Below are 72,089 nucleotides of genomic sequence, written 5' to 3'. Positions count from 1 at the left end.
ACCAAACACTTGTATTAGCTTGTTTGACTAGTCAATCAGCTAAAGTTAGTCAAATAAGCTAATATACTCCCAATAAGCTAACTACCAAACAGGGCCATGATATTTTCTCTAAATTTGTGGTTTACAGATCCTTATTATTGTAGATGTCGTATGGTTTTTATTTAATGATATTATTCTTCCCGTTCAACAAAAAAAAAATAACTACAATTGACAAATTTTCCTTTGTTTTTTTAAAAAAAAATTTTTTTTAAATTTTTTTAAATTTTTTTTTTTTTTATTTAACCTCTTTTAATTCCTAATTTCGGAGCAATTTTTCAGAAGTAGAGATTCGTCTCCAAACCACACCTGATTACCTACCTCAACGGCTGAACCCGGCCATTGATCCAAATTGCCCTCTCTCTATTCGCCATAAATCCCGTCGGAAGCAACTGCTCATCATCGACGCTCACCGCCGGACCGACGCCTCAATCTTCATCAGAAGATGGAAAAAATGAACGACCTCACCAACGTTCTTCCGCCAATAATCCCAACTCTCCCAGACTTTCTTATATTGGAAGAAATTCTGCCAAGACTCCCGGTAAAATCCCTAATTCGCTTTAAATCTGTTTCAAAATGCTGGCTTTCTTCAATTTCTTCCCCTAAATTTGCAAAATCCCACCTCAAATTCTCCTCTTCTCATTCGAAATTCCTTATACTTACTGAAAACAATCGTGAATGGAAGAACGAATTCTTCTTATTAGATTACAATGAAAATAATTGCAATGTGAATGAATTTGTTCAATTGGTATTTGATAATGGGTGTGATGACCCTATTACATTTATGGAATTAGTGGGTTCTTGTCATGGTTTGGTGTGTTTTTATGTGCGGAAAGACCCTAAGTTCTTTTTTGTTTGGAATCCTGCTACTCGTTGTTCTCGCAAAATCATGATTCCTGTAGCTCACGATAAGGCTATGCATTATGGATGTGAGTTTTATTATGATCCATCACATGATGATTATATGATCTTTGGCTCGTTTTCGGCTCCTGGAGATTTCTATGTTCATTTTCATGTGTTTTCTTTGAGTTCTGGAATTTGGAAAAGAATCAGTAATTTAGATAAGCATTTCCAATTGATTGTGCTTGGGAACACACTTTTAGTTGATGATACTATATACTTTTGCTCTTTTATAAACAATCATATTGTTGGGTTTGATTTGGTTAATGAGGAAATAAAGGAATTGCCGTCGATGATTTGGCTAAGTAGGTATTACAGGGCGCGTTTATTGCGCTTGAGGGGTTGCTTGTCATTGCTTTGTTACACCTCGGATGATCTTCTTGACGTTTGGATATTGAACAATTCTAGAGATTGGAATTCTTGGCAGAAATTGTTCTCTTTCAATTGTGTAAATGTTATGTACCATGGTTTTTCTGAGACGGGCAAGTGTTTGGTACACCATGGGGGACAGCTCAAGGTTGTCGATCCAAGTTGTGAAACTCTACAGTTTTCTCGAGAAGGTATTAATCTTAATGACGACTGCATAGTTCAATCAAAGGATTATATTGAGAGTCTGGTTTCGCCTTTCTAAGAGTCAACTCAGCAAAGCAGGATAAAGAAAATGGGAGAGTGAGAAATCTGAGTATGTATTCATCTGATATTTACTCAATCTATTTAATATTATTCGGACTACGCTTGTTAGCGTTGAACTTTTAGCTTATGCTTTTTACCTTATGTAATGCATGTTCACTAGTTGATCTGTTGATGTTCATCTATTTATATTTAGTTTCAAGATTTGGTAATATCTGTATTCGTGTTATGATAACTTCCAATGTTTGGAGATGTTATATGTTCTTTACTTCTTGTAAGCTATGAGAATTACCAAGCTACAAGCTACTTAATTACTTTGTCTTGAAGCTAGTAAAGTTGCTTATTACTTGCTCTTTATACGATTTAGGTTGGTAATAGGCAAAAACTTGCCAGATCATGACATGAAAAGTTACATAGTCTCTTATAGATGTTTCGTGTGGTAAGCTTTTGCGAATATTAAGTTACATAGTCTCTTATAGATGTTTCGTGTGGTAAGCTTTTGCGAATATGATAGGCGTGTCGCGTACCTAACAAAAATAACCTAACAAGACCACTACTATGTAAACGGGCAAGTAAGGGTCGGATCCCAAGAGACTATAGTTCAGCTAATTAATTAGACTCAAGTAACTACTAAGCAAGTAACCAAATCAAATAAGTGAGAATTAATAACTAAGAACAATATCAACTAATAAGCAATGAATAATAATACTATGGAATTAATCAAGAACTAAAAACATCTAAGATTAAGTATCCCCACTAACATGAATCAATGCAATAGAACAATCCCTTTCCCTCAATTAAATCAATAAACATTCCACAGGACAGATGCTCCCTAAAACAATACTAAGAGTTTCTTTCGATCAACTAATAGCTTCCCTAACATGCAATCATACCTATTTTCATGGAATCATACATATTAAAGACATTGAGAACGACATCCTATAAGTCCTAGCAAGAACAATTAGCTATTTTCATGCATAAAAGCTCCAACTTTTAATTAGGGTTCTAAAATCAATTAAGAATCAACTTTCGTTGTAAACCTAATCACATTCAACAATACTATTTCTAGTTAATCATTGATAATAAAACCAACCCTAACAAAGAGGAATTACAAATTAATTAAATTGGGAATCAAATAACACATCAATCCATATTAGGGTTCAACCTAACCCTAGATTATGAAACTACTCACACATGATAATAGAAATAACAAGACAAATAATTAAAGAAAACATAATAACAATAGAAAATTAAAGAGATTAAAGATGAAAGAGAAATACTTGAAATTGAATTAAGATGAATGCTTCAATGGAGTTCTATGTGTTCTCTCTAAAACAACGTAGAATGGAAAAAGTTATAATAAAAACTAGATGTTTTAAAATAGGGTTAAAACCCCTATTTATACTTTCCTAAAAATAAACATAAAATAATAAATAAAATAAATCTCCTGCGCACACGTACACGGCCGTGTAGCTGAGAGGTACATGAGCGTGTAGGCGGACTTCATACGGAGATGGAATCACACGACCGTGTAGCTCGTGGTACACGACCGTGTAGCTCGTGGTACACGACCGTGTAGCAAACACTCGAACTTGGAACCTTCGCATGACCGTGTAGTTAAGGGTACACGACCATGTAGCATTATCATCAATCATCATCTAACACTCCAATACACTTCTCATGACTTGCAAATCTCTTTATAAAGCTCTCCAATCCACCTCAAAATGTCGTGGCATGCTCATAATCACTCCAAATGCTCCATTTCATCCGAAAGTCTTCATATGCCTACAAAAATCAATCAAATAGACCAAGCCACACTAGAAGAAGGATATTAGCGAGAAATAGCTCCGTAGAGCTTAGAAATCATACAAAAATAGCTATAAATCGAGGGTAAAATATGGTATAGAATGTCTACATCAGAATATTAAGTTACATAGTCTCGTATAGATGTTTCGTGTGGTAAGCTTTTGCGAATATTTAGTTGCCTCCCTAATCACTAGTCAATTTTAGGACTCTTGGGCTTCCTGAGCTCTTTGTTTTGGATCCTTTGTGAAAAATTATGTGCAGAAACATGTGGTCCATAGCGTCTAAGTCCCCTACTCTGTCATATGTAACAAACTAATTAGGTCTGTATCATTCATCCATATAGGTAACCTTTGCTTTGTAGAAAGCTTATTGTATAAGGCTAACTACTAGAAAAGCACTTTGCGAGTAACACATGTTTGAACTTCCAATGCCACCACCCCTTTTGGCAGCTTTAGGCCTCTAGCAGCAATATTTTTCCACATTTCCTGATGAAACTTCAGTCAGTTTTCTAGCCTCTACGCTAAACTTAGCTAGTAAATTGTTCTAGGAGTGTTCTATGCATATTGAGCAGCAGTTTTTTGAGTTATGTTGTCTACTTGTCTGAAAACAATGTTTGAGTCATTCTTTAGCTCATTAATTTGAACTTGTTTGTAAACTATTTGATACAATTTCTTCCATCTTTATCACACAATGATTTCTTTGAGAATTAGCAAGTCCTTTTTGCTGCTATTAGACAACCACTTGCAAGGATCAATATTTTCAGATGATATGAACCCGGGTGAAGAGAAGTAACTCTCAAGCGACATACTGGCTTTCACCAGAATTTCTCAAAGTTTTACCAGAGAGTATAGACTATGCCAGTTTCTTGGACCTAGACTTTGCTGATATTTTTTATGAATTTCTGGGATGGCCTTCCTGTTCTGTTTTAAACCTGCATTGTGTTTAAAATTCTCTGTGAAAGTTCTCAAGCGAACTGTATCAATGTGCTTGTCTGATAGTCCGCAAAATACATCTTAGCAAAAGCTGGTTGATGAACTCCCAAATGTTCCTTATGTAACTTGATTTATGCGGTCTAATGCTTGCATTTGTGGAGGCCAGAAAAGGGGTCTGGTCACACTATACGAAATAATAAGATGGGATAAGATAAAAGAAAGTTATGAGCAAATTGTAGCTGTAAAAAAGTACCTTACCTGTACAAACCCTGATTATAGATTTTGGCACAAACTGTGCATATATGTAACATTGAAAAGAAAAGTGAGACAAAGGTAGATATCAAACCCTTCCCGTTCTCTCTAAAAACCAAAACCCCCACAGTTATTACTTCTCCGCCGCCGGTGGCCTGAACAACTTTATTTGTCTTGGGTCACTGGCGAGCTGCTGCTAGGTAGTTTAGCCTATCTTCTAGGTAGGTAGCTTAACCTATCTTCTAGGTGAGACAAAGGTGGATATCAAACCCCTTCCCCTTCTCTCTAAAAACTAAAATCCCCAAAGTTATTACTTCTCTGCTGCTAGTGGCCTGAACGACTTTATTTGTCTTGGGTCACAGGTGAGCTGCTGCTAGGTAGTTTAGCCTATCTTCTAGGCAGTTTAGCCTATCTTCTAGGTAGGTAGCTTAGCCTATCTTCTAGGTGAGACAAAGGTGGATATCAAACCCCTTCCCCTTCTCTCTAAAAACCAAAATCCCCAAAGTTATTACTTCTCTGCTGCTAGTGGCCTGAACGACTTTATTTGTCTTGGGTCACAGGCGAGCTGCTGCTAGGTAGTTTAGCCTATCTTCTAGGCAGTTTAGCCTATCTTCTAGGTAGTTTAATTAAGTTTGTCGGCTGCACCGTGTTTTGAACGGAGGATATTTACTTCGGGTCAAATTAATGAAGCATTCTTTGACGATCTACTTCCTACGGGCTACTCCCAGCATCGCCGATACTGGTTATCGTGTCTAAGTTAACCTCGTCGGTAAAGGTGAAGTTGAGGGTTAGGGTTTCTATTTCGGTAAAGTAAGGTCGATTTTCAAGAACCGATGCTTTGGGGATTTCGGCTTCGTCATCTCGCGGAGCTCTTCAATCGTTGGTGATAAGGTGGGGTTTCCTTCATCGTCGGTTTTCACTTCTTCCTGGTATGGTTTTTAATTTTGTGTAATTAAGGGATTGCCTAGTGGTTTAGTTTCAACTTTTTCTTTGGTGTTTCAATCTGCTTTGTTTTAAGTCTTTATGGCTAGCTTTGAGGAATTAAGGGGGATTTTGTGTTTTTCACATGTTGAAGAGAATAATGTCTCTTCTCATGGGATTATTCTCTTTAACATGGGTTAGAGTATATAGTTGGGCAGTTGGAGAATCCTTTTGGTATTCTCAATTTTGTTAAGAATTTAAGAGATGAGGGAAACATGCTCTACAAGCAGAATCAGATGAGGTATGCTATTGCAAAATAGTCTGTTGCTCTTAAGATGCTGTCCTTGGTTTTAGTTTGTAGTGATGAGGATAAATTGATGTTTTTTTTGGTATCATTGTGTCCCTTAATCTGAACTTGGGCGCTTGCTATATCAAGGTGAAAGACTATGATAGGGTGGGTCAATTATGTTCAGTGGTTTTGTGTATTGATACTACTTATGTGAAAGCTTACTTCAGAAGTCCGATTGAGGCGTGAGAATTCCATAAAACTACTTTTGCTTTCATGGACCTTGCACAAGCCCTTAAAAAAGATCCCAATAACAGTGAGTCCCAACAAAAACTAAAGGAGGTGATTTCCTTATTGTGTTGGTCTCGGAATCTCGTTAATGAGGCACAAGCAGTAATAAGGGATAATGAGAAGTTTAGAGATTATGTTCATTGTGGGAAGGATCATAATGAGAGGGAGTTAGGAAAAAAAAGGGAAAAGAAAGAAAGGAGATGGTCACGATGATGGTCATGTTCGTAGGTGTATAGGTGTGAAAGACGACACCGAAATGGAAAAGAATGTTGATGGCAATTCTTTGGATTTGGATGGTAGAGTTAACCTTACCAACCAAGATCTTGGGCCCAACGTTATTGATTACAATTGTGTTCTGAAGGGAACTTCGGAAACAAAAAACCCAAACCTCACAGGTCAAGTTTCGGTTCTTAAGCCGGAAGTGCATTGATTCCTATTTGCATCTCACTCCAACAATGTATGGAGTGATTTCCAGAGGACGAACATAAATCTGAGTTACTTTGGTAAAGAAGAAGAAGCTTATGAAAGGTATAATGATCATTTTTATATTAATCAACATCATCCTCCAACTGCTCTAAGAAAAGGCCAAGTTTCTTGAAGTGATTTGAGAAATGTTTATGCCAAGTTCCTTTAAGTGATTCAAGAAATAATCAAATTCCTTTAAGTGTTCCATGAAAGGTTCAATTACAAGAACTCTCTAGTGAGAGAGTAGTGAGAGAAAATGCTCTCAAATAGTTTAACCCTAAGCCCCTTTGCCTCCTTCCGCCGTTTTCGTTACTTTGCACCTGTTTTCCCAAATTTAGCAAATCTCTACTCTGAATCTAATACCCTTTTGCATCCACTGCTATCTTTTAGCCTTTGTCTCTTGCTTGGGGTATTAATTTACTTCCAATCTCGATCATCATCATCATCAATCATTATATGTTTTGTTGCTTTTGTTTTGAACAAATATTGGGTATCTTTTCCTTCCGGCCACCGTCACGCCGCTGATGATCTTTCCAGAATTCATTTTGGTTCAACCCAATTGAAGTCTCAAATTTACTTTATGATACTTATAAGTGGTTTCCAAATTTTCGATTCAGCTTCTTCCCTTGTCGAAGCAATTGTGGTTTTATTAGTTGCTCCGATTATACTATGGTAATTGTCCAATTAACTCTGTGCTCCTCTAACTTTGGTGATGCTCCTATAATTTATGGTGGAGCTCCAACTAATTCGAATATACAAGGTGCTATAATTATTTGGTGCTTTTTTGTACTTTACCTTCTCACTAGAGTTTCCGGTATCTTCTTGTCTTCTTCCTACTGTATTACCCCTTTATTCATCTTCCTTTTCTATTAACCCGCACACTAAACACTTTCCGTTTGTTTTTTTTTTTTTATGCTTTACTCTTGTTCCCTGTTAGTTGATACTCGGGTCATTGTTCCTCTTTGGAACTTGGGTTATTTGAACTCGTTTGAGTTCTTTGTTATAGGTGCACTTTTGTGTATCCTTGGTATTTGTTTGGTCCTTCCTCCATGTTCCCCATTATGGACTTATGCCTGTCTTTTATTTTTTTATATGTTGACTTTTCATTGCTTACCCACCATGTGCCCTTCTTGTGCTCGTCCTCTTTTTTTTTTTTTACTCGCATATGTTTCTTTTTAAATATTTATCCCATTTGTTTCTTTTTAAATATTTATCCCATCTTATTTGGTATTACTCTTGAGTTGTGTACTCTCTTTTCTTCTCTTATTTGATTCTCTCTTGTTCCTTTCCTTGTTACACTCTCTGTTTTATTGGATAATTTTTAATCTTTAGTTGCACTCACTCTTACACTCTGAAATACTGGTTTGTTTTACTGATCCTAAGCTGCCTTTCCCCCTTTATATATACTAATTTCTGGACTTTTTTTTAGGCTCCTTTATTCTCCTAAGGAGCTTGACATGTGGAAAATTTTTGCATGCCTTACAGTTAGGTACATGGTTTCTCTTCTCTATCTTCTCCTATGGTTTTTAGGGAGCGCTCTTTCTCTTTCTCTCTTCTTCTTACTTTTATGATCACATATTCTTCTACGTGTAATGTTTACTGATTTTGTGGGTTATTATTTTTATGTGTTGTAATTTTGTGCTTTTACTTCTAGTAATTATTGTATACCCTTGTCAAATCTTATAGCTACATGTCATGTTTCTATGTAATTTGAATTTAATTATTTTTTTTATGCACTATTTGCTCTGTTAATTCTTACTTTATGGCTTTTTTTATTTAATTTCTTTCCTGTTTCATGCCTTAGGTATTTGTTTTTTATCTCCCCTTTTTATTTGGGTAAATAGATCCTTTTACTGCTCTAATGGTATTCATTTTTACATCCTCTCCTTCCCTATTGTGTTTTGTTATTTCTTTATCTTAGTTTTCTTTTCAACATCTGATTCTGTACCCCCTCCCGGCACCTATGCCCACTGTGTCTCAGCCTTTTCTTTTCACCCTCCAAACTTGGGGTCGCAATAGAGTACTATGGGAACTGACCTTTGCCTAGGTAATGGAATTGTCCATTCGGCCCCACTTAACCAATCCATTCCCGATGGAAATCAAGATTAAGAATCTTCCTGCCCCTCTTGTCGTTCACTCAGGTTATAGTGTGCCTCTAGTCCATTTGGTTTTACCTCCCACATCTTCTATGAATCCTCCTATCATAGACATGCCCTAGGTCTCTGATCCTATTCCTCCTCTTGGCCGGGTAGTATTCCTAAGTTTCCCATTACCCTTACCCTTTGGGGAAAGAGTTTTTAAGCATATTATTGAGTCTAAACTTAGGAATGCCTGGGCTTTCCTTCAAGGTCATGTAGACTTTGAGCTTATGGGTAATGGGTGGCTTCTCCTTACTTTTGCTACTAATGAGGACAAGACTAATGCTTGGTTGGGGAGACCTTGGTTTGTGCGAGGTCTTAACTTTGTCATGCTTGAATGGACTGAAAATTTATGTCCTATTTTAGCTTCTATCTCCTCCATTGACCAATGGGTTAAAATTTACCAGCTTCCCCATCCTTACTGGTCCTTCTAATGTCTTGCTACTATCTTGGCCTCTGTTGGTAGACTTGTTAAATTAGATCACTTCACTGAAGCAAAAAATCCACCTCAATTATGAGGGGATGGCTGAAGTTTGCCCCCAATGTGGGGTTGAATCTCATGCACTTGACAATTGCCCTAAGGTTGCTCAATCTTCTATGCATATCCTCATTGAGAGATTAAACATCAATTCCTCCTCTTCCCCTAAGAGTGATCCTTCTGCCCCTCCTTCTACTACTCCCACTTCTTATAAATGGGTAAAAGTAGTCTTAAAACGGAGAGCCTTCCCCCCCCCTCCCCTATGCATGAGGGCAAGATCCTCTGGGCTCACTAAGCTCCAACCTGGTGAATATGTCATTAGCCTTGCTAATTTTGGGTCATCTTCTGGTCCTGCATTCTCTATTGTGGCTTAAGTGGGCGAATGGGTCTTTACTTAAAAGACAGGAAATTGAAAAGGTTCCAGTGCCCTCCCTCTTCTAGCTGGAACTAGAAACAAATCTGGAGAGTCAAGGATGTAATGAAAGATGGCTATGTTGGTGACAGATGGATAGCTAACAGTAAAAGTGGTTATTGGACAGGGTAGCCCAATGATAATAGGATCAGGGCCAAGCTTATAGGGCTTTTAATGGACAGGGCTATTAATGGACAAGGTCCTTATTGGGTAGGGTCAATATAGGGCCAACATGTTTTTCCAATTTAGTTGATAAAGAAAATACATAATGTAAAAATAATTATATAGATTAATTTGTATTAATATGTATTTAATAATGGCTTTGTCCAATATTTATTTTAATTGATATTTTGTAGGCCCGCCCATTATCGACCCGCGGCCCACATTGTCCCGACCCTATATTGACCCTATAAAATGTGACCCTCTTTGACCCTGACCCGCAACCGACCCGCATCGACCCTGACCCGACCCGCCCAATAACCAGGTCTATCTAACAGCAAGGGCTATACTATAGCTAGGTGGAGTTTATAATTGGCTAAAGCAGCAGCATGATAAGGTTCCTTAGAGTGATTGGGTCTGGAATAGACTTAATATTCCTAGGCACAGGTTCATTTGCTGAATGATCATGTGGAGGAGAATCCGAGTGAAAGCCTTTTTAACCAGGATTGGTGGGACTACAGATGATCAATGCCCTTTATGCTTAGATGGTGTTAAAATTGTAGATCATCTTTTCTTTGAGTGCAAGTACGGTAGCAAATGCTATGAGTTACTACAGAAGAGACTGAGGCAGTAGGGTGTTCCAAAGAACATTGAAGATTGCAATGAAAAATTGCTAGCTATTAGAGGTAGAATAAAAAGCTAAGGTCGGTTGATCGATCATCGGAGTTGTTTTATTGGGCTTCTCTACAACATTTGTAGGTAGAGGAACTGTGTGATATGGAATAAATCCTTGATTAAACATGAGCTTTGATTCAGAAGCGGTTTGATGAGTTGTATTATAGAATTTCGTATTCAATGCCAATGAAGACTAGCAAAAATAACCAGATCTAGTTTTGAGAGATTTTCTAGAAATAGGGTCTCTTAGCTTAAAGTTAGTTTGTTTCTTGTTTTGTTTTGGTTTTGAGGACTTGACTTTCTTAGTCTTATGTTGTTGGTTTTTGTTCATGATTCTTTTAATAAAATTTTTACCTTTTTTTTTGTAAAAAATAAATTAAAACAATAAAACGCTAGTTCTATCTTTGGTTATAAAAACATGTAAGCCCCAACTCAATTAGCAAATTCGCATGCTTCGGAAATTAGATTATTTCCGACCCTTATTCTTTAATTTTATTTAGTTTTTTTCTTGGTTTGTTTTTTATTTAGTTTTGCTTTGATTTGTTCTCTCCATCTGTGAGAGTCCGTCCCATATTTTTTTGAACTTTTTCAATTTTATGGAATTTTGATTCTCATCTATATATGGATGAGAATTTTATTTTAAAGGTTATGATAATAATTCGGAAAGTGATTTGGATCCATATAAATTTAGGGTTTGTCATCAATTCTACAATCGAAACATTAGCACAGAATACGAAGGATTCTATTGGGAAAGATACAAAGACATTGAAGATCACTGCTTGAGTCAAGCTTGAAGTTTGACGTGATGGAGTGTGAACTATGCCAAATATGCAAATTAGTTATGACTTTGATTGTAAAAGTTATGTTAATTTATCTTAATTTGTTGTTTACAAAAGATGATTTTGATTGCAAATTAAAGTTATGTTAATTTCTTGAATTTGTGGTTGACAAATCTTTATTATTATTGTAAATGTCGTATAACTATTCATTATAAAAATAAAAAGTATCAAGGGCGGAGGTGTAGTACGGAAGAGTGTAAGACATGAGATCAAACTGCATTTTTATATCATATTATCTCATAACTCTCCTACACCAAATATTTTTTCTTATAAAAGTATTTTATCTTATGTTTTCATTCTAAAACAATGAATTTAAAATAAGGCCTCATCATATCTTAATTGCACTGGACCTCCATAATAATTGGGACGGCCCTATCCATCCCATTAATCCAATAAATGTTTATGAATTTGGATATTTTGAAAAAAATAAATTTTTTTGTACTCCCTTCATCCTCAAATGATTTTTCCACTTGTGAAAATACATGAGAATTAAGAAAGAGAAAGAAAAGTAGTATAAATACATGGGAAGGTTAAAAGAGATAGATAGATAAATACATGAAAACAAAACTAAATTAACAATAAAGTTAAAAGAAAGAAATTTTTTTACCTCTTCCAAAGCTAACATTAAAGTGTAAAGGGATGAATAATGATGTGACAATAAAATCTAATTACATAATAAGAAATGGGTGCAAATGCAATTACTCCTAGAAGCGCTAAAAACATAAACAAAAAGTGAAATGATATACCCACAAACATAATAATTCCTGCAAAAAAAATCATAAATTTTTTATAACTATTATTATCAAAGAATTAGATTGTAAACATATTACATGTGAAAATTGACAATTATTATAAAAGTTGATTTATAATTAAAATAAATACGATTTATAAGTATTATTATTTGTATTTTTTAGTTTAACAAACGTTACAAAGTAGATCATGATAGCCACAATTAAAGAAATTATGATGGTTGAGTTAAAATTTGGTAAGTTAGATAGAAAAAAATGGATTAATGCGTAGAACAATAGGGGTTCCATTTGGTAGTAGAATGTTGTAAACTTTCATAAGGGAAGTCCCTCCGGTTATCATATACACTATATCGCAGCCAAATTGAAACATAATTTGTTGTGGAAATATAAACCATTATCCAAATTTTTTCCCTAAAAGCATATTGTCCCAATTCATAATATCTATCAAATCTCTTCCCAGATACAATTTCATGCATTTTCACCATTTGCCAGAGTGTATAATTTTACGATCCATGACAATACTAAATTTGTCACACTAGGGCCCCTGAATACAAACATTCATTCAATGTTATTTGTTTTATTATTATGCAAACTAATCATACGAATAAACAATCTCCTAAATTATGTTTTCCTAATGTTCATATTTTTTTAGTATAATAAAATCAAATTGCTCCGTATTATATTATGACATGCAATTTTATTACATTATTAATTTATAACAATATTTAATTTGTCGAGAATAAAAGCGGATCAATTAGTATCCATAATCACAAGGTTGCTAATTCATATTTTATTGGGCTACTAGCTTATGAGTCATGGACATATAATATGTTATGGAGCACAATATTGGATTTGTACAGACATACTCACATAGTCACATATACTCACATTAAAAAAAAAAATTATTAAAAAAATCTCATAAATTTTGGCTTCTTTAAAAAATTTGTTACCCGAATTCAGGTGACTCATAAAAATACTTCTGTGTGAATCCGTCCTTGACGTCAAATTCTTCCAATAAGATTGAAATTGGGTTTCAAAAGAGTAATTTAATTTCTTAGTCGGTGTTGTTTTTTTTTTTTTTTTTTTTTTTTTTTTTTTTTTTTTGTGAAAGAATTTCTTAGTCGTGTTAATTTGTTAAACAACAATTATTGTGATTGATATGCATTATTTGGTTCATATTGAAAGTAAACTATTGTATGATACAAATCATCACTGTCAACACCAAATTATCAACTTTAAATTAGGTTTCTCTTGGTCGATTTCAAGGAAAAAAATTTAGCTAAAAACAAAATTAATTAATTCAATATACAAAATATTGGTTTCTACTTTTGATTTCTTGGTTGAAATTAATTAATAAAACTAAACTGTTTTAATTACAAGGAAGACTATTACATACAAGTACATCCTACCAATCCTATTATCAAAATTAGATAAAGTAATGCATTAAAAAGGCTTTTTTTACAATTACCACCTACAATGGTTGGTGGTTTAGTAATTACGTACCACCTACTGTTTTTTATTCGTATTTTACCACCTAATATTTTTAAAAATTAAAATATTCCCACCTGATTGCCTACATGACGTCATTGTGTGCTCCAATCGCGGATTTTATTTTTCTCAATTTCATTCCTTTTTCTAACATTGTTCTTCGATTTTTGAATTGCAAATCCAAATTATGCAAACAAACCACTAAATTAGGTATCCAATAGTCCTAATTTACAAAATTGGGTCTAACTATAAGATGGCGTTCATCATTTAGGGTTTTGAAGTGAAATTAGGAGTATTATTTAGTGATTCATTTATGAAATTGGGACTAGTTTGCATTGATTTAACGTATTATGTCTTCAATTAGTACCGAAATTGATATTATTATGAAGAAATTATTACTAATTATTGATATGAAAATTAGGGTTCATATGTATTTTAGGATATTTTAAAATCAAACATTTTTCTTAATTATGATTTACAATCCTAATTGAGCATATATATTAGTTCTATATAGATTTAATCAATGTAAATAATGCTTAATTTGAAAAATTATCTCAGTTTGAAAAACTCCCCAAATTTGGGATAACCCTAAATGAAGAACAACACATTATAATTGACACTTATTAGTGACTAAATTATGTTTGTTTGAGCTTTTTTTTTTTTTTTTTTTTTTTTTTTTTTTTTTTTTGAAAGGATGTTTGTTTGAGCTTGAATTATGTTAAATCACTACTAAATGTTTTCCTCTAATCTAATATTAACTTAAATTGAACAAAAAATCATTGAATATGAGAATCGAGGAAGAAGAAGAAGGCATGATAACGTCATATGAGGGCTTGGGAAATCTGGTGGGAAATTTTCATGTTTTAAAAATAGTAGGTGGTAAAATACAAAAAATAAAATTGTAGTTAGTAATTACTAAAATGACAATAGTAATAGGTGGTTATTTTAAAAAAATGCTTACAAAAAATAATTAACATATCAGACGAAAGAAAAATCATGACATCCAAGTTGAGACATAAGCTACATAGCATAGGGTAAACCAAGAATAACCGCATCAACCTTGGCGGTAACATTGTGAATGGCAGTGTACCTCTGTAGGGAATAATTTCAAGCTTTTAAATCCCACTAGCTTGAACCCCACTGTGATCATACACTAAAGTACGGTGGCGTCCAAAAGGGAAGAAGATAGAGCAAAAGAGTCGCCAACAAGTTTTTAAGGAACTTGTAAACCGTTCACGAGGTGAAGGTTACACCCCTTAACGATCCAAGAGATCGTCAACTCCATAAGGTCATGAACCAAATAAGGGTTCGGGGATGAAGGTACAAATCCAACCTAAAAGAGATTGAATCTGCCCTAATAATAGGCCTCTACTTTATTCTGATTGTATTCATGTGCGCTTTCTGATTAACATACAATCAATAGGATTAACCCTAAACCTGTTTAATCTATGTTGGTTGAATATTAATGCACAAATAAACTATTATTGGCGATCACTTAAATTATAATCACAATTAACCCTAACAAGATTATTAATTATCTTATTAAGCATGATTGCAAGTACAAATTCCCTTTAAGCATGCATAAAAGGCGTGATCAAGCAATAAATATAAATAATCAAGCAACACAATAAATAATCAATATCATGAATAATAATTATAATAATAATAATATCATCATAAATAAAATAATTATCATCAAAATAATAATAATAATAATAATAATAATAATAATAATAATAATAATAATAATAATAATAATAATAATAATAATAATAATAATAATAATATTCATAATCATAAATTATAACGATTATAATCATAATCATGTTCATGTTAATATTAAAGCATAATAATAGCAAGATCCTAGGCATGATACTAACAAGATTAATAACAAACCCTAGCATGTCACTAAGCAATAAAAATCAAATCTTTAGCCCTAACATGATACTAACAATCATAAATATTAGGAAGAACATAGGAAGCATCATAGGAATCATATTTAATATTAAAATTACCCTAGACATGATACTAGGAATATCATAATAACAATTTAAACATGATATCTACATCATAACATCAATAAATCAATTAAAGAACTTACTTTGATGCCTCGTACCTCTTTCTAATAACAAAATACATACGGTAGTAACTTCAAGGAAAATAATAAACAAACAATTAAATCAAATAATTGAAAGAGAGATTTGGGACCAAACGCTCAGAAATCAAACCTTTCACGTCTAGAGCGAAGGCAACTTCGAATATGGCTAGGTGTTTCTAAGTCTTGCGAATGCGGAATTTTGTATTTGAGAAAAGGCTAGTTTAGAAAAGAGAGAGAGAGAGAATAATCAAGAAAATCTTGATGAGAGTTGGTGAATGATTAAGAGAGAATTGATGAAATCTGGTTATCGAAAACGGAGTTTTAATACGTTATTTATAGAGAAAATCAGCCAAAAAGATAAAATTAACAAAACAGAGTCTGGCGCACGCAAAACGAGGTTGGCGCCAGGCCTGGTTCCAGGCGCCAATGCCTGGAGTCAGGCGCCAAGCCCGTTTTTAACGCGTTTTTGTTTTTATCATATCTTTTGATCCAAAAGTTCAAATCAAGCATATAATATGTCGTGAAAGCTCTTAAAGTCTACTTTTCAACCCATTAGAATCAGATTAAAATATTATGTAAATAAAAAGATATGGCCAAAATAGTGGAAGGGTGTCAGTTTTGGATAAAGTTTCATGTTTCATTCATATCTTTTTCGTTATAACTCGGATTTAATATTATAATATATCATTGGAAAGATAATTTCAATATCTATCCAACCATATAAAATTTGGATAAATATTATGAGGCACGAAAATAAAATCTGAATATATTCCACTTCGTACAAAACAAGGATTCTTAAAAGGAGTAGTTTTATTCAATTTCAAACTCTTTAAAACATAATTATCAATTCTAACTACATTAGGATTTAAAAGAACCTTCTAGAGTATTCTAAAAGACTATAATCAATCCTAATATCTTTAGGAATGATAATTAATAATAGGCCCTCCTCTAGATCATTGGGCCGCATATTAGGCTCAAACCGGGCCCAGTTTGGTAAATTGGCCATAACTTCCTCAATATTCATCGGAATTGGGCTTATAATATATCGTTGGAAAGGTCTTTGCAAACCCCATCCAACTACACTACTATTGGACCCATATCATGGACCAACCAAACTGGATTGGCTGTTTTCTTAAAATAAGTTTTCAAAAACAGAGAGAAGAGAAAAGAAAATAAAACTTTCCGCAACACTAGACTTTTCCACACTTTCGTTTCATTCGATTATGATTCGACGTGAAAGGTACTCATCACTGGGTTTGGTTTTGGGGAGACACAAATGGGTGTCTACAACCTCCTAGTTGTGGAGCCCTAAACCCTAGTGTAGGGTCTTCTACCTACACACCCCCATGTAACATAGTTACGTTTAGCCTTCCTTCCACTAACTCCTTAGTTCCCATATATTGTCCATTTGATATAGTAACAATCTATATATACACCACATACTACATTTAAAAAAAAAAAAAAAATTGAACCACCAACAAATTCTCTATCTTCATCCTTTTCATTTTATTTCCCCATTTTCTCTCTCATCAAGAGCTTCAATTTTTGCAAATAAATTTCAGTAAAAAGTTACAATTCTCTACAATAATCAAGCATAATGTCTAATATATGAGAAAAATTTGCATAATTGCTAGAAAAATTACCAAATCATAGCCAAAAATCAAAATTGTAAGTGTTTTTTTTGTTGATTTTTGTAATGAAAAACAAGTATAATATCCTAGATTTTTTTTTTTTTTTTTTTTACTGGTTTTTCTTGCAATTGTGTTTTCATGAAAATAAAAGAAATACCAAGCTTGGAAATTTACAACGTAAGAATCATGATATAATTTTACTAATTTTTTTTTAAAAAAAAAAAGTAAATTTGTGGTGTGGTATTAGTTTATAAAATTATTGGACACAAAAAATTAAAAAAACTGAGTTTAATTGTCGTAATTTTCTAGATGATTTAATCTATTTCGCATGAATGTTCATTTACGATTTGGTAAATGTTCATTTATATATTAGTACGATGTTATTCACATGTTAATAGATTATTGATATAATTAATGTTCATTTATATATTAGTACATGATCATTCACATAATAATATTCGTTCTTATTTTCTATATCTTGAAGTGGAAAATTCTTTTGATAAATGTTCATTTTTATATTGGTGATGTTCAATGATATAATAGTATATGATCATATACATTAAGATACAGTTATTAGAGTTTTTATTTAAGATAAACATATTTTTGAATCTTTTTTTTAGATATTTGCTACAGATTTAATAAGGAATTTCAATAAGAGTGTGTGATTTCTTGTAATTGACATGGAAGTGATTCTTACAATTATAATTGATATATATGAATTTGTGGTGTGCTCTTATATTATTAAAATGTTCTAGATTTTGAAGTAATGTAAATAGTAAATAATAAATATTCATTTTAGTTTTAAATTCCAATATTTTTCGTCTTTTCTAATATCTTTCATGGTCATTTGCAATATAATATATTTTCATTTATATAGATGATCATTTTATATTGAATTACTTTAAGCATCATCATGTCGATTTTCATACTCATATGTGTTCATTTTACACATAAAAACTGGTTCATTTCAACACTCATTCTTGTTTTAATCCAATAGCTTATATATTTTGTCTATTGGGTAAGAAATAAATCGTAGATATAATGCGTTAGACCACACAATAACAAGAAAAAACTGAAGACGTCAGAAAGAGGGAAATAAACAAGGCATGGAGTTGCCAAACAACATGAACCAATAACATACATGAGCTTGAATTTTTCAAATATGGATCAAGAAGCTTATCGTGTTTGATATTATGTGTGGAGTTATATTGTATATTTTGATATTCAATATTTCAATATTTGATGTGTTACAAATTCACCTAGCGTTGATTTTATTAAAAAGGAAACTATCCTTTTTCTTACTATAACTAAATCCTTCAAAATAAATACCTAGTGATCTAGCTAGTGCTTATTATATAGGAAAATTGTAAACTAATAATCCCACCTTTAGGTGGTCTTCCACAAACAATCCCACCTTTCTAAAATCCAGAAATAATCCCACCTATTCCCCCTATCTTCCATTAACGATCCTTCACCTGTTGAAACCGGTTAAATAATTAGATTGCTTAGAACAACCGGTTTCTTCTAATTTAATTTCCAACCGTTAAAGCTTATACACCATTAATGCCTTCTCCCCTGTTATCTTCTATGAGAATTTTATAAATTGCCCCCCCTATCAATTAATTTTTTCATCTTTCTTCATCTTTCTTCATCTCATCTCTTCTCTTGTATTCAAAGTTTTCTTATTTTTCCAGTTCTCTATCAATGGCAAGTCATAATTCAATTGGCTCCTCTTCAAGGTCGAGGTCGAAGCAAACCTCGTCTTCTCAGGTGGTGTGCTACCACAATGAAATTGCACCACTGAGGACAGTGCGCTACGATGGTCCAACAAAGGGGAAGCGTTTTTTTGGGTGCTCATACTGGCCTGTAAGTAATTGCGCACCAAATTGTTTTTTTTTTTTTTAATTTGCTTTGTTATTGTTGTAATAGGCTAATTTGGGTGATTTGTAGGAGCAGAGGACTTGTGGCTTTTTCAAGTGGGCTGATGAGGTGGATGATGTTTTTGATCTGCAACATTTGGTTATGGAGAAGGAGACCAGAATTTGTGAGATTGAGTATGAACTGGACATGATGAAGGATAAAGTGAAGAGGCTCAAGGCAAAGAAAGAGAAGCTGGTTGAAGAGGTGGAGGAAATGGGCATTGCAACAACTGAAACAATGTTTGAACTGAAGGAAAACAACACTGACAAAAGGCTGATGCTTACTCTGGTCTTCTCTTGGGCTTTTTTCACCCTTGTGCTGTTGATGAAATAGGGTGTGTTGATGATGGGGTGTAGGTAGTTTTTTGGGGTTGATGTGAAGATGTAGTATAAGTGGGCTGTGGGTTGGTTGGGACATCTGTATTTTGGGTAGTTTTCAGATGTGAAAGTGTTTGGTTTTTTTGCTTAATTTGGCATGCTAGGATGGTATTCACTAGGCTAGGCTTGACTGTAGTGTAGGTGCTGACCTTCACTGACTTTTGTAACCATGTCAATTTCAATGAATATATGCCTTATGTTGCTTGGTTAAATTGTTGTTGCTGAAAATTATTGCAATTTAATTGTTGTTGCAGAAGTTTTTAAACACTTTAATACAGCATAATATGAAAAAATTGCAAAAACTGAGAGCATATATAGCATAACATGAAATTCTTCAAAATATAAGACAAACTCAGTTCAAATGAAGATACTTAAACATAGGTTTGAATTACATAAACTTAGGACTGTCATTGATCTTAACTAACTAATACATCCTTATTACATATTGTTCTAATTTGAGGAACCCTGACTGAAGTTGTAGGAGAAAGTAGTGGTGTATGCTGAAACATCTTGAGGTCCTGCACTTCCTGGTGGCTGCACTAAAACAAAAAAAAAGGAGTTAGTTTTGGGATTTTGACATGAATAGGCTTTGTAATAAAATACTGAATGAGTTACTGTCATACATTAGTTAATGTAGAGCCATTTGATGTCAAATAAAGGGGTCCTGATTTCTTCCTCTACCTCTTCCACCCCTTGATCCTCTACCACCCCTTGTTCCTCTACCACCCCTGTTACCTCCTGTTGTTGTGGTAACACCTCTTCCCATGCTGCCTGAAGCTTCCCCACCCCTACCAGTTCTCCCACCCCTACTAGTTGGAGCATCCCTTCCCCTAGCTCTGCTAAGCTAGTTCCCCTTCCCATTGTACTTCCAACTGAGTTGCCTCCCCTGCTGATCACTCTACCTCCCCTTCCTATTCTTGAAGGCTTAGTTGTTGCTGTTAGATGAGTAGAAGAGCATGGGTGCATAGGTTAGGAAGCTGCAGCCTCTTTCCTTGGCCTACCCCTTGCTCTCTTTGCTGGAGGCTCATCTGGGGCTTGTGGCAGAGTAGTTCCTCTGTTGGGGCACCTTCTCTTATTATGGCCCTTTTGTTGACACACAGAGCATGTCATTTCCATGCCATGTTTGGTCAACTTTCCTGGCTTTTTAGGGTCCTCAAATGGATCCTTTCTTCTATTCTTCCTAGGCCTTCCTGGTCCCACTTTGATGGGGGGTGGATCCATACTCAACTCTAATTGAGGCCAATGCCTTTCACCTTCAATTGGAGGGATTGAATTCCCATATGCTTTCAAGTACATATCCTTCTTATAACACTCATCAACATAATCTTCTGCCTTCTTATGATAGAAAAAAAATCGCAGCCACTGCATGGCAACATGGGATCCCACACATGTCCCATTTTCTGCATGTGCAAGTTCTTTTTTCTAGGTCCACATACATAGTGTCCAAGATATGGCTCACTTGAAACACAGTCTGTGAAGAAGGAATGACCTCACAATTAGCAGCTTCCTCTTTCTCTGATTCTAGCTTCTTCTGAATCCTTGGACATAAAACACTTTTCCATTTTTCCATTTCCTGCCTCTTAATCACCAGCCTCCTCATTAAAGATGCCCTTATATCCTCCAACATATAAAGCAAATGTTTTTCCCTAGCATTAATGATATACCCATTAAATGTCTCAGCCATGTTAGATGTGATGGCATCTGCCTTCACACCAGTTTTCAGAAATGCCCTGCAAAAGACATCTGGGTTGTAACTTTTGAAGCCTGCAGCAGCTGCAGCATTAGTTGTCTCCAACTTCTTAAGTGAATCTCTATAGTCAGCTTCACTATATGACTTTGCACAGCTCCAAAACATCAATTTCATTTCATCACCTCTGAAATTCTTGTGCCAATTTGAAAACATATGTCTTGCACAATGTCTGTGCTCAGCTTGAGGGAGTGTCACACTAACCCCTCTTAGAATGGCCTAGTAAAGCAATATGTATTAATGAATTCAGCAAAAAAAAAAAAAAAAAAAAAACAAAAAAAAAAAAAAAAAAAAAACAAAAAACAAAAAACAAAAAACAAAAAAAAAAACAAAAACAGTTGAAGTTTATACCTGATGCTCATCTGACACAATCACAGTTCCAAAACCATCACCAAGCTGAAGGCTTTTGCTGAGGTTATTCAGAAACCACTCCCAGGAAGTATTATTTTCACCCTCCACCACTGCCCAAGCAATTGGGTACATCTGATCATTCCCATCTCTGCCTACAGCAAACATCAACTGTCCCCCTAGGAATGTCTTCAAAAAGCAAGCATCAACACATATAACTTTTCTGCAACCCTCCATCCAACCTTTTTGCAATCCCTCAAAATAGACATACAACCTCTGAAAAATCTGTGGTGGCTTATTCTTGTCCATGTATGTGGCTAAGTCCAACTGTGTGTTTGGACTGGACCTTTTCAAGGCTTCAAGATACCTGCCAACCTTCCCATAATGCTCTCTCATGGAGCCATGAAGTTTTTTGTGAGCATGCCACTTCACCTTGTAAGCAAACTCTTTCCTAATGATAACCCTGTAAGCTCTCCTGACTGTTTCAATGATCTCTTTAGCTGGCCAATGAGGCCTAGCCTTAAACACATCAAGTAGTTGTTTTTCCAACCATGACCCTTTTAGCTGCTTGTTTTTCTCCATAGTTCTGATGCAAGTATGGTCTGACATTACTGTTTTAACTACAAAGGAACCTCTCCTGGAGTCCCAAGAGGCATACAACCTAAAAGGACACCCTTCACTGCACCTCACACCAATTCTTTGTTGCCTACTTTTATTTGCTGACACAATAGTTAGATTTCTACCTTGAAAAATTGCAAACTTAGCAACAGCTTGCTTGAAGTCCTCCCTAGTTGCAAATCTATGCCCAACTTTCCACTGAAACTGAGTAAAATCAGTCTCAGGCCCTACAAGCAGACCTCTTCTGCTCTTTCTTTCCCCAATTGTCTCCTCTTCATCACTTCCCCTAGGTGTGTGAATTTCTTCATCAGATTCTTCATATTCAGAGTTGTAACCAGCCTGTTTTTCCACTCTCCCAACTTGTTTACTACTCTCCCCAACCTGTATACTACTCTCACCCCCTTTGTTCCCCTCCTGCTGTGCAGCTAAATTACCCTTAGTTGCTTGAACTTGTAGTGATTGTGCTAATTCTACTACACTACAATTGAAACCTTTCACTTTTTCCCTTGCCTCCCTTTGCTCATCATCACTAATGTCAGCATCAAAATCCTTTGGCTCCTTCAACTCTTCAATGTCACTAACATCATCCTCTTCCCCATCTAAGTCAAAGTTAGCCTGATAAATCTCATAATCACCTAGTCAATCCTCTTCCTCATACTCATTTCTGAGATTAACTTCATCCTCTTTTTGAAACAAATACTCATCTGCATCAGAATCACCCTCCAAATCATCTTCTAACACATAATCTCTATCATCATCATCATCACTTCCTACATCATACAATAACTCATCTATGGCAATGGGGCTATTAGGTCTGTCTTCCTCCCAATCATAGTCCCTTGGCACTTCACATCTAATGAATTCAGAATGAGGCTCTAAAGTGTTTGCTGTTTGAATTAGGGTTGCTATTGTTTGACTAGGGTTTTCTGGTAATGAAATGGAAGTACTAGATCTAGGAAATGGTTGAAGTTGTTTGTTTGTTGTTGGAGTGGGGACCACTTCTACTGCTTTGCCTTTAGACTTTTCCAACACATGCAGCTTCTCTAAAACTGCACTAGATTCCTGACTCAAAATGCCAGCTCTCTTAGGTATCAATTTTTTGGGCCTATTGGGCTCATGTTCTGTGGCAACAATGGCTGAAGTGGGATGGGTTGTGGTATTGGATCCAGTCTGGGATTGTTTAACAAATTCAGGTTGAACATCATCATCAACTACATACAAGTCTAGTATTCTGTTCTCCACCATTACCCTACCCAATTCTCTGAATTCATCATCAGTAAATGCAGACTTTAACCCACCCCTTAAGTCAAGTGCAGGATTTAAGTAATAAAGTTTGAAAATTTCAGAATAATTACCACATTTAGCAACTAATTCCTTCATATAAAACCAACACAACTCATCAACATCAACATCAAAAGTTTTGAACTTCCCTCCCAAATAAACCCAGTAACCATTACTGTCAAATTTAAACTTCCCACCATGATATATTTTCAAACATGCAAGACCCATTACAATACGCAAACAGTCTCAGTAACTACTTAAATTACTCTTCACTATGTTAATCGAAGCTATCTTCGTTTAATTGCTTTAATTCGCAAATTTAAGAAAGCTAGGGTTTGTCGATTTACCTCTAATTAGCCCACCTTGAATTGCTGTGCTAAGGACCTTAATTTCCTTCAATCAATGAACAATTGCAGTCCTTTGGACGGAGATAAGTTTCTGAAAGATAAATTTTTTTTTTTTTTTTTGGACGGATAATTGTTCCTTTGTTTCATAAAAATGGCGAAACTTAAGTTTTTTTGGGGGGGAAAACCGTTGGAGAAGAAAGACTTTAGGGAGGGAAATAGAATAGGTTCACCGGTTTAAGGGGTAACCTGTAAAAAGGATCTTTAATGGAAGATAGGGGGAATAGGTGAGATTGTTTCTGGATTTTAGAAAGGTGGGATTGTTTGTGGAAGACCACCTAAAGGTGGGATTATTAGTTTACAATTTTCCTATTATATATACAATGGTCATACCAAAAATTCACTTTGATCATTAAAATGTTCATAATAACTTTAATTTGTGATTGAGCATTGCCATTTTAAAATAATTGTCAATTTTAAATCTTCAACTGATTGGAAATGAAATCGCAATTAAGCTCTCATCATCCTTAATTGTTTTTATTATTTGTTTATTTATTTTTTGATAAGAGGCTTAAATAATTTTTACATGTGACACTTTGTTCAATAATAAAAAGCAATTTGTTCATTTTTATTTTGATATATGTTCATTGTTAATATAGATAAATAATTATTCATAAATAGTAACACATATGTACGGTCGGTTAATGACTAATGTTTCCTAAAAATTAATTGTTCAAGTATTAATAAACCAATTTAATAGCCCTCATTAGAACAAACAAATATTTTTATCTATATATTGAATAATCTATTCGTCTCTTATGCTTTCCAACTCTAATGCAAAATCCTTTTTTAAATACATATAAATTATACATACATTTGATAAGCTTTTGCTTCGAATTTAAACTATTTTCCCACTAACTCTGATTTACACAATATCATCCTTTTTTTTACTTCCCATTAACTTATTTTGATAGGTCTTATCAAAAACAGTTGGAACAGGTGTTGGAGTTCATTTGTATTATTGAATCAATCATATCACAGCCTTGAATATGTCAAGACTATTTTTTTTCTTGCCACTAAATCATCAAAGGTGAACATGACTTCCAGTTGTAAGCTTGTGTGCATAGTAACCAGTGCTTATTGTGCAGGAGTCACCTCAAGCAGTCTCCAGAGTAAAGGTTTTGGCTAGTGAAAATGCTACTAAAAGGAGGTTTAAGTGAGTTAATTTTTATTTCAATCTACTCTTGTTCTCCGATGCCTACAGTTCCGTGCAATTGTACAGATCCCATGGAGTTAAGATGGGGAATCCTTTTTCTGTCATCATAAAATGATATAAAAGAAATTATGACTTTTAATAGCCTGTTAACATTATCATACCGGTGGATTATTTATAGAATTTGGTTCTTTGTTGGGTTACTTGATCCTAACATGGCTTAGGTCCCGTTCTTTAGAGTTGCTTTGCTCTGCTCTACTCTGCTGAAATCTGCTTTGCTCTGCTCTGCTTTGCTGAAATCTGCTCTGCTTTGCCCTGCTCTGCTCTACTTAAAATTAATACTCCCTCCGTGTTTTTTTAAGTGATACATATTGACCGGCACATAGTTTTAGGCAATTTAATTGACTTAAATAAAATAAGAGGTAAGTGGGGTAGTGGAGTATTAAAAAATTGTTAAAGAAAGATACTGGGGTTAATAGTTTATTGAAAAGTAATGAATGTGAGAGGAAAGATATAATAAAAAAGTAGTAGTGGGTTTGGGTGGGGGCCATGAGAGGAGAGAGATATAATATTTTAATGTATTGCTTTGCCAAAAAAGGAAATGTATCACTTAAAAAACACGGCCGGAAATGGAAAATGTATCACTTAAAAAAACACGGAGGGAGTACTTAATATTGAATTATTATAATAATAATTAATATTTAATAATAATAATAAATAATTAATATTTAATAAGAATAATAATAAATAATTAATATTTAATAAGAATAATAATAAATAATTAATATTTAATAATAATTAATAGTTAATAACAATAATAATTAATACTTAATAATAATAATAATAATAAAAATAATTAATTAATGATATTTAATAAAAAAAATAATAATTAATTATTAATATTTAATAATAATAGTAATAAATTATTAATATTTAATAATAATAATAATAAATTAATAATAATAATAATAATTAATATTTAATAATAATAATATAAATAATAATAATAATTAATATTTAATAATAGTAATAGTAATAACAATAGTAATTATACTAATAGTAATAATAATACTTATAACTAATAATATTAATTATAATAACAATAATTTTTTTTTATAATAACAATTAATATTAAGATAATAACTAATATTTAAAGATAATACTAATTATTAATTTTTAATAATAATAATAATAATAATTAAATAATATTTAAAAATAATAATTATTATAATTAGTAGTAGTATAATAAAATAAATAAATAAATAAATAAATAAATAATAATAATAATAATAATAATAATAATAATAATAATAATAATAATAATAATAATAATAATAATAATAATAATAATAATAATAATAATAATAATAATAATCAAATCTGCTCTACTCTGCTCGGCTCGGCTCTGCTCTGCTTTGCTGAAATCTACTCTGCTCTGCTCTGCTGAAATCTACTCTGCTCTGCTCTGCCCAGAAGTTCAAAAGAACAGGGCCTTATAGGGTTATAACTATCTTTGTCCTTGTACGTGTAATTTTATAAATTTCTTGGTGTCATTGAAACATAAGTGTAGAAAAGTCCGTTCTTTCCATGCTAGCCAGTATTTTTTTTCCAGCTATAAGCTGGGGTTAATTGCTGATAGTGGTCAAAGATTATTAATAGAATGAGGTTTTGCATGTTATGGAATACAATCGTTGGAATAACTAAGACATGTTATGGAACTTGATTGTACTATTCATCACCTTGTTGCTCTTCTAATGTCCTGGAATCCCCTTCTCAAGCACCTTGTAGTTTTAGCATGCAAGCGTAGCATGTTTGTCCCTGCACTTTTTATTTCATTTTTCCCCTTTTCCTAAGTTGCCAAAGTGTCATAAGTGACTTTTGTGAGAATATGTTGTACATAAACTCACAGGTTTATTTTCTAGTGTTTGGATAGGAGGAAGTATACTGGCATCTCTCGGTTCTTTCCAACAAATGTGGTTCTCCAAGACTGAGTAAGACTGTTCTTTATCCTCCTTTTCCAGTTGCAAATCTTTGATTCCTTGGCTAATTATTATTTTTCATATCACATGTCATTTTTCTATCTTATGCCTATGTTTTGGTGTAGATATGAAGAGCACGGAGCTTCTTATATTCAAAGAAAATGTCCTTGAGAAGGCAGCCATTTAGCTGTATTACATCTAAAATGGCAAGATAAATTTGCTGCCATTATAGTTTATGAAATGGTTGTTCCAGTTAACTTATTCTTGACACTAGTAGAAAAAAAAAATAAGGCACCCCATAAAGGCACCGGTTCAGGCCAAACCGGTGCCCTAAACCGGCCCAAATTTGGGCGCACTTTTACCAAAATATATAAGGCACCGGTTCAAACCAAACCGGTGCCAAAAATAAAAAGGGCACCGGTTTGAACCGGTGCCATTTGAACCGGTGCCTTAATTAAAAAAAAAAACCGCTTAAACTTTCTTTCTTCTTTTTTCTCTCTTTCGTGCTCATTCACTGTTTCATTCTATTTCCAGCCCTAAAGCGCAGCTCTCCATTTTCGTTCTCCATTTTCAGGCCACCACCATTCATTCGTTCTCTCTCTTCGCCCCTTCTCCTTCCTCGGTATTCTAGTCTCCAGGTCCGGCGACCGACGACACCGCGACGGCTAGTCAGTAGTCACCCTAACCCCTCTTCAATTCGCCTCTTTGTTGAAGCTTGAAGTTCCTCTTTTTGCTCAGTTACGGTCTCACACCTCACCCATTCACGACCCAATTTCTTCTCGGCGGCAAGTCAGCCTCCAAGGCAGCAAGGCTCCAACTCCTCCAACGCTTCACAGCCTCCAGCCTCCAACCGTAGGTCTCTTTTAATTTGTTTCAAACTTTCAATAAGGTTCTGTTTTTTGTTTAGAATTTGAGACTTAGAGTATGAAATTATGAATTAAATTATGAATTGAAATATTGAATAATTGAATTCAATATTAGTATATAGTCTCTTTCTCTAAAATTGGGACAAAATTGAATTGAATGCCATCAAAGGAATTAATTAATAAGTCAGTGGAAATTAAAAAAACAGATGAAAACAGAAAGCGATTAGAACCTAGGAAAATTGAGGAGTGTATATTCTTGATACTCGATTGTTTGACATTATGTGGCTTTTAATCTTTCTTGCATTGCCTCTAAATGTTATTTGGTTCAACCAGAAATTCTTATGAAATATAGTGTAAATGATTAATGAACCCTTAACAAAGAAAAAAAACAAGATGATCTAATTTGAAGTTTTGGGTGAATTTTTTGCTATATTTGATCACTAAGTTATCAAAATCAGTGGCTGCTTGCTAATTTTATTTTGAAAAATACTTTTTATGATGCATATATGATTGGACTAAGTGAGTAAAGTGACTAACATCGAGTATTAACTTTTAGAGGTGAATTGATCTGAATAGTTCCAGGTTTCACCCATCTTAGTGTAGAATTTTAATTGTGAATGGTGGGGCTGTTGTGATGATGGTTATAAGTGATTGAGATCGATGGAAGGTTGAATATAATGGTGGGGTTTTCCGCGGGAAAATTTTGTGGGTTGTGCAGGCCAATGGCACTGGGTGGTGTGGTTCACTGGTGGTTTGGCTGAGGCTAGTGGGGTGAATGGTCGTGGCAATGGTAATTGTTGGGAGTAAGGTGTTGGTAGAAGGGGAATAGAGTGATGCAGTTTTGGGGATTAACTTGCATTAATTCCTTATGACGATTCATGTTAGCGGATCCCAAATCATTTTGAGACTAAGGCCTTGTTGTTATCTCAAAATTTTGATCTTAATCTTGCATTTTTACTCCTTGTGGAAAAAATGATACACTTGTTATATGTAGCTATTAGATATTAGTAACCTTGTTAGTTTAGCAATTGTTAGTTCAATGAATGATGTGTTTTAGCTTATAAATAAATTAGTGAGTTGACATGTTATGAGAAAGAAATAGTACATACCTTATATTTAACCTAATTTTTGTATATTGTTTTTTTTTCTTTTTTTTAACAGATTTGTGAATTGAAGCACGAGTTTAATTAGCTTGAGGACTACATATTGAGCTCAAGTGGGTAGTTGCTATATTGGTATGACTTATAAACTTTACTTAGCTATATTTCTTTATATTTATCCATTTAATAAAAGGTGATTCATGAAATTGCAACTTGTGTATTGTTTAATTGCAAATAAATACAACAATATATAGAATACTTGCATCATCATATGCCTAGATACCCGTTCAAGGCTTTCTCATTAGGAGAAAGTCTTGAATAGTCCCCGGTTGGGACTGTTCTTGAATGTGTACTCTCACTTAGGTGGTGAATGTATGTTTTCTTTTCGATTTTAAGGAACATCTTGGCTTACCATTTCCTCACTATGTTCTCTGGGTACATATGTGGGTAATTAATTATCTACATCGTGTACTTGGAGAACTAGGGGGAAATGCTGCCGGATTTTCCTTAAAATTGGAAAGTTGACATACATTCACTAGTGAGAGTAGACATTCAAGGATGGGTTAGGTTGGGATGATAAGGACCCTTTGGAAACATGCATTTTTTCACTATATGAATGGTATATTCACGTTTTGTACTTGAATTTGATTTACATAAAATATGTAGCACTTACACATTATAAATTATATGTTGCTATATATGTTTATAGACAATTTACTAAATGGAGAAGGACCGTGGTTGGATGTATGGTAGACACGATACATTGGAATTTTGGAATGGGGTTCAAGAGTTTTGCGAGAGGGCTTTAGCTTATCAACGCAAACTGGGAGGCAAAGGCCTTTATTGTCCTTGTGTTGATTGTAATTGTGTGAATGTGGTCGATAGTGTTGAAATCATTAGAGATCATGTATTATGTCGTGGGTTTAGGCAATTATACCATGTGTGGATTTGGCACGGAGAAAGTGGAGAGTACAGTGGGGATCTTGATCGGAATGATGTGCGGGTTAGAAGCAATGAGATTCATGTGGACGAGGAATACGAGAATGATGAATATATTGTTGATAATGGTGAGGATGGAGCCGATGAAGATCAGGCGGATGAGGTCGAGGATGAACAAGTGGATGAGATGTTGCAAGGTGTTGAAGGTGAAGTGTTTGAATTATTATCGGAGGCTTCCAAAAAGCCTTTGTATCCCGGGTGCAAAAAATACTCCAAACTATCGGCCGTGCTAACACTTTTCAACATTAAGTCGAAGCATGGGTGGACGGACATCAGTTTTACTTCTTTGTTGACCGCATTAAGTGATATGTTGCCTGATGGGAATGAAATTCCTAAGTCTTATTATTACGCAAAGAAGCTTATGTGTCCCTTTGGTTTGGAGTATAAGAAGATACATGCATGTCCTAATGACTGTATTTTGTATCGAAATGAGTATGAAAAACTGCAGGAGTGTCCACGATGCAAGCGGTCGCGGTACAAGCGCATGAGTTGCAATCCTGGCATGGAGGGACCTCCTGCTAAGGTGTTGTGGTATCTTCCCATTATTCCAAGGTTTAAGCGTCTGTTCTCAATACCAAAAGACGCTAAAAACTTGAGGTGGCATGAAGAGGGAAGAAAGAAAAATAGAATGCTGAAGCATCCAGCTGACTCTCCACAGTGGAAGAACATTGATTTGAAGTTTGAGGAATTTGGTAATGAAGTCAGAAATTTAAGGCTTGGGTTGTGCACGGACGGGATGAATCCATTTGGCACTCTTAGTACCCAACACAGCACATGGCCGGTACTTTTAGTGATTTATAATTTGCCTCCTTGGCTGTGCATGAAACGTAAGTATGTAATGCTTTCATTGCTAATAACTGGTCCTAAGCAACCTGGAAACGACATAGATGTTTACCTTGCGTCGCTTATTGACGACTTGAGAAAGATGTGGGACGAAGGGGTTTCCGTTTTCGATGCTCATCAGAACGAGATGTTCACATTGCGTGCAGCCCTTATGTGGACCATGAATGACTTCCCTGCATATGGAAACTTGTGTGGGTACAAGGTCAAAGGGAAAAAAGCATGCCCCATATGTATTGATGACACATCAAGCGTATACTTGACTCATTCTCACAAAGATGTCTACCTACAGACTCGAAGGTTCCTTAGGCGTGATCACCCGTACCGTAGGCAGAAAAAGGCTTTCGATGGAACCGTGGAAGAGGATACTGCGCCTAGACCATTGACTGGTGCTGAGATTAGTGCTCGAGTGAAAGGGATACGAACGGTGTTTGGAAAATAAAATAAAACTGTGGTCTCAGCTGCTCTGTTTAAGAAAGAATCAATCTTTTGGAAGTTGATGTACTGGAGAGAACATGACGTTAGGCATTGTCTTGATGTGATGCATATAGAGAAGAATGTGTGTGATGCTCTTTTGGGGACGCTTATGAATATCCCAGGCAAAGAAAAGGACGGAAAGGGTGCACGGTTAGATTTGAAAGAGATGGGGATTCGTCCAGAATTGTGGCCTCAAGAAAAGGTTAGAAAGGGGAAGGAGCCGAGAATAGAAGATGAAAATGTTTTGAAAAAAGGGAAGGAGAAGAGCAAGGGAAAGGGAAATGCCAAAGATGCGTCAAAGAAGAAAGTTAAGGGTAAAGGGAAGGATGAAAAGAATTATTTACCCCCGGCTTGCTATACATTGTCAAGGGTAGAGAAACGTATGTTTTGTGCATGTTTGTACGGCATTAAGGTTCCATCAGGGTACTCATCTAACATGAAAAGATTTGTAACCTTAAATGGAGAATTGAAGCTGACAAGTATGAAATCCCATGATTGTCACATTATGATGCAAGTATTCCTACCGATTGCAATCCGTGGTATTCTACCGAAACACGTGAGGGAAGCGATTACAAGCCTTTGTTCGTTTTTCAATACAATTTGTAGCAAAGTTCTTGATCCTTGTACACTAGATGCTTTGCAAGAAGATGTGGTTGTGACTTTGTGCAAATTTGAGATGTATTTCCCACCCTCATTTTTTGACATAATGGTTCATCTGGTTCTTCATTTGGTGCGTGAGATTAAGTTGTGCGGTCCAGTGTTCATGAGGTGGTGCTACCCTTTTGAAAGATACATGGGTACATTACAAGATAAAGTACGGAACCGAGCTCACCCTGAAGGAAGTATAATGCAAGGGACAGTGGGTGAGGAGATAGGTAACTTTGTGGCGGACTACATAGCCCTTGCTTAACCTATTGGTCTTCCTACTTCTCGACATGAAGGTAGACTTGATGGTCATGGCACAATTGGGTCGAAACGAATGTCACCAGACCGAGAACAGTTCTTACAAGCACACCTTTATGTGTTGCACCATGTTTCAGATGTGCACCCATATTTAGACGAGCACATGGCTTGTTTGCGTGCCGAATTTCCATCCAAAGGTGAAAGGGCACTTATGCAGTTGCATAATAAGAAATTTGTTGATTGGTTTCGTGAACGAGTAATGAGTGGATTGAATGATACTAATGTGACCGATACAGTACGGTGGCTTGCGTACGGTCCTAGGGATGATGTACGTTCATTTGAGGGATATGACATCAATGGGTACACTTTTTGGACCGAGGCTCGTGATTTGAAATCTTCCTCCACCCAAAACAGTGGTGTAACTCTTGTGGCATCGTCAAGGGAGTTTGCAAGTTCTAAGGATAAATCACCTGTCGATGCAGAGTTGTCATACTATGGTCGAATTCAAGAAATATGGGAGCTTGATTATTGTGACTTCACGGTTGCTCTTTTCAAGTGTAAGTGGGTTGATAATATCAGGCGTAACGTCAAACATGAGGAATTTACTCTTGTAAATCTTGGCCACTTGAATGATAGTGCGGAACCATTTATCCTTGCATCTCAAGCTAAGCAAGTGTTCTACGTAACTGACCCAATGGATTCAAAATGGTCTATAGTGCTAGCTGGCAAAAGAAGAATCCTAGGCATTGGAGATGTTGAGGATGAGGAAGAATATGATGCGTTTGATGATTCAGCACCTTTCACTGTTCCTAGACCTGTTGTACTAAATGACATAGACAACGAAGCAGGTTATATGCGATCAGACCACAACGAAGGAATTTCAGAATGAGGTAGTTTGATTAAAAGTTAGTAATGGTTTCATTGCAAATATAGTTTAGTTATCATGTATATAGGAGCGTAAGTAGGCGAAAATGATCTATTTGTAGTTTGAAATTGCCTAAGTGTACTCATTATCATGCATATACAAGGTTATAGGACCATAAGTAGGTGAAATTGGCTTAAATAGCTTCTACTTAACCCAATTCTTTTGTTTTGTGTATGAACTAACATTTATTCATTCTAACAACCTACATTCAATATATTTAACATGTTTGTAGTTTGAAATTGCCTAAGTGTACTCATTATCATGCATATACAAGGTTATAGGTCCATAAGTAGGTGAAACTGGCATAAATAGCTTCTACTTAACCCAACTCCTTTGTTTTGTGTATAAACTAACATTTATTCATTCTAACAACCTATTTTCCATATGTAGATTGAAATTGGCATTTTGTACTCATTATCATGCATATACAAGGTTATAGGACCATAATAAGTAGGTGAAAATGGCTTAAATAGCTTCTACATAACCATAATAACTATCATGCATATACTTTACTATACACTAATATTGTTTTATGATTGCTTTGACAGGTGCTTATATCTCATGGCGGACGATCATGATCCTCATTTGGTAGAGGACATTGACGATGATGAGTATGAGGACGAGTACGAGGATGACGACTCCGATGATAGTGATGTGTCTTATGATGTGAATAAGGAGGATGACTTGGGTGAGCCAGAGGATCAGGCTCAAGATGAGTTCGAGCGTAGGCTTGACGATTATGAAATTTCAGCTGAACGTGCACCGACCATTGTAAATACAGCACGTGAGATTGTTGGTGAGAACCCGACTCCTGAAAGTCAAGGCCAAGGACAAGATGAAAACAACACAGGTGGTGGAGGGGGGGAAAAGGCACCGGCTGAAAGAAAAAGAAGGGGTCCGACGAGAAGCTTTAAGAAACCGGACGGTCCCATGGTCTTGGAGTATGACAACAAAGGCCAACCCGAGCCCAAATGGCGTCGACAATATGCTAATCAAGTTGGCATATGTTCGCGGAAAATCCCTATTACACTTGTAATGCGGCAAGTACCTCCGGGTTTGATTCAAGCATTTTGGGATGATACAAGGGTAAGTGTGTTTTTGGCACATTTAGACAATTTAAGATACCTTAACCTTATGGTTGTTACTAAATAGAAACTAATAATCGGTTTTAATTTGTGCTTGCAGAGGCAGTTTTCTATTCCTAATGATCCCGAGAAGAAAAGGGTGTTTGTCTCTTTATTAGCGGAAAGATTAAGAGGCTTTAAGACCAAGTTGACTAATCGGTGGATCCACAAGAAGAAGAAGGTGCAAACAAAGAAGAAGAATGCCAAAGAGGATGACCGTCTCCCGTGGCAAATATGGCCGACCGTGTCAAAAGATGATTGGGAAGAGTTCGTTAGAATGAAGAGTCAAAAGAAAGCCATTGTAAATTTGTGTAAATCTGATCTCAATTGAATAATAGCTTGACACTTTTTGTATTAATGAGACTAACATTTTTTGTTTTGTAGGAACTTCGAGAGCAAAATCAAGCGGATGCAGAAAAGAAGGAATACGTCCATCGTATGGGTCCTAAGACTTTTGGTGAAAAGAGACCTGAGTGGGCCGCTTCGGGTTTATACCCTAAAGCGCTTCTAGTGGCATCGAAGGAACCCTCTAGTTCCACGATCACTACATTGGTGAGTCGTGCCGGTGATTTCTTTTGTTCTCTCCATTCGTTTGATAAGAAAACCGGAAAATGGTTCATCAAGGGTCCGGAAGCCAAAAAATTGGCGGATAAGCTTGTAAGTTACCTATGAATTGTTGAAATTAAGTCACTTTTGCATCTAATCACTGTACAAACCATTAACTGTTTTACTGACCTTATTTTTCCTTATGATATAGCTTGAGCACACTCAAGAGATGGTGGAGGGCAAATTTGAACCAAGTGTGGAGAATGACCCTTTCACCATGGCTTTGGGAAGGTCATACCATCCAGGACGAGTAGTAGGTTTGGGAGGGTCATTGCTTGGATGGAATAAGGTGATGGGTCCCGAATACACAAAATCGGATAGATCTCGAGCCAGTGTTAACTCACCGGGGGAGTTGGATGCCAAGGTGGCATCAATTAAGGAACAAGTACGCAACGAGTTAGTTGGTGAATTGAATGCTTGGGCGAAGCTGATGAACTTACCGACTTTGCCGTTCCTCACTAGTACCCCGGTCGACTCATGTTCTGAACCAAAAGGACAAGGAGAAGGTGATAGACATGGAGGAGATGAGATACGTGGTGAAGATGTGCCACCTGAGGTAAAATCAATTGGGTTATTAAAAGTTTTAAAATACCGAGTTAATAGAAATTTGAGGTGCAATGATTGATGTACTGTTGCAGGTTCCTACTCCTACACATGCGGACTCGAGGGAGCTTGAAAATCCAACACCGCATGAATTTCCAGAGTTACAGGTGATTTGTAACCCTCTACCTTAATGAATTTTGTTATATCTATGCTGTTGTAAAAGTCCTATTTAACTATCTTCTTTTTATATATATACTTGTGTAGGAAGACACCCGGTGTGCACTTCTAGACCCGGGGCATGCAAATAGTACCGCGTTGAGTTTGGTGGCGTATGGTAGTGCCCAACCGACGACGGGTGCTATGGCGGGGCCACATCATTACTCGGTTGGGATCGATTCAGTGGTTGCGGGGTTCGAAGACATTCCACTACCCGTACCGATAGAGGAGGTTGAGATAACAACGCTTTCGCAAGCTGTAGGTAGCTTCGTTGATTGGCCACGTGCATGGGTGAAGTTGATTAATAAGGAGGTAAATTATTTAGTTCTCAATTTTTTTGGCGCATTTCATCAAAATAAAGCCAATTCGAGCCGAAATGGCTACTTACTTGCCTATTTTCTTCATTTCTCAACTTATAAACTCCTTGCATCTCAAAACAACTCATAATCACATATTTATAAGTGTTTGTCATTTGAAATTACATTAAAATCGCTAAGTTCTAAGGTTTTGGGTCCAATTCATCAAAATAAAGCCACTTTGAGCCGAAATCGCTACTCACTTGCCTATTTTCTTCATTTCTCAACTAATAAACTTATACATTCTCAAACCATATCATAATTACATATGTATAAGTGATTGTGACATGAAATTGCATAAAAGAAGAAAACTTCTAATGTTTTTGGCGCATTTCATCAAAATAAAGCCAATTCGAGCCGAAATGGCTACTTACTTGCCTATTTTCTTCATTTCTCAACTTATAAACTCCTTGCATCTCAAAACAACTCATAATCACATATTTATAAGTGTTTGTCATTTGAAATTACATAAAAATCGCCAAGTTCTAATTTTTTTTTTTTTTAAATATGCAACTTCCGCCGCACCGGGACACCCGAGGGAGCCGCCCCCGCTGCCGGAACAGCGAAGGCAGCCCGCGCCGAGGCCACAGCAGCCCCAACAGGTGGCTGCCAAGGCTGTAGCAGCCACAGCAGGTGGCTGCCAAGGCTGTAGCAGCCACGGCAGGTGGCTGCCAGACTGCTGCAGCCTCGGCAGCAGCCTGCCTGGGCTGCTGCAGCCTCGACAGGCGGCTGCCATGGCTGCTGCAGCCTCGGCAGCACCTGCCTGTGCTGCTACAGCCATGGCAGCCTCCTGTCGAGGCAGCAGCAGCCCAGGCAGGCTGCTGCCAAGGCCGCAGCAGACTGGCAGCCACCTGCCGTGGCTGCTACAGCCTTGGCAGCCACCCGTCGGGGCTGCTGTGGCCTTGGCACAGGCTGCCTTTGCTGTTCCGGCAGCGGGGGCGGCTCCCTTGGGTGTCCCGGTGCGGCTGTCGTTGCATATTTTAAAAAAAAAATTAAGCAATTTTCATCATTTCATCAAAATAAAGCCATTTTGAGCCGAAATGGCTACTTACTTGCCTATTTTCTTCATTTCTCAACTTATAAACTCCTTGCATATCAAAACAACTCATAATCACATATTTATAAGTGTTTGTCATTTGAAATTACATAAAAACCGCCAAGTTCTAAGTTTTTGGGTCCAATTCATCAAAATAAAGCCATTTTGAGCCGAAATGGCTACTCACTTGCCTATTTTATTCATTTCTCAACTTATAAACTCCTTGCATCTCAAAACAACTCATAATCACATATTTATAAGTGTTTTTCATTTGAAATTACATACAAATTGCCAAGTTCTAAGTTTTTGGGTCCAATTCATCAAAATAAAGCCATTTTGAGCCGAAATGGCTACTCACTTGACTATTCTCTTCATTTCTCAACTTATAAACTCCTTGCATCTCAAAAAAAATCATAATCTCATATTTATAAGTGTTTGTCATTTGAAATTACATAAAAATCGCCAAGTTCTAAGTTTTTGGGTCCAATTCATCAAAATAAAGCCATTTTGAGCCGAAATGGCTACTCACTTGACTATTTTCTTCATTTCTCAACTTATAAACTCCTTGCATCTCAAAAAAACTCATAATCACATATTTATAAGTGTTTGTCATTTGAAATTACATAAAAATCGCCAAGTTCTAAGTTTTTGGGTCTAATTCATCAAAATAAAGCCATTTTGAGCCGAAATGGCTACTCACTTGACTATTTTCTTCATTTCTCAACTTATAAACTCCTTGCATCTCAAAACAACTCATAATCACATATTTATAAGTGTTTGCCATTTGAAATTACATAAAAATCGCCAAGTTCTAAGTTTTTGGGTCCAATTCATCAAAATAAAGCCATTTTGAGCCGAAATGGCTACTCACTTGACTATTTTCTTCATTTCTCAACTTATAAACTCCTTGCATCTCAAAACAACTCATAATCACATATTTATAAGTGTTTGTCATTTGAAATTACATAAAAATCGCCAAGTTCTAAGTTTTTGGGTCCAATTCATCAAAATAAAGCCATTTTGAGCCGAAATGGCTACTCACTTGACTATTTTCTTCATTTCTCAACTTATAAACTCCTTGCATCTCAAAACAACTCATAATCACATATTTATAAGTTTTTGTCATTTGAAACAACTCATAATCACATATTTATAACTTATAAACTCATAATCACTTGACTATTTTTTTCATTTCTCAACTACTAAACTTATACATTCTCAAACCATATCATAATTACATATGTATAAGTGATTGTGAGTTGAAACTTATTATTTCTCAAACTATTTCAGATTTCGAATGGAAGCAAAACTTCAAAGAGAAAGAGGGTGGAGAAGCCTAAAAGAATTGATCAACCTAAGAAGAAGCTAAGTGAACAACGGTCCAAGAGTGAACAAGCGTCGAAGTTGCACTCTTCGAAAGGTTCACCCATGCCACCTACTCCACTTGTTGAAGACATTGTTCTTTAATCGCTCTCTGCTGACATGACCTTTCTTCACAACCGTGCTTGTCATTTGGTCGATCCCATGGAAGTTGCACTTCCTAAGGCAATGTTCCACTATGATGAGGATGCAATTGCATGGATCAGCAAAGAAGATGTGAAGGAATTTCTACGTGGTGCAAAGCTTAACATTTCCCTCATTCAAACATTCATGAGGTACTTCAATGCCCACATAATCTATACTTTTTTCAAGTTATTCAAATTGATGGTGATTATCCTACATCTGATAAATTATTCAATGTTCATGCACGCAGAGCACTACAGGAGCACCTAACTGACACTGATTCTCCTTGTAAAGTTGGGTGGTTATGCCCCGAGCAGTTATCCACTACTAGAATCATAGGCAACCCCCATGACGTGTTGTACTATGTTGAACAGAGTATAAGGGAATCAGCGCGTGCGGGAGACAAGTTCATATTTGCCCCATGTTATAGAGAGTAAGTCTAACCATGTCAAATTTAATCGATTTGGCCTCATTATATGTTGACTCCTAAATATTAATTACCTTGTCTATTGTGAACTTATGTAGGGAGCATTGGAGCCTCATGGTGATTTGTAATTCCACTAACACAATTTATCACCTTGATTCAGCTCGATCATCGGAGAAGTGGCTCGTGAAGTCTATATTGCAAAAGTAAATATATATAGCAACCTAGTGATGATTATTGCTAATAATAACTAATTTAGTAATCATACGACTAATCAAATTTGAATGTACTTTTTTTTACTACAGTGTTATGAAGAAGCTACATTGTCGTGCTCCAAAGGGTCCAACATGGAAGACACCGTTGGTAATTTACATGATATTGTGATTATCTTGAAAATCTATGGTAGTAAATATTTGCTCATTTCCTTTGCATGTTTCACTGATGTGATTTGTTTGTCATATGCTAGTGCGCACAACAAGAGAATGGACTTGATTGTGCTTTGTATGTGATGAGATTCATGCTTGACATTGTGACTCATTGTACGGACACTCAACAGCTTGATGAGGTAAGTCCTAAAACTTATTGAAATGCTATATTGATGTGATTTCACGCCTTAGACACCTAATATTACCCAACAATGGCATGTTATGAGAAACAAAAAAGCTATTTCACAAGAAAGGTAGAAAATGGGCTGAATAGAAGTCATATGGGCCATATTAGGGCCATTTTGTGTTAATATGCTCTTTTGATGTGATTTCTTTCCTTATACACATATAAATAGATAATATTGACATGTTATGAGATAAATAAAGTTCATTTAATAAGAAATGTAGGAAATGGGCAAAGTAAGGTCATATAGGCCATATTCGGGCCATTTTGAGTAAAAAGCGTCATAAACCTTAATAAAATGCTCTCCTATACCATTTTAGGGCTTACACACATACAACTACCCAACATTGACATGTTATGAGAAATAAATAGTTCATTTGATAAGTAATGTAGAAAATGGGCTACATAGAAGTCATATAAGCCCTATTTGGGCCATGTTGAGTAAAATGCGTTGTTAAACTTCTTGAAATGCTATATTGATGTGATTTCTAGCCTTAGACACCTAATATTATCCAACAATATTAATGACATGTTATGAGAAACAAAAAAGCTATTTCACAAGAAAGGTAGAAAATGGGCTGAATAGAAGTCTTATGGGCCATATTGGGACTATTTTGTGTTAATATGCTCTTTTGATGTGATTTCTTTCCTTATACACCTATAACTAGATAATATTGACATGTTATGAGATAAATAAAGTTCATTTAATAAGAAATGTAGGAAATGGGCAAAGTAAGGTCATATAGGCCATATTCGGGCCATTTTGAGTAAAAAAGCGTCATAAACCTTAATAAAATGCTCTCCTATACAATTTTAGGGCTTACACACATACAACTACCCAACATTGACATGTTATGAGAAATAAATAGTTCATTTGATAAGTAATGTAGAAAATGGGCTACATAGAAGTCATATAAGCCCTATTTGGGCCATGTTGAGTAAAATGCGTTGTTAAACTTCTTGAAATGCTATATTGATGTGATTTCTAGCCTTAGACACCTAATATTATCCAACAATATTAATGACATGTTATCAGAAACAAAAAGGCTATTTCACAAGAAAGGTAGAAAATGGGCTGAATAGAAGTCATATGGGCCATATTGGGACTATTTTGTGTTAATATGCTCTTTTGATGTGATTTCTTTCCTTATACACCTATAACTAGATAATATTGACATGTTATGAGATAAATAAAGTTCATTTAATAAGAAATGTAGGAAATGGGCAAAGTAAGGTCATATAGGCCATATTCGGGCCATTTTGAGTAAAAAGCGTCATAAACCTTAATAAAATGCTCTCCTATACAATTTTAGGGCTTACACACATACAACTATCCAATATTGACATGTTATGAGAAAGAAATAGTTCATTTGATAAGTAATGTAGGAAATTTGCTACATAGAAGTCATATAGGTAATATTTGATAAAATACATATTGTTTGCCTAATTAATTATTTTTAAAATAATGTTTTTGTATTTCAAGTTTTGCAAGGTCCAAAAGGATGGTCCGTTGACAATCAAGGAGCTTAATGAAGTTCGTGACATGTTGGCGTCTTTTATCACCTTCAACATGTAAATGGCATTGTAATTGTAAATTATTTATGTTAACTTTTGAATTATATAACTTATTATTCATTATATATGTACTTACTATTATTTGTATATGTAAGCAATTTTTTATTTTTTTTGTATTGCGTTTGGGAATATTTATATCTATATATATAATTGAATTCTTGTTTTTAATATTATTTTTTTATCTTATTGTAATAATTAATAATATTATTATTATTAGTTATTATAATAATAATATTATTAATTATTATATTTAATATAATTGCTGGAATTACATGTTATTATTATTGCTGGAAACAGGTTTTTTTTTAAAAAATATTATTGCACGATGGAAAAAAAAACGAAAAAAAAAAATTTGGTGAATAGGCACCGGTTAGGCAGCAACCGGTGCCTAAAATATCTACCACCAAAAAAAAATGGCAGGAGAGCAGTTTTAGGCACCGGTTAACCGGTGCCTATTTCACCCTATGGCACCGGTTAACCGGTGTCTATTCCACCCTATGGCACCGGTTTTGAACCGGTGCCAAAAACTTGGTTTTTGGCACCCCTCACATAGGCAGCGGTTCAAACCGGTGCCTTAGACCGGGTTTGAACCGCTGCCAAATGCCTTTTTTCACCTAGTGTGATGACATTTGGTCACGTGTAACATTGCATGAATTTATACACAAATGTAGTTGGACCTTTGATGTAACATTAGTTATACTTTGTATATTCATTATATTAGATATGACTGCGTAGTCTAAAATCTTGTTTTGCAACGTTGAATTTTATTAAGAGAAGTTTGTGCAATGCTCATGACTGACATGGCTTGATTTTGCATAATATAATGTTGGTACTTGATAGGCATCTACCTTTGGCATTGAAGATAATATTGTATTCGGACTGCTGCCTGCAAGATTTTTCATCATTTGAGAAAAAGTACAGGCAGGAGGGATGAATTATCTATATTACTAGACATGCAACCCCGATGAGAAAATGTAAATTTCATCTTTTACCCTGTGGTAGCGTTAGACCTATTCAAAGGAGACTCGATCCACCCTTTGCTTTGGAACCTAAATCTTTGCACCCCATTCACGATCTTCTCTAAAACCTACAGCAAGAATTTTGTTAACCAAATAATCACTTTTAGTCATGCAGAACAACAACAATAGGAGCTTCAATAATTGTCTATAAAATTAGATGAGCTCCATCAATAAAATCTGAAGAAACAACAAAAATATGAAATACTGGATGAAGAATGAACGAGAAAACAGCTACAAAATTAGATTTCGAAGATTGAAACTTCTATTACTTATATATGGAGTTTGCAAAGGACCAATGAAAGATGGTGGTGTATTGCAACCTACAAGCATCTATTTTAGCAGCAACTATCTCAAATTAATTGAAAAGGCCGAGTTTTAATTTTTACATCACTCAATGTTCAAAGGTTAATTTTACCAAAACACTGCGTGCCCCTAAAACCAACACATCCAACAAGCATTACATTAATTCATACCAAAATCACAACATCAATTCAAACGGAACAACTAATGACAATTAACAAAACCCCCACCTCATATATATCCCAAATACAGAATTTCGGAACCAAATTCTAAAACCCAGAAATCCCATCAACTAATCTCATGAAAATAATATCAAATAACACAACCAAATGACAAATTTAGTGATTTGAACAGAACCCAACAAGCAAAATTCCTCAACTTTTGAAAAACAAGTGTAGATCTAAAAAAATAACATTAAAAAACCATAAAAAAAATTTAAAAATAGGGCAAAGAAAAGACCTGAAGACCAACACGAGAAGAACGATTACTGTTCTTCCTTCTTAGTCCTTCTCTCTTAATGAGAAGATAAGAAAGAGTTAAGTGAGACTTTGAGTGCAAGTATATAATAATTGCTACAACTAAATCAATAATAACCAAATAACCTAAGTGAACCAAACCCAAAAACAATGGAACACTCAAATTATATTCCTTGAACCCGCTTTATAAGGAGTATATAAACTCATAATTTGAAATACCTAGAATGCAAGTGAGCAAATCGATCAAGAGATCCCGACATTAATTTTCGATCAGATTGAACCCTAAAATATTCAACCCACAAAAATTAATAAAATTGGTTTTCATTTTTTTTTTCCTTCCCAAATTAGATCGAAGTAAATCTGATAATAATTCACTAAGAGTAAATCCGATTTCAAAATGAAAACTTGATGATTGAAAAACACATTACCTTGTAAGCTGCTTCAATAAAGGGGAAAGCTCAAATTTTGCTTTAATGAAGAACGGAAAAAGCTCGGAAGCTGCTTAATGGAGAAAAAAGATAAGAAAGTTGCATATTTGCTGATTTAATAAGAAAAAGAAAATAATTTAACCTTAAAAGCTATTTCAATGGAGGAGTGAAAACCTAGAAGTCGCTTAAATTTCACATAAATCGACGAAATTGAAACCAAAAACTAACCAATAGAGTGAAGAACCGAGGTCAGAAGCTGAAACAATGAATTTAACAAAAGCAAAAGCGAATTGAAAATCAAAATCGAAAATTATTGAAACATATCAAAATTTAACAAGAAATACAAATCGTTAATTAAGGGAAAATTAAAGAACTCACCTTAAGGAGAGAGAAGAACCAAATTGCAAACAGATTTGTAATTTGAACCAGATTTGGATGAACCAGATTTCAATCTCACCTTGAAATCCAAGAACTCACCTTGAGGAGAGAGAAGAACCAGATTGAAAACTGAGGAGAGAGATTGAAAAGTGATGAGGAGAGAGGAAAAGTGTTGATCAGTCATCTGTGTGAGGAAAAGTGGAGCAGAAGAAAGCTCAATAATTTTTTTTAAGGTTATAATGGGAAGAATACTATGATCAAAGGAGTATGCCAATTCCCCTCAAAAAAAAAAAAAAAAAAAAAGGGAGTATGCCAATTGTAATTTAAGGGCGAAATTGTAATTGTACTTTTTGAGGGGCAAAATTGTCATCACACTATTACTAAGGAGTTTTCAACTTGCAAACTTGTCACTTTTAATAGTTATAGATTAGCCAAGGAAACCGATTAGCCATGGAGCTAGAGTACCCTATTTTAGTATAGTATATATAGATAGATCTTATATCGTAGATATATAATGTCATTGATAATATAAATGTTAAACACAAATACTATGTATAATGTATTGTAAATTATGTGCGTATATATAAATTTTTTTTAATGCACATGTACGTATATATAATAGAAGTAAACATTAATTATGTTAAATGTCATACAAAATTTTTTTTAATTATGTTAAAACAAGACTTTTACCACCAAAATAAATCAAAAAATTGTTTTTTACCATCAAAACTTCTAAAACTTTTATAATACCACCAAAAAAAAGTTCTAAAAATTATTTTTTACCATCTAACGTCAAGAAAACCGTTAAATCTAACGATTTAAAAAAAAAATTATTCGAATTTTGTGCGCAAAACATGCTTTTCATAGGTTTAGAGGGCCATTTGGCCTCGTGGATCCAATTTGAGGTCAGAATTGACAAAAAATGATCGAAAATGTCTTGTTTTGCGTGTTCACTCAAATTGAGGTATTTTTAAACACGCAAAATGAGACATTTTCAATCACTTTTTGTCAATTCTGACTTCAAATTGGACTCATAGGGCCAAAATGTCCCACAAAACCTCTAAAGAGCATGTGTTTGACATGAAAATCGAAGAATTTTAAAAATTTCGTTAGGTTTTTCACGACAGGTGGTAAAAAATAATTTTAAATTTTTTATTTGGTGGTAAAATAAAGGTTTTAGAAGGTTTGATGGTAAAAAATAATTTTTTGATTTTTTTTGTGGTAAAAATCAAATTTTCCTTAATTATATTTTTAAGAAAATATATACTATACTTAAAAGATATAAATGTAATTTCTTTATTGTATATTATTTTAGGGAAATTCTCACTGGTGAATTCCAATTACTTAATTTTACAAGTGGTAAACATTCTTAAAATTTATTTTCAATGATAAACCCCAAATAGAATGACTAATCAATTGGTAACTTTAATAATGATTTAATCTAATTATTTAACTATGGTTAACATTTAAAAATGTTTATAAAAAAAAAAAAACCTGAAATTCCTATTTTGCCCTAATTTATTTCCCCACCCACCTAGCCACCTGACCCAAGCCCTAGCCACCTGACCCACCCAACTAGCCACATGACCCACCTCATCCAATTTCCTAGCCACTTGACCCACCCACCTGACCCACTCGCCTAGCCACTTGGCCACCCACTACCCACCTAGCCACCAGAACCACCTGACCCACCCAACTAGCCACCTGACCCACCCACCTAATCACCTCATCCAACCGCCTAGGCACCTGACCAACCCGCCTAGCCACTTGACCCACCCACCTGACCCACTCGCCTAGCCACTTGGCCACCCACCACCCACCTAGCCACCAGAACCACCTGCCTAGCCACATGACCCCACGCCAGCACCGACGCTACCAGCGGCTAGAATTAATTGGTTTTTTTAAAAAAAAAATCAACCCCTTTTCTGCACCTACCTAGCCACCTGACCCCTTCCCCCTGACCGAACGGCGCCCAACACTCCACCCTAGCCGCCGACGCCCTACCCATGTTGAATCTCCCGCTGAATCGAAACACCGAAAACACCCAAACCAGTTGCGGGTTTTGAAACCAAACCCAGAAAACGGGTTTGGGTTTTCAACTGATTTTGGGTGGGGTTTAAGGGCCGCGCAAAAAGGGGAGGGAGGGGAGGGAAGTCGTCGGGGAAGAGCGTCGAGATGGGGAAAATAGGAGTCGTCGGAAAAGGGGATCGAATGGCGGTGAGGCGTTAGGTGGGGAAATGGGAGGTGTTGAGATGGGGTAAAAAGAGAAGATGGGGTGGGGAAGGCTTGACGTCGTGGCCAGTGGTGGGCCGGGGGAGGTCGTGTGTTGCCGTCAGTGGCCTTGTCGCCGGCAGGGGGGAAGGGTTGCTGGGGTGGCTAGGTTGGGTGGGGGAGGGGTTTGATTTTTTTTTTTTTAATAAAAAAAATTCATAAATAAAAACTAACTATAGTTAGAATTTTTAGTAAAATAACACTTATCAATGGTAACCAATAATTTAGGTTTACCATTGAAAATAAATTTTAAGAATGTTTACCACTTGTAAAATTAAGTAATTGGAGTTCACCAGGGAGAATTTCCCATTATTTTAAGAAAACATTTTTTTTTACGTGATATTCTTTATAAGATCAAATATCTATAAATTGAGTAGATTATTGCGTAAGACTATTTCGAATATAGCGAGAGCAAATATCTTTTTGACAGTATATAATATAGCATGAGCAATAAAGCCAATAATCTACTCAACATGTTCCCACAAAAAAAAAATCTACTCAACATGACATTACTACTTAATCGGTTCTTCTACTACTTAGGACTTAATCTATTTTTATTGCTTCACTAATCAATAAAGTAATCACATCCAATTATTTGATTTTCCATGAAAAATCAGTCCTTAATTTTCTAATGTAATATACCTATCTTGTTCTAAGTAACTTTTTAATGTAAGAATTATAATTTTTTTTTAATGTAATTAATGAGCATATCAACTAATCATACAAGTTTATGATACTTATTATTGTAAAAAAATCCATACCCAATATTATCGGCTATATGTTATGTCTAAGTAGGAAGGACAATTTATTATTTTATTAAAAAAAGATTATCTTTACTAAAACTATATGCGAGTAAGAATATAATATAAACAAAATTATCTGAAGTAATAATACCGTAATAACATAAACTTCTATTATTGATGACAATTCTATAAAATAAAATATATAGTTCAAATCAAATGTTTAACTAAAATATATGAGAATTTATAGTTTTAAGGATAATTCTATAATATGCGATATATAAATAGATATTTGACAAATATACTCTGATACAAAACTTTAAAAAGTAAATAAATAAATAAATAATGTGTCAGCCATGGAACTAGTGTACCCTGTTTTAGTATAGTATATAGATATAGATAGATTGGTAGATTATATGTTTTTAATAAAATTGTAAATGAATTTATGTTATTTGTTAATTACCATATGTTTTGTTTACTTGTTATTTTGTATATGATTTTATGTGTAATAATTTTTTATTTTATACTAGATTTATGGTTGTATAGCATTGTGGTATGCATAAGAATATTGGATAAATAAAACTAATTTATTCCGTGCATTGGAAGGTATGGTCTTGCGATATGGTTTAAATATTTAAAGGTTTAAATTATAATCTTATACGAGTAGGCAACTTGTATGTTAAAACAAGTTTAATTTTTTACTATTTAAGACAATTGTTATCTCATGTATACGTGAAAAAAACAAATTACACATTACAAAATTAACACAATTGTCATATTTTTTTGATTTCATAAACCATACTTTAATGTAAACAATAATTTTCCATTTTTTATACGATGAAAATCATTAAAGGATTTTCGGCTTTTGAGTAATGCCAAAATATTGTTATTAGGTAATTTAAGGACATAATAGGTACTTCAACGGTATTAATGTTGCGTTTGATGATATTTTTTATTTGAAAAGGGATGAGCTAAAATGTTGAATATGGTATACAAAGACCTACATTTAAAATAATGTAGTTTAATTACTCAATATGTTTATGTTAAATGTTCACATTTAATCAGAAATTTATAAAAGTCATCTAACAATAGCTAAATCCACAATTTCGCAACTTCATATTTTCCTATTAATAAACCCTAGGTTATTAATGACTATTATATAAAACAATAATAATCATCATACAAACTGTAAGAGTCTTATCAATAAGCTCAATCCATTATCAAGATCTGCAAACTTGAAAAAGAAATAAAATTAAAAAATTAAAAAAAAAACATTTATTTCAAAAAAAAAAAGTATTTAAATCCCTTATTTTAACAAAATATTACTGTACTCATTCTTAGTTATTGAAGTTTTTCTTTTTAAAAAAATAGAGAAAATAAATATACATGCTTCTTGTTACAATGCATAGGGAACAGGAGATTCATCTCCCTCCCACAAACTCAATTCGTACAAACCCGGCAAAACCCAATAAAACTCTTTACTCAATGGAGAAATAGAATCTCCAATCAACTCTCTGAGACACCTGGATAAATAAATAAACTCGGTGTCATCTTGATTTATTCTACCCTTTCTCTCACTTTCATCTAAATCCATGAAGAAATGCGAGTTTCGGTGAGAATGAAAATGAAACGTGAATGAATGTGAGTGAGTGAAGATTGAGAAATGCAAGCAAGTGATGAAATGGGCGGAGCAATGCATTTTATATTGGTGGTGGTCCCAATAGGTGCCCTCCTTTTGTTTTATTTTTGTAAGAAAAAATTAAAGTTGTAATAATTTTGGACTTAAGATAACAAATGGGGTCTAAATTTTTGCAAAATATTTTTAGGGTTCAAGTTTTTTTTACTTAGTACTTGGGGTCTAGGGTGGAATTTCCGGTGAGTTAACCTCGCTTTAACTCACAGTTAATCATAAGCAAACAAACTTAAACCCTTTTTAACAAGTTAGACCCCTAATGCATTTAATTTTAGCAACATGATATAATGCTAAAATTAAAAAATAAGTAGTTACACAGTACAATACTATTGTTCTCTCCGGAAGAATTTCATTACCATCCGAGTAGCCAATCCTTTAAAGAAGATGGATAGTGTTTAAACTCAAGAAGTTTCTACACCAATAAAGTTTAGTCACCTCTGTGTGGAAGGGCACGATAGGTGTGAGACAACTCCAGATTTGATGCAAGAAGATCCAGTCATAAGTATGGCAAGTCACAAGTTATCATGTGAAGCTACGTTGACAATCCTACCAATTACGCATGTTTCTTCCCCTCTACAGACTTCCGTTCACCCAATAACTTCCTCCTTTTAAATATCGTTGGGTTTTGTCTCGTCGATCTCCCCGTCCCACGTTTAGAAGTAAATATGCCATTTTGCAAAGTAAGGGTCTGTTCACATTTACTTAATTTCAGTTCAGTTCAGCTCCAATCAGTTCAGTTCAGTTCAGCTCTAACCAGTTCAGTTCAGTTCAGTTCAGCTCCTAATTTCCCTCTCTCATAAAATATTCATTTCAGCTTAGTTCAGTTCAGTTTAGTTCAATTCAGCTCTAATTAGTTCAGTTCAGTTCAGTCAGCTCCAATCAGTTCAATTCGGTTCAGTTCAGCTCAGCTCAGTTCAGCAAATGTGAACAAGCCCTAAGTCTCCAGCATGTTTTTCTAACTTTTTGTTGTAATACTCCGTATTTTTAATAATTTATTTAAGAATTTATAAAAATATTTTAAGGGTTCAATTATTTTAATTAAATATTTTAAAGAGCTATAGAATTTTAATTATCGAGTTTCATAAAAGTAAAATATATTTTGGGCTAAACGTTTCTTAACAATTTAGACTCATGTAAATAACCGTATGTAAACAATCCTTACATACTCCTATTGGACCTACCCATTTCTTTCAAATAAGCTCAATTCATTTATTTAAATGGGTCAAATATTTCGTAACTCAAGTCCGCTTACTTTTAAGCCCAAACCTTTCTCTACTCTCTAAATATCCTTCAAAACCCCAAAATTGCCACACAAGGAGGCAAAATAATCAGATTTTTCAATTTAAGTTTCTTTTTCTTTTTCTTTTCTTCTTTTTCTTTCTTTCCTTTTTTTTTCCTTACTGTTTCTTTTTTTTTCTTGTTGTACGTGAGGAACAAGGGAAACAAATTCTCACCTCACACATGCATGTGCAGCCACCTCACCTCACGCCACCCATGGAGCCACGTCACCGTCGACGACCACGTCGACCATCTGCCGCCGCCCAGCAAGCAAACCACCACCATGGTGGTCCCCTTCTCTCTCCTCCTTGTTATAATTTATTTAATGTAGTATTGTATTTTGGGTTTTGATTTTAGTTGTTGAAATATAATTAGTACTACCTCCGTTTTTTTTTTTTAGTTTACACTTTTTGACATAAGCACCATTCACACACTCCGCTTTGGTCGTGTTTTGTACTTTATGTGTAATGAAAAATTAGTCATGTAGGATCTTGTTGGATTCGTCACTATAAATATTTTCAAAATATCAACTTTTCTTAATTTTTGCTTATCGGTAATTAAAGATATGAATGATTGAAGTTGTGCATTGACAAACATGACTGAAGAAACGTGTCTACTAAAAAGAAATGGAGGAATTATGTTTTATAATTGTATTTTGATCATTAAAGAGTATACATTTTAGATTATTAAGTGTTTTAAATTTCAAATTTATAAAGTATTAAAAGTTAGGGTTTTGATTACTAAAGTGTTGATTTTTAGGGTTCTAACTTTATTAAAATTTATTTGGGGGTTTTATATACCCATTGATTATAAGTGATAATAAAGCTTAAAGATTGTATCTTTATGAAATTTTAATGGCTTTTTATTAATATAATAATGCTGGAATTTTTATTAATTTCTACTTTTGTGTTTTAATAAAAAGGGGTTGATTACCCATAAGTAGAGAATGTTTTAATTGGTTTTAATGTAATTTTCAGATTTTATTTGAGGGGTTTAAACCTTAAAAAGTAGGGAAAATTGGCCTCAACACTCTGAACTTTGGCTTGGGTGCACTCAGCACCTTTAACTAAGAAAAATAGCCAAAACACCCTGAAGTATTGGCATGGGTGCACTTAGCACCATACAAGAAATTTTCCGGCCAAAAGTGGCCGGATTCCGGCGACTTTTTTTTTTATAATAAAAATATGTTTTTATTATTATTATTATTATTATTATTATTATTATTATTATTATTATTATTATTATTATTATTATTATTATCATCATCATCATCATCATTATTTAATATTTTTATTGTTATTATTATTATTATTACAAAAATACCTCGATTTGCGTGTTGTTATTTATTTTTTTACGAAAATTGTTCGGGTAAGGTTTCGGGGGTCATTTTTACCCTTTATGGGTCCAAATTAAGCTCGGAATTTACAAAAAAGTAATGGAAATACTTCGTTTTGCGTGTCGAGGAATATCTCGATTTGCGTATTGTTATTTTTTGTGACGGAAATTGTTCGGGTAAGGTTTCGGCGGTCATTTTTACCCTTAATGGATCCAAATTAAGCTCTGAATTCGCAAAAGAATAATGGAAATACCTCGTTTTACATGTCAAAAAATATCTCGATTTGCGTGTCTTAGCTACTTAGATATTTCTCGACACGCAAAACGAGGTATTTTCCTTTTTTTTTGCAAAATCTGAGCTAAATTTGGACCCATTAAGGGTAAAAATGACCCCGAAACTTTACCTGCACAATTTCCGTCAAAAAAATAACAACACACAAATCGAGGTATTTTCGTAAAAATAATAATAAGAAGAAGAAGAAGAAGAAGAAAAAAAACATTTTTTATAAAAAAAACATTTTTTTATTAAAAAAAAAGTCGCCGGAATCCGGCCACTTTTGGCCGGAAAATTTCTTGTATGGTGCTAAGTGCACCCATGCTAATACTTCCTGGTGTTTTGGCTATTTTTCTTAGTTCAGGGTGCTGAGTGCACCCAAGCCAAAGTTCAGAGTGTTGAGGCCAATTTTGCCTAAAAAGTATGCTGAAATTTTTATAAAAACACCATGAATGAGTTTTTTAATTACCCACTTAAAGAAAGAGTTTTAAAGGTTTTTAACCAAAAATTTCAGCTTAAATTAATAGAGAGGTATTAAAGTTTAAAAATTGCTGGAAATTTGTGTAATTAAGGTATTAATTGAGTTATGTACTTGGTATTGTAGGAGACTTTAAGATTGAGTAATTTCTAGCATTTTGACTAGTTGGAAAGACGATTTGAGGTATGCGCGTAGGATGTATTAATAATGCATAGTACCATATTAGGAAGTTAATTGGTATCAAGTAAAATATTATTATCATGTTAAGTTGTTGTTGTGATACTTGGAATATTGATTATCCATGTCTTATATGTAAGCATATGAATATATTGAAATTATTATTATGAACTTGATACAAGTTGGAAGAGATTGAATCATATATATTATTTATTATTCATTATCAAGAAGGCATGAATTTATTAAGCAAGGCTTATACATGTTACATAATTGAGGTCGAGTCAAGGAAGTTAGTTTATTGCTCACTCACATGAGCAGTGGCGGATCTAGAAAATAATAAATGGGGGTTCAAAATAAATTTATAAAGGGGCACTACTGGTGTCCGGTGGACGGTGCCACTATGGCAAAGTCGGGTTGGGCAGCGACATATCAGATGTGAGAGTAGCAAATATAGGTGTTTGTTTGCATTTGTGGGTTCCTGGAGTTGGAGAGACAAAATTAGAATATGGGTCCTAATCTCTCGTGAAAGGTGATCAGATGGCCAACAATTTAAAAAAATAAAAGAAAAGAAAACATTATATATAGTTGTCTTGGACTCTTGGTTAGTCGGTCTTTAAGTGATGACATTAGAAATGGGGGTCTAAATTTATGGGTTTTTCTTCTTTTAATCCATATGGGCCTAATGGACCTGATTTATTTTTCACAAAATGGGGATGCAGCTGCTCCCCACCTGGGCTTTATAGGTCCGCCCAAGCACATGAGTTGAGATTGAGTCAATGAAGTTATCAGTGCATTTTATGCAACAACGAAGTAATTTTGCAATTTTGTGCACAAAACTAGGCAAGGAACTTTAACTAAAATAAATTATATGTGCTCACTAATTAATTCATGAATGAAATGGAAGTATATGTTGTTTGTTCTTGATTGATTGGTTGGAGCCATCACAAGTTAAATTGGTAAATCACGTAAAGTGTAAGAGTGTATGCACCAAAACTCTTGGAACGTATACGCCTTGAGTATGAACATATGGGGGAGTTATGGGGTTTTATATATAACCATAGCTTCTACAGGGTTAGAGGATGTTGTACTTTCTTTTATTATTAATGCGGTGGAATTCCATCACAAGATAACATTGTAGGTGTTAATTGGGGTAGCTCCCTAATTGGAAGCTGAATATTTAATGGGCTATTTTTAAGGAATGAAACTCACTCGATGCGTTATCCAAACATGAGTCAAAAGTAAGTTGACTTGTGTTGTATGGAAAACATGTTTTTATTTGTTTATTTATTCATTTATTTATTTATTATTGTCTATTACTAGAATATTTATGTTAGTGTGTTTATTCCTATTGGTGCACATGTACTCAGCTTTTGCTTATTCGTACTTTATTGTTTGTGTTTGGCTTTTCTTTGGATTGACCTTACTATGGTGAGTATTGAGGTTGAAATAAAGAAAAGTACAGGTAGAAGGAGCATAACAAGCATGATGGGATTTAGCGAAGAGGGTTATATGTTTCTTTGTTTATTAATTATTGTATTAAATTTTTATGTAATCGTTGACACTAATATTAATTATTGTTTTGATATTTTAGTTTGGTTTTTAAAAGGGCTTTTAATGGTTCCAATTTATTAGTTTAATGAAAGTTGGTTTTAAAGTTTGAGTTTGTTTTATTAAACTTTATTTTATTTGAGTTTTTTTAAAGTTAGTCTTTCCGCTGTGTGACTTTGATATATCCTTAGCCGTTATCACGTTGATGGTAATACTTTGGATGTAGTCTAAAAAAATGAGTTTTGTTTAGAGTAAGAGAGTATTTTAAAGGAAGTAAATTTCCTGGGTATTACATCTGTTTTGTGGGTTAAGTGGCTCTAAAAAAATAGCATCATGTCCCACCGAGTATACTTAGTATCCTAATCATAAGAAGTTGTATGGTCCGACCCCCAATGTTCTATCGTGTAATCTTGCTTTCTTTACTTAGTTTAGGTTGTAATCATGTTTTCATTTATAGAACTCTTTGTGAAAAAAAAAAAGAAAAGAAATTACTAGTTACACTGAAAGGCATTTTACTAATAGAATGAAGAAGATTAGTGCACAACACATAGGAAAGCTTAAAGATTTTTAATGTTCAGAGACTTCAGACGTTGTAGGCGTCACTCGAAGTGCGCCTACTTTAAGCATGTGGTGAATATGCTTGGCACTCATAGGAAGTGGGAATTGACGTATACGCTTAGGGACAAGGAAAGTAGGGAGCCACCAACAAGTTTTTAAGGAACTTGTAAACCATTCACGGATCATAAAAAGGCAACCACGATTAAGGGACAACGATAGGCAACAACGATTGACCTGTGAAGGTTACACCCCATTCATAATCCATGAGATTACTAACTCCATATGGTTCGGAACCACAAAAGGAGGATCAGGGATGATGGTACGAAGTGAGTCATGAAGTCACATTCGCCCGTATTGGCCTCTACTTGATTCTTATAATGAAAAGTATTCCTGCGACCTTAAAGGCATACAAACAAAGATTCGATTTGCTCCAAGCTATTATTATGCTAAATTGGTTGAATATTAATGCAACACATAATTCAAAAATATTGTGATCACTTGAATTAATAACAAGATTAAAAAGGAACCTAAACCGGTCGTCCAAATTATCTTATTAGGCGTGATTTTCAATTACATATTCCCTTTAAACATGCAATATGGTGAGCATAATAATAATAGAATAAAGATTAATATTAGAAGAAATTTGACAATAATATCATTAGTCAACTCAAATAATCACTACAAGAAAATAACCTTTTCGTAGCGATTATTTTAACCTTTAGTATCGATTGTAATTGCAACAAAAAGCTTTCCCAACGAATGGTCATTTGATACAATATCCCCCGTTGCCTTAGCCTTTAGTAGTGGTTTTCAATATCACTGGAATTGGCGTCAATAATCGATACGAAAAACTACATCCAAACGTGGTGATTATTGTAGCGATTACAATCGCTATAAGTGTTCAACTCATTTTCTTCAAAAAAAAAAAAAAAAAAACATGCGTATGATCTTTACAAGATTCGAACATGTAACCTCAAACTCTTATATTAAATTTTTCACCAATAAGCTATGACATATTTTATGTATTCTTTGTCAAACAATATTTATATATCTAGTGTTGAAAAGGATTTTTGTATCAATTTTTAGGAATTAGTGGCGATTGTAAATGATACGATTTCTCAAAATTATCTAAATGTGTAAAAATAGTGTGGATATGTATTATTATGTTTTCCGTATTGATTTTATATGGGAAAACCATGGCGATTGTAAAATGATACGACTTCCTTAATTATTTCACAAATAGACTTGCATATTGTAGCGAATGTACAATCGCTACGAAAAGACATTTTTCTTGTAGTGAATAAATTAACCTAATCATGATACTAGCAATATAAAAATAAAATAAGAGTAATTAAATTAATTAATTACTCACATTCCGTGTGTTCCTTAAAATTGCTACATCATGAATAAATTGTTAGTAAATTCAATAAAAAAAATATAAAGCAAATGAAAATTAAATTAATTTAAATAAATATAGATTTGATTTGGTCCAAACCCTCAGTTATTTATACCTTTCACGCCTTGGATTAAGGACGGAATCTCGGGTTTAGTATAGACTCCTTGGAGTGCTTAAGGGAAGAATGGTGTAATTAGGAATATAGGTTTCAGGCTTAGAATATGAGAGAAAGAGAAGAATGATTTTTGGTGTAAAGGAGAGAAAGAGAGAAGGATTTGGTGCCCCGAACTGCAGGTCTTATTTATAGGGAAAATGAGCAGAGGGAACACACGGAACCCTAAAAAGAGAAAAACCCTAAAAATTAACACCGCGACACGGCAAAGAACACCATGACACGGTGCCATCCACCGTCAGATAGGGGAAAATCCTGTGACGCGGGGAAAATTGGAGTGACGCGGGACATATTTGACCTACGGGAAGTGAAAACGCGTGTAGGGTTTACGCGGAAAAGACACGAGAAAATTCCGTGACACGGCACACGTACCGTGACACTGCAGTGTCCACCGTGGCACGGTACAGTATACCGTCTCACGGTATGGGAAAACGCAAAAATTACACGGAAAAAGCGCCGTGACACGGTGAGAAATACCGTGTCACGGCCGTAGGTACCGTGTCATGGCACCAGGCACCGTGCCACGGTGGATTTTAACGCAAAAAAACTTAAAAAATAGCACCGTGACACAATGTAAACTACCGTGTCATGGCACCAGGCACCGTGCCACGTCATCAGGCGCCGTGACACGGTGCTTTTATATTGTGCGCGGTAATTCTAGTTTTTACCCGTTTTTAAAATCATCATAACTTTTGATCCGTAACTCGGAATAAGGCATATAATATATCATTGGAAATCTTATAAAGTCTACTTTCCAACCCAATTAAAATCAGGCCAAAATCATTTGTAGATTTTAATATATTGCTGTTTTAATAGAAGGGTGTCGGTTTTGGGCCAAGTTTATTGTTTGGCTCATAACTTCTTTTTTTTAAATCGGAATTGGGATTATGATATATGGTTGGAAAGATTATTTTAATGCCTATCTAACAAAATAATAATTTGGATCAAAATTATTAGGCCAAAAATTCAGTTTCTCTCGGTTTTGCGATGTGGACACGAAAAGAGGAAAACAAGTTATGATTTAGGGAAATGAGCTAGGAAATGAATTGGTTTATGAAATGTATTTAATATAACATTGATTTAAGCACTCCAAATATTAAATACTCAACCCAACCAATAATGGCAGTGAAAGGTTGTTCATCATCGTGTTTGGTTTTGAGGAGACATTTTTAGGTGTCTACATACATCAACCCCCAACTTCTTTTCTCCCTTGTTTGGGTACTAGGTGCAACAGTTTTTTATTGTTACGGCTTGAAGTTAGGGACGCCCTCAAGGTGCACAACACATAGGAGAGCTTAAAGATATTTAATGGTCAGATACTTCAGACACAAATCTAGCTTCTTATCTCCCTTGTTTAGGTACTAGGTGCAACATTTTTTTTATTGTTAAGGCTTGAAGTTAGGGACGCCCACAGGTGCACAACATGTCAGCGCATAGGAGAGCTTAAAGATTTTAAATGTTAAGAGACTTCAGGAATTCAACCCGAGCTTCTTACCTCCCTTGTTTGGGCGCTAGGTGTAACGATTTTTTTATTGTTACAGATTAAAGTTAGGGACGCCTTCAAGGTGCACAACACGTCAGCACACAGGAAAGCTTAAAGATTTTTAATGTTTAGAAACTTTAGACATTCATCTCAACTCAACATTGATGAATTTTAATATCAACTCAACCGCCGATTATCACCTTTCTTCTATCATCAATTACACTCCTTCCCTTACCACCAATAAAATCATTTGATGTATTAATTACTCAACATTGATTAATTTCAGCCCAACCTTGGTCCCCGAGCTTCATTGCCTTCATAGATTCAGAGGCTAATGTTACGGTAATTACAATATGAGCTTAATTGTCGAAGTTGCCAATAGAATTCCTTGACCTTTGCTTAGATAACAAACTACATACCTAGACCTGGCAATCTTGACCCAGACCTGATGACCCGACCAAATGACACGAAACTGACCCAAATTCATTGAACCGAAAATGACCCAACCCTACCCATACCTGACCCGAAAATCAAGTTGACCTGTTCCTGAGACGACACCCAAATGAACTCGGCCCGAAGTTGAACAAAACAAAGTCGATACTCGAAATTGACCCTAACAAACTCAATATTCAAAGTGTATGTCTGTAGACACCTGATTGTGTCTCCCCAAAAACTAAACCCAGTGATGAGTACTTTTCACGTCAATGATTATCGAACAAGGTGAAATGTTGAAGAGTCTCGTGAATTTCTCTTTTTTCTAAAGTGTTTTGATAAATATATTTCATTCTTATTTTGAAAATCATTCATTTTGTGTCCTATTTATAAAAAAATATCCAACCCAATTTAGTTTAGAATGTAATATAGGTCCAATAATTGTGTAGTTGGATGGGGTTTGAAAAGAGTTTTCCAATGATATATTATAAGCCTGATTCCGAGTTATAACGAGGAAATTATGGCCAAAATACTAAACTGGGCTTAAATCGAGTTTTATATGTGGACTCAATGATCACGTGGAGGATCCATTAATTATAATTGTATTTCTAAAGTCATTAGGATTTGTTTTAATTTTTTAGAATTATCTAATAGATTATTTTGAGTTCTAAAGGTATTAGGATTGATAATTATAATTATTATTTATTTTGAAAAGATAATTGATCAAGAATTCTGCATCAGATAAAACAAGTGTTTTAAAAAGGATTTAAAATTGATTAAATAAAGATAAGTACAGACTTTGGCTAACCCTATTTGATTGGAAGTCGGATTTCGTACGAATTTTTATCGTACGGAATCTATTGTGCCGCGATAAGCTTATTGTTGTGCAATAACGCTATTGCGTCCTATCACGCTGCGATAGAACCTGTTTTACTCTGAGTCGGATTCTGACTCATTTCTGATCTTATTCGGTCGTTTTTCTCTATAAATAGGGGTGATTTTCCCTATTTGCAATTCACCCACAATCATCATCTCTTCTCTCTCTAAGCTAAAGCTTCTCTCTCTCTCTCTCTCTCTCTCTCTCTCTCTCTCTCTCTCTCTCTCTCTCTCTCTCTCTCTCTTGATTTTCTAAGCCTTTTCTACACTTTTTCACAAACATACACCATACGTCCTTTACGAGACTTAGACACGCCTAGACAAGCTCGAAGTTGCCTCAGACCTCGATGTGAAAGGTTGATAGTTCTGAGGGTTTGGTCCCAAATCCATATTTCAATTTTTTAATTAGAATTATTGTTTAGTATATTTCTTGAAGTTATTAACGTGTGTATTGTTTTAATAGAAAGAGATACGAGGCATCAAAGTCAGGAATTAGATTACTTTTTTCTATTCTTTTGATATAGAAATCATGCTTAGATTATTATTTTTTTTCCTATTATCATGTTAGGATGCATTTATTACTTTATAGTATCATGTTAGGATGCCTTTATTGCTTTCTAGTATCATTTTAGGATTAAGACTTTGATTTTTATTGTTTAGTGACATGTTAGGTTTTGTTATTAATTATGTTGGTATCATGCCTAAGATCTTGCTAATAATTTATGTTTTGATGAGATTGTTATGATGATGATGATTGTTGTGTCGATAAAATTATGTTGCTTGATATTGTTGTTATTGCTTGATCACACCTTCTCTTGCAGCAGGTTTAAAGGGAATTTGTACTTGAAATCACACTAAATAAGATAATTAATAATTTTATTTAGACTAATATGATTTTAATTCAAGTGATCACCAATAATAGATTTATTTGTGCATTAATAATCAACCAATATACATTAAACAGGTTTAGGATTAATTTATTGATTGTATGTTGATCGCAAAACGCACATGAATATGAGAAGAACAAAGTAAAAATCTCCTTTAAGTTGGATTTGTACCATCATCCCCGAAGATCCAGTCATGGTTCAGGACCACTATAGAGTTAGCGGTCTCTGTGATCATGAATAGGGTGTAACCTTCTCGTAAACGGTTTATAAGTTCCTAAAACTTGTTGGCGACTCTTTTACTCTAGCTTCCTTCCTTTTGGACGCCACTATGCTTAAGTGCATGATCACAGTGGGGCTCAAAGTTGGATGCTTGAAATATTTCCTACAATGTCTTGAACTAAAATTACTTTATAATTGAACTATAAATGTCAGTGTCAAAAATTACTCAAATTGTTCATCTTCAACTGTAGCCAATCTCATAAATCGAATTGATAGTTCTTATTATAACAATAACAAAATATAAATTATTGATTTGAGTTTGATCCAAAAATGAAACAACCTGAGCATGACCTAACCTGACCTGATTTTGACTTGATTTGAATATGACCTGAACATACTTGACCCGAAAAAAGGACCCGACCCAAAATTAACCAGACTCGAACCCGAATAGTTGATGTTAACTAACCTGAAATGACCCAACTCAACCCATACTCTTTGGGTAAGAAAAATCTAAGAACGGGTAAGAAAAGGCAATTGACCTTACATAACGCACCCAAAATCCTCCACCTCGTGTCCTAAGATGCTAAATAAATTAGCTCATTAATTGTACATAAGTAACCTCTTTAATTTAACTTAATTCCACATGCATAAAAGCACAAATAAAAATTATATCAACCATGCCAAAATTCTTTCTTAATATTTCAATGAAATTAACTATTAGTTTAATTAAACATACTCATTTTCATGCATTAAAATAAAATCATGGTCCGTTCTCTACGAGTATCAAGGCGCATAACGTATTCATACTCACCAACATGCTTGGAATAGAATAATTAAATAAATCATCATACAATATCTCTATTCACAATTCAACCAATTCCAAACATACAAACCAATCCTAGGTCCTGTTCTTTTGAGCTTCTGGCAGAACGGAGCAGAAGTGAGCAGAGCAGAGCAGATTTTAGAATAGCAGAGCAGAGAAGATTTCATTATTACCACTACTATTATTATCGCATTATTATTATAATCATTAAATATTATTATTAAATATTAATTATTATTATTTTTATTATAATTATTAAAAATTAATAATTATTATTACCTTTAAATATTAGTTATTATCTTTAAATATTAATTTTTATTATAAAAATTCAATTATTATTATTAATAATAATAATAATGATAATTATTATTACTATTATTATTACTCTTATCATTATTATTATTAAATATTAATTATTATTATTATTATATATTTATTATTATTAAATATTAATTATTAATTATTATTATTATTATTAAATATTAATTATTATTATGATTATAATCATTCAATATTAAGTATTATTTTTAAGCAGTGCAGAGCAGACAGGACTTAGTAGACCAGAGCAGCTTTAAAGAACAGGGCCCTAGTATATGAAACTACATACTTGATACCAAATAAAGCAAATAAAGCATTCCTAACATGATACTATACATATGAATTGAAATATTCCCTATACGTTACGTAGCTCAAATATGATCACAAAATTCCTACTGCTGCAAAAAGTCACTGAGCTCGTACTATCCTATAATCAATAACAATAATCCAACATGCATTATTACCTATTCCCTCACAATGCAATTTCTAGCAGCAACAGGGACGAAGCCAGGATTTAAAACCCGAGGGGGGCACAACTTATACTACGTATTAAATATATTAACATAGCAATTTCTACACTTCCTGTATATATTTTTCATTAGCTTTGATCATATTTTTACTAATTTTAGGTACCAATTAAGTCAATTAGAAAATATAGAAATTTTTTTTTTTGGTGTGAAGGATAAATTAATTAAGAAATACTATGGCAGAGATAAAAGAAATATTAAAAAAAATTAACAAAAAAAAAGATTGGAATGATAAAAACAAATTTTAAAAAAAGTACAAGGTCGAAGGGGGATAGGCAATCAACAAGAATTGAACCAAGAACCAACAAGTGCACATAGATGTCACACAGCTTCTACCACTGAGCTACAGATTACACGCTTAAGTAAGTGTACAAATTTAATTTTTTATCATAAAACTTAGAGGGGGCCAGCTATAACAATTAGAGAAATCTAGCCCAATCGAAGTCCAAGCCTTGAAGATGAAGACCGGGCCCGATCGGGCAAGCATTCGCCCGATCGGGCGGCTGCGCGCATGAGTGCCATCAAGGAAAGGCGCGCCCGATCGGGTGAGCGTAGGCTCGATCGGGCGCGGCATATCTGAAGAAGCATAGTAAAAAAGGCGGGCCCGATCGGGCGCCCCTTCGCCCGATCGGGCGCGTGTTTTTCTAGAGTCTGATTAGGCTTAGTTTAATTCGTGTTTTAGGAGAAGTATATATACGTTTTGTACGGATTATTTACTTACCTTCTTTTCTCTTAGACTTTCTCTCTCTACTTAGTATTTTTCTCTCTCTTAAATTCTCTCTAAACTCTTGTTCTTAATTCCTTCATTAATTCCAGATTTAGTTTGGTACAATTTCTTCCCTTTTTAATTTCAACTATTTTAATTGTTTTCTTGATTATGTTCTTATTTATTTATTTGATTGGTTTAGTTATGATGATTAGTGAGTAGTTTAATTCTAGGGTTTATGGGGATCCATAATTAATATGAAGGGATAGTTTGTTATTATTGATTGTTGATATTGCATGATAATTTCTTATTGAATTGTTTTAATTCTTTGCAATTAGATTATGAATCGAGCAGATGTAATTTGATTGTGAATGTTTAGCAATATTGAATTGATGAATCGAGCAGATGTTGATTTAATATTAAAGGCTATTTTTAATAGGAACTTAGGTCTAATAAATTGCGAGAGCCTGTTAGATCTATGTTGATTAATAAATTGCGAGAGCCTGTTAATCATGTTGTCTATGCATTGTTAATTATTAATTACTTCGTTCTATCCCGGAATATTAATTATTGGTGAACCTGTGACCCTAGGCCTTCTTATTATTGTTTCTTTTCTCCTTAAACTCATTCTTCGTAGTATAGAATTCACACTAAAAACATTGGTTACTTGGATAATTTAGAATATAATAATTAATTAGAACTAAAAAGACTTGTTTCCCTGTGGAGTTCGACCCTACTTCCCTATCTACCATAGTTAGTGATTTAGGTAATTATTTTTTATTAGGGGATACGACTTTACCCTGTCAAAATTTGGCGCCGTTGCCGGGGAAACGGTTTTATTTTTATTTTCTGATTATATTTTTGTAGTCTAGATTATCCCCCCTTTTGCCTCAGAGAACATTAGTTCTTTGAGGCAAATCTCATATTTGTCTTTAGTTCTTTGTTTATGCCCAGGTGTTCTAGATCAGGGGACATCCCTTTTGATCCTGAGATCGAGCGTTCTTTTCATAGGCAAAGGAGACTCTATAGACAAATTCTGGCGGGTTCTGAGGAGGACAACGATCGAAGAGATCCTCCCCCTGATTCTAGTGATACAGATATTCCTTCAGATTCAGAATCAGAGATGACGGCCCAGAAGAAACTCAGTGATTATTCGCAACCGAAGCTCACAGATTTCCCGCACCTTACTCCTACTCCGGCTCTAGATGGAGTTCAATTTGAGATCAAGCCCCAATTTATCACTATGATAGAGAGGAAGCAGTTCAGCGGAGCTAAGGGTGAAGATCCTAATCTTCACATCGCAGATTTCTGCCAATATTGTAACACCATTAGACAAGCCGGGGTTACGCAGGACCAAATCAAGGAGATTCTTTTTCTATTTTCATTATGTGGCAAAGCAAAATTATGGTTTAATGGTTTGAATAGAATTGCACTTGGTATTACCGACTGGGAAACTCTTGCTCTGAATTTCTATAATAAATATTATCCTGCAGAGAGAACAGCGGTGCTAAGAAGTGCTATTCAGAACTTCGCTCAAGAGGCCGACGAAACATTATATGAGGCTTGGGAGAGGTTCAAGGATCTACAGAGAGAGTGCCCCCACCACAATCTAGCACAATGGCAATTGATCCAAGCATTTTATAATGGACTTGGAAATTCTTCTAGATCAGTACTAGATTCGGCAACTAGTGGGAGGTTTATGAATTTAAATGTGGATGATGCAGGACAGGTTATCGAAGACATGGCAATACAAAATTCTCAATATGGGAATCCGAGGGGGTTTGCAAATAAGGGAAAACATAATGTCGATTCCGTATCCTTTTTGCAAGCTCAATTAACATCTATTTGTCAAAAATTAGATAATCTTACTGCTGCTCCTAACTCTGTAGCTAATGTTTCTGCTGTTGCTAACCATGAAGCTTTTTGTGAAAATTGTGGAATTGTAGGTCATTGGGAGCAAGATTGTAGGAGCTCTATGGAACAAGTTAATGCCTTCCAAACCTATAGGCAAAATAACCCCTATTCCAATTCCTACAATGTACAAAACCCTCCACCTCCACAACAACCACAACAGCAACCCCCACCACAGCAAAAATATTATCATCCTAATGCCGGCCAGAAAAGCCAAGCATCACCCTCATCATCTTCCGACCCTGCCATGACAGAAATTAGAGCGATGCTAGCTAATATGCAAAAGCATATGGAGAGTAGGGATGCGCAAATTGATTCTATTCTATCCCATAATAAAATCATGGACAATCAAATTGCACAACTTTCATCTACCCTACAATCCCGTCAGCAGGGAGCTCTACCATCACAACCTATCCATCCTACAGATCATGCTAATGCAATCACTCTAAGGAGTGGTTCACATTATGATGGACCTCCTATGCCAAAGGAAGATGGACCAGTTCCTGATCTAGATTCCTCTATACCAAACGGTAATCCTGCTAGCCCTGCAGGGCTACAAAAAGATACTAACCCTACTAATGTTTCTGTGCAGGATAAATTGCAGGATAAGGGAGGAGATGTGCAGAGCCCAGTTATCAAGCTTCCATTCCCTAATAGACAACTGAAGAGTAAGCTTGATAAACAATTCGGTAAGTTTTTAGAGGTTGTGAAAAACATGCAGGTAACAGTTCCTTTCACTGATTTAATCACTCAAGTACCTGCTTATGCTAAATTCATGAAAGACATTCTGACTAGAAAAAGGGCCTTTAATGAAGTAGAAACTGTAGCTTTCACAGAGGAGTGTAGCGCTTATTTGCAAAATAAATCCCCTCCTAAATTAAAGGATCCTGGAAGTTTTTCTATCTCTTGTCACATTGGGAATGTTTTTATTGATAAAGCTTTATGTGATTTGGGTGCTAGTGTCAGTGTCATGCCATCATCTATCTGAGCTAAATTAAATATGGGAGAATTAAAAATTACTAATATAACTTTGCAAATGGCAGATCGTTCGGTAAAATATCCCTTAGGTATTTTAGAGGACGTACCTGTCAGAGTTGGTAAATTTTTTATTCCGGTTGATTTTGTTGTTTTAGATATGGCAGAGGACACACAAATACCCATTATATTAGGTAGGCCTTTCCTCCACACTACAGAAGCTATTATTGATGTGAAAAATGGTAAACTAACCCTTTCTGTAGGTGACGATAATGTTACCTTTAATTTAGGGAAGGTTTTGAAAGGGCCTATGTTAGAGGAAAATTGTTGTTATATTGATACAATTGATATAATGGACGATATTTGTGTTGATAGCTTGCCACAGGTTCTTGCAAAGGATCCCTTAGAGGAAGTTCTCTGCGGGAATTTATCTAGCGACAATGCAAGCATTTGGGGTAATGAGGTCCAGGGTATTGAAAAGGCTCTTTCCTTATGATGTATCCATTTTATATAGTATTTTACCCCCGTCCCTTGGTCATAATTAGTAGTGTTTTTGGCTATTTAGAGCCACTTTTATTACTAATTGGTGTTTTCTAGTGTTTTCGTAGATTTGGTTGACTTTTGCAGGGATTTATGCTTTTGGAGTATTTTCCCGAGATATTTTGGAGCAATCACGAACATTGGAGAAGCACGACCAGAGTTTATAGCCCAGGGCCGGTTAGAGACATCGAACCGGTGATTAAGGGCTCGGTAGAGGTGATACCGGGGCATTTGGACCGAGTATTCAAGACCCAAAGAGGAAACCCAGATTGGCCCGAAGAATTGGAGCCCAATCGAAGTCCAAATATTGGCCCAAATGATCCGCCCGGCCGAAAAGGCTGGCGCCCGGAGGCGCGCCCGGCCGGGCGGGAGGAGCGCCCGGTGACGCGCCCGGCCGGGCGCGAGATTGTTATTAGAGGTGAAAAAAGGCGCGCCCGATCGGGCGGTGCCTCGCCCGATCGGGCGCGTGTTTATTTAGGAAACAATTAGAGTCGTATTAATTTGTTTTAGTTTAGGATTTTTGTACGGAGTATAAATACTCCTCCGTAATACGTTTTTAGATCGTCTCTTCTTTTGGGGAGATCTTCTTCTCTCTTCTTCACGACTTCTTCTTCTCCTAATCTTTTCTCTTAGACTTTCTCTCTCTACTTAGTTTTCTCTCTCTAAACCTTTGTTCTTATTTCTTAGATTAATTCCAGATTTATTTTGGTGACGATTTCTCTTCCCTTAATCTTAGTTATTTATTTTATTCCTTTGATCATGATTTATTTTATTGCTTTGCTTAGTCTATATTTAATTATGTGTGAGTAGTTTAATTTCTAGGGTTCATGAGGATCTAATAAATAATATGAAGGGGTAAATTATTGTTGTTGATTATCAATGCTAGATTAATTTCCTATTGATTGATTTAATGCTCTGTGACTAGATTAGGCCTGTCTTTTATGCATGAGTTTGACAATATTGATTCAAGAATCGAGAGATGAGAATTAATGTTCAGGTCTAGTTTCAATAGGCAAGTTAATTTATAAATGGTTAAATCAAGATTCGAGAGATGAGATTTAATACCGGTAATTTAATTGTGTGATTGTAATAAGTAGAGAGAGCCCTTTACAATCTGGTTAATTGATGCATTGATGATTGACTATTATTGATTGTTGGTATTGCATGATGATTTCTTATTGGATTGTTTTAATGTTTTACAATTGCGGCTTGTAAAAGTATAGCAATATTAAATTGATGAATCGAGCAGATGTTAATTTGGTATTAAAGGCTATTTTCAATAAGAACTTAGATCTAGTAAATTGCGAGAGCCTGTTAGATTTATGTTGGTTAATAAATTGCGAGAGCCTGTTAATCATGTTATTTATGCAATGTCAATGATTGATTACCCTACTTTACCCCGGAGTATTATTTATTGGTGAACCTATACCCTAGATCCCTTTATATATTGTTTTCTTCCTACTCTTATTCTTTGTAGTTTAGCTTCTTATTCATTCATAAATATTGGTTACTTAAATAATTTAGATTATAATATTTAATTAGGAGTAAAAAGACTTGTTTCCCTGTGGAAATCGACCCTACTTCCCTATCTACCTTAGTTAGTGATTTAGGTATTTATTTTTGATTAGGGGATACGACTTTACCCTGTCACCTTAGAAGAGTTAAGCCCCAAGGAGACAATGAAGGTAGTAAATTTAGTTCAGGAATCAAAACCTGCAGAGGTTAAGAAACCTGAGCTCAAACCTCTCCCTTCTCATTTAAAATATGTTTTTCTAGATGAGCAGGAACTACACCCCGTGATCATCAGTACTGCACTCACTGACCTACAATCTTCCCAACTTCTAGGGGTCCTCAAAACCCATAAGAAGGCTATAGGGTACAGTATTGATGATCTCAAGGGTATTAGCCCTGATTTTTGCATGCACGGGATTCATCTAGAGGAAAATTACAAGCCCTGCATTCAACCCCAACGAAGATTAAATCCAAACATGCAGGAAGTAGTCAAGAAAGAGGTGATGAAATTACTTGATGCAGGTATCATCTATCCTATTTCTGACTCCAAGTGGGTAAGTCCTGTGTAGGTAGTACCGAAGAAGGGTGGGATGACTGTGATAACCAATGATAAAAATGAATTAATTCCCACTAGAACTGTAACAGGGTGGCGTATGTGCATAGACTATCGTAGATTAAATATCGCCACTAAAAAGGATCACTTCCCTCTCCTCTTTATTGATCAAATGCTTGAGAGGTTAGCTAATCACAAATTCTTTTGCTATTTGGACGGGTATTCGGGATTTTTCCAAATTCCGATTCACCCTGAAGATCAGGAAAAGACCACCTTTACATGCCCTTATGGCACTTTTGCATATCGTAGAATGCCCTTTGGTTTATGTAATGCACCTGCTACCTTTCAACGTTGCATGATGAGCATTTTTTCTGATTTCATAGAGTCTATTATGGAGGTCTTTATGGATGATTTTAGCGTATACGGTTCTTCATTTGATTCATGTCTAATTAATCTCGCTAAAATTTTGAAAAGATGTGAAGAGTGCAACTTAGTACTTAATTAGGAGAAATGTCACTTTATGGTGAAAGAGGGAGTAGTTCTTGGTCATATTATATCTGATAAGGGCATACAAGTAGACAAAGCTAAAATATCAGTGATTGAGCAATTACCTCCCCCAGTCAATGTTAAGGGAGTTAGAAGCATCTTGGGTCATGCGGGGTTTTATCGCCGCTTTATCAAAGATTTTTCTAAAATTGCTAAACCACTTACACAGCTTTTGCTCAAGGATGCCCCATTTATTTTTACTGACGAGTGTCTTGAGGCTTTTAACAGGATTAAGCAGGCTTTGATATCGGCACCCATCATATGTGCTCCCGATTGGAACCTCCCTTTCGAGATCATGTGTGATGCAAGTGACTTTGCACTAGGAGCCGTGCTCGGACAGAGGAAGGACAAGGTTTTGCATGCTATTTATTATGCTAGAAAAACCTTAGATGAAGCCCAAGTCAACTATGCCACCACAGAAAAGGAGTTTCTTGCTGTTATTTATGCTTTAGAAAAATTTAGATCATATCTAGTTGGTTCTAAAGTTATTGTTTTTACTGATCATGCAGCATTGAAATACTTGATAGCCAAGGCGGAATCAAAGCCAAGGCTACTCCGTTGGGTTCTCTTGCTCCAAGATTTCAACATTGAAATAAAAGATAAAAAGGGAGCAGAGAACGTAGTGGCAGACCACTTGTCACGTATCAGGTATGATGAGGGTAAGGATTCTTTACCTATAGATGATTCTTTCCCTGATGACAACCTGTATGCAGTTGTAGAGCATCACCCTTGGTATGCCGATTTTGCTAATTATATAGTGGGTGGTACTCTACCTCCTGACTTGTCCTACCAACAGAAAAAGAAATTCCTTTATGATGTTAAACATTATTTTTGGGATGACCCTTTTTTGTTTCGTGAGTGTGCAGATGGATTATTTCGCAGGTGTGTTCCCGAATGGGAGGTTCACGGCGTCCTTACCAGTTGTCATACTTCACCCTATGGTGGACATCATGGCCCCACTAAAACGGTGGCTAAGATTAATGAGTCAGGCTTCTTTTGGCCTACTATGTTTAAAGATGCTAACACTTTTGTGCAGGCTTGTGACTCTTGCCAGGGGACTGGCAACATTTCGCGGAGGCATGAGATGCCCCAAACTGGGATTCTCGAAGTTGAAATATTTTATGTTTGGGGTATCGATTATATGGGGCCATTCCCATCTTCCAATGGGAATTGTTACATACTTGTAGCCGTAGATTATGTGTCCAAGTGGGTAGAAGCCATCGCTTCACCAACAAATGATTCCAAGGTAGTCATTAAGCTCTTCAAGAAGATCATATTTGCCAGGTTTGGTGTTCCACGAGCTATTATTAGTGATGGGGGTACCCACTTCCATGAAAGACAATTGGATAACCTCCTCAAGAAGTATGGCGTATATCACAGAACAGGGCTTAGTTACCACCCTCAAACTAGTGGTCAAGTTGAGGTCTCTAATAGGGAAATCAAGGCGATCCTAGAAAAGGTAGTAGCCAAGTCAAGGAAAGATTGGAGCATGAAGCTTGATGACACACTTTGGGCATACCGAACAGCATTTAAGACACCGATTGGTACTTCACCTTATAGATTGGTTTATGGTAAGGCATGTCATTTTCCCGTAGAATTGGAGTACAAAGCTTTTTGGGCAATCAAAGAGCTTAATATGGATTCTAAGGCCGCGAGTAAGAAGAGACTCCTTCAACTCAATGAGTTGGATGAGTTTAGATTGTCGGCATATGATAGTGCGCGGATCTACAAGGAGAAGACCAAGAAGTGGCATGACAAGAGGATCTTACCAAGAGAGTTTGCACCGGGCGATAAGGTTCTTCTCTTTAATTCTAGATTGAAAATTTTCCCAGGAAAGTTGAAGTCTAGATGGTCCGGTCCCTTCACTGTCACAAAGGTGAACAAATTTGGTCCGGTAGAGTTGGTGAATGACAAAGGTGAAGAATTCAAGGTGAATGGCCAAAGGTTGAAATTGTATCATGAAGGTGCTACCATTAGAGATGTGGAGGAGACTCTCCTAACTCCACTTCCAACATGAGCTTCAAGGTGGTGAGAAGGTCGTGCGGGACCTAGATAAACCAGCGCTTTGCGGGAGGCAACCCGTATTTCATGCTTTCTAGGCTAGTTTTCCTTTCCTTAATTTTTCTTATTTTTTTTTTAGAGAGGCGAGGAAAGTGATTTTTCACCAGTTTTAAGTGTTGTTGTATAGGTATGAATTTGACAGGTATAAAGACTTAGAAAATTTTTGAAGAAGAAACGAAATCGGGGAATAAGGCTCTCTCGGGCCCGATCGGGCGAGGCTCGCCCGATCGGGCGCGCAAGCTACCCAGAATTCAGCAGCAATTTCGCCCGATCGGGCGACGTTGCCCGATCGGGCGCGAAAGCGAGCTAAAAATCGGAACTAATTTCGCCCGATCGGGCGAAACAGCCCGATCGGGCGCGCAAGCAAAGTTGGATTCAGGGGCAATTTTCGCCCGATCGGGCGAAGCTTGCCCGATCGGGCGCTTTTTTTGGAAAATCGAGTAAAAGAAAAAGATATGTCGGGCGAGCAAAGGGCGAAAATTTCGTTCGCGTTCACGCCCGATCGGGCGCGCAACTTGAGTTTTGGAATTTCGCACTTTCGCCCGATCGGGCGAGGCTCGCCCGATCGGGCGCGCCTTTAAGCCGTCCCCCCTTTATTTTCTTTTCTCTTCTTTCTTTCCTCATTTTCTCCTTATTTCATCTTCTTCATTCACTTTCTCTCTCTAAAACCTCCATTTCAAACCTTAAACTTACACTTCAATCCAAGATCTTCTCCAATTCTTCCATCCAAAATAAAAAATTCTTACATATTCCATCTCCCCTCATCTTCCTCTACAATCTATACTAATTTTCCCCAATTTTCTCTCAACTTTTCTCAAACCCTAAGAGAGAGAAACCTCAAATTTTCCACTATTTTCAAAGATAATGGCCTCCAAGCGTTCAAGGAATCAAAGGGGTGAGAGCTCAAGTGCACCACAACCAACAATCAACCCGGACCTTCAAATTTCGGGATGGGAGGAGGTTGTAATCACCTCGGAGGAGCAACGGGTTCGGATGGTCAACCTCATCGATCGTCAGGTAATTTCTACCCGTTTCATTCATCATCCTACATTAGCTAGGCTAGGTCTTGATAAATACGTAGAAAAATTGTTCAAGGGCATAGGCATGAGTGGTTTTTTTCAAATGTGCCACGATACTTATGATTATTTAACATTGGAATTTATCTCAAGTTTTAATGTTATTAAAATGAATGCACTTATCATTCATGTACAATTTCGATTGTTAAACAACGATGTGAGACTAACTTTAAAAGAATTTGGAAAGTTGTTTGACTTAAAATCGGACAAGCCTATTGAACCCTCTCAAGACCACACCGCCGTGGTCTATAAGAGGTTAACCGGGGAGGATTTGGTGAACCTCCAACATGCCAAAGGGACGTGGATTCAACATCCCGTCCCAAAACTTTGGCAAAGATTTGCCGGCCTTACCATTTTTGGGAGGCATGAACCGGCAAATGTTCGGAGGGATGAATTGGAACTTTTGGCATCCTATATCATTCCCACTGCTGAAAAATTAAACATACCCCATAGGATAGCCAACCATTTCCAAAGAGCGGCCAATGCGGCCGAGGCTAGTAGTTTTAGAGCGCCTATTTACTTTGGGGGGTTAGTGACCCATATTGCTAGAAAACACTTAGGTTGGAACCCCGATGGCCATAGGAAAGTTGTGGGATCGAACCTAATGGACCTACCCTATTTAGGGAGTTTGAATTGGGTACAACCGGTGGGGAGTGATACTTGGTGGATTGTCCACCGACAATCGGGTAGGAGGGACCAAGCCTTTACCTTACCCAACCCCGCCTTGACCAAATTTGAGAGGGGGAAGCCCTCTTATACTTTCGAGTTAGATGGTCAAGGTGAGGTTCAACCACCTCACCCCTCACCACAACCCCACCAATCCCCCATTCACCAATCCCCCATTCACCACTCACCCCACTACCAACCACCCCCACCAACCCCCCATTCACCAATCCCCCATTCACCACTCACCCCACTACCAACCACCCCCACCTTTCACCTACGGCATGCCCACTTCCTCGGTCGATTACAATGTCGACCCCAATGCCCCATATGACTTTTCGGCTT

The 72,089-nt window shown here is 35.3% G+C and overlaps 1 protein-coding gene and 1 long non-coding RNA gene across 4 annotated transcripts; one reads left to right on the top strand and one right to left on the bottom strand.

The window, feature by feature from the left end:
• The first annotated feature begins 490 nt into the window (after positions 1 to 490).
• On the top strand, positions 491 to 1,567 carry LOC145574733 (F-box/kelch-repeat protein At3g23880-like). Its single transcript, XM_081632586.1, has one exon. It carries the CDS (start codon positions 491 to 493, stop codon positions 1,565 to 1,567), a length of 1,077 nt encoding a protein of 358 aa, XP_081488712.1.
• A 40,305-nt stretch (positions 1,568 to 41,872) lies between these two features.
• Positions 41,873 to 43,971, bottom strand: LOC145586679 (uncharacterized). Of its 3 annotated transcripts, XR_014100998.1 has the most exons (6): positions 43,717 to 43,971; positions 43,567 to 43,594; positions 43,339 to 43,408; positions 43,130 to 43,192; positions 42,894 to 42,947; positions 41,873 to 42,202 (listed from the first exon to the last, which is right to left on the bottom strand). It is a non-coding gene; the product is annotated as an uncharacterized LOC145586679 (long non-coding RNA). The 3 variants fall into 3 exon arrangements; XR_014101002.1 differs by lacking the exon at positions 42,894 to 42,947 and having other exon boundaries at positions 43,717 to 43,969; XR_014101000.1 differs by lacking the exons at positions 42,894 to 42,947; positions 43,130 to 43,192 and having other exon boundaries at positions 43,717 to 43,967.
• Positions 43,972 to 72,089: the final 28,118 nt, after the last annotated feature.

Source organism: Chenopodium album, chromosome 2 (assembly GCF_948465745.1).
Source record: "Chenopodium album chromosome 2, dcCheAlbu1.1, whole genome shotgun sequence".
NCBI lineage: Eukaryota > Viridiplantae > Streptophyta > Magnoliopsida > Caryophyllales > Amaranthaceae > Chenopodium > Chenopodium album.
This window is presented reverse-complemented; position numbering and strand designations above follow the sequence as displayed.

Bases quoted from the DNA above. Each gene is read 5' to 3' on its own strand.
- LOC145574733 (XM_081632586.1), top strand. From the start codon at position 491: ATGAACGACCTCACCAACGTTCTTCCGCCAATAATCCCAACTCTCCCA.